Source organism: Barbus barbus (assembly GCF_936440315.1).
Source record: "Barbus barbus genome assembly, chromosome: 41".
Taxonomy (NCBI): domain Eukaryota; kingdom Metazoa; phylum Chordata; class Actinopteri; order Cypriniformes; family Cyprinidae; genus Barbus; species Barbus barbus.
Window position 1 is genome coordinate 26,690,401 of NC_136719.1, and position 72,089 is coordinate 26,762,489.

Genomic DNA, 72,089 nt, shown 5'->3' on the forward strand with positions numbered 1-72,089 from the left:
TTATCCGACGCTCAGCAGACAGCGCGAGGCTCTTATATTCAACTGTTGTGGGAAAATAAATCCTAAAAGTTTATATTCTTGTTATAAAAAATGCTTATGTTTAGAAAATGCTTTAGTAGACAATCATTCATTATTCGCAACCTGGCCATAAATAATACATTTACAATATTTTAACAATTGAGTAAAACATTTGGAGGCAATTGTTTTTATAATGATGTATTATCATCGGGAGCCACTGCGCGGATGTCCATTGTTTGTCGTAAACATCACAGATGCGTTTGACCTGTTAGAAGTTTATCAGGTTATATGAAGAGAAAAAAGATCGACTGACCACAATAAAGTCACACAATACTGACTTGTCCAGATGATTCATCACTGCTCGTGATAGAAATAGTGTGTGTGTAATAATAATAATAGTTTTTATTATTATGGACTGCATCAAAAGTAAAACAGGGATGTTTAGAAAAGCTCTGCAGTGTTTTAGTTCTATTATATCTAATCTAATCAAACACGCCTCTCGAGTCACGCCGAATATATTTCTATAGCGTTTTTAAATCATTGTTTATTTGATATATGTATTCGATGATGAAGGCGTTGTGATTAGGACTAATTCATACTCCGCTTTAGAGGCACTTCTTCTCTTAGTTTGACAGACAAATCAGTGCCAAGGTAATCTTTATCCTAATCTTTATTATATATTTTTATTCTATCGTTATTTTAATTTTTATTATCTAGCGCTTTATATTCTAATTCTATTATTTAAAATAAATAAATGTTAAGAACTTGCCCCTTTTAGGCACTCTGTTCATTTACTAACAGCTTAACTAACACTAGCTTCTCTATTCTTTTTTTGTATTCTAAAAAAACCTTGCTCTCTTCTGTTTCTATTCTATCTGTTTTCTTATTTATCATACGCATTAGGCTAATTGAGAGTTGTCATAGCACTTGCATCTCATTGCTCTTTTGTTGATTTTCATTACTTTGATTGCCCTCATTTGTAATTCGCTTTAATTCAGTTTAATTCAACCGACTGATTCAAACCAGCAACGTGAGAAATGAATCATAAGAAGCGGTTCAAACGAGTCATTTGTTCGTGAATCATCGCATTCAGACTGCATTCACAAAACTAAATGTGATTTTAATTTTTTTCCCATGGCGAAGGATCACTTCAAAACGCGGACATAAACGCCATAGCAATTAGTTAAAAAACGCCGCAATGTTTAATTATGTGTTTTTCTTTGATAATGACTGCATCAGAGAAAACAAACAATTGTTGGTAAACATTCTGTTTCCATGGCAACTTTGGAACGCTTGACGTCACAGACTCCGTGTAAAAGGCCTGGCAGAATCTCTGTAGTCCAGTGATATTCGGAGCAGAGACTCAAGTCTGAGTGAAAGCCTGCGATTACAGTCTGTATATATCGAGATATACTGAATTTGTACAGAGTGAATCAGATACAGTTTAAACTGAATACAGAATATTGATCTGTCAGAATGATAACACCAGACACAATGTCTATAGAGGCCAGAGAGGTGCGTCTGGAGGTTTTCCTCAACGGTGCCTTCTACTCCAGTAATAGTTACTTTGCGTTAGATCATAAAGATGTGCAGCTGGAGTTTGAGATCACCGATGCCATCTACGACCTTCTCGGCTGCAGTGCAACTCCAGATGTGAAGCTGAAGCTTGTAACGGACGGTCAGGTCTCCATCAGTTACTGCGGTCCAGGACAGATGCATGTGCAGCTGGAGGTTGACGAGAATGAAGACATCTCAGTCTGTGAAGTCAAAGATTTGCAGCTGAAGATGAACGGGAACAGCGGCATCTCAGAGCTGAAGAGCCCTACGCTGGTGTCTGAAGATCTGAGCGACCCAGCAGGACCTTCAGTAGAAGACAATGATCAGGGTGGCCTGGAGGAGAACCGTCCAGCAGGTGAAGACATGAATGTGTCTTATTCATGTTTATTCGTGTGGTTAGACATGTTTCTGATAGTGTATTATTATGTTGGCTTGACAAGACATAATAATGTTTAATACATAATACCTTCAAACTCAATTTAAAAGTTATTTTAAACTTTCAGTCAAGGCTTTGGTCAAGTTTGTCATTAAACTTTCCTTATCTAGTTTGTTTTCTTCTTTTTTTCAGAACTCAACACTGGGCGGATGACCAAGAAAATTAGTGCAGTCTTCCAGCGATTTCATGCAGTTTTCCAGAGAAAAATGGCAAATTCTGTTGGGGAACCTGAAGTGGATATGATTGATCCAGAGGAGTCATGTGTTCCTGAGCCAGCAGGACCCTCAGTAGAAGCCAATGATCAAGGTGGCCTGGATGCTGAGGAGAACTGCCCAGCAGATGAAGACATGCATATGTCTTATTCATGTTTATTCGTGTGGTTAGAGATGTTTCTGATAGTGTATTATTATGTTGGCTTGACAAAGACGTAATACTGTTTTCCTATTTAAATGTGTTACTCTTCCCTGTCCTCTGACACCCTACTTTTTCAAGAGTACATCTCTCAAGCTTCAACCACCAAATTTGGCAGGGACCTTCAGGATGATCTGAATTTTGTTGCTATATCTTTTCTAACTGATCTGATTTACAGAATTCCTTTAGCCGACTTCCAAATGCTGATAGATTTCCATTTGGGGGGTGAAAACTTTTGTATTAATGCAATTTTTTGATTATGAACATCATTTGTGAATAAGTTGAAGATATCTATCTATCTATCTATCTATCTATCTATCTATCTATCTATCTATCTATCTATCTATCTATCTATCTATCTGCTAAAACCTGTTGGAAGCATGCTAGAAACAACTAGCAGAAGACTCGTAGTGGTTTTTAAAGGTCTAATTGGGTTTGATGTGGTTTCTTAGCAGTCAGATGAGGTTTAATAGGCTTTGGAGTATCTCTCTCACTTTCAACAGTAAAACCTTCAAACTAAAAGCTTTTAGAAGTTATTTTAAACTTTCAGACAAGGCTTTGGTCAAGTTTGTCATTAAACTTTACTTTTTTCAGAATGCACCGCTGGGCAGATGACCAAGAAAATTAGTGCAGTCTTCCAGAGATTTCGTGCAGGTTTCCAGAGAAAAATGGCAAATTCTGTTGGGGAACTTCAAGTGGATCTGATTGATCTAGAGGAGTCATGTGTCTCAGATCCAAGTGCTCCTGAGCCAGAACCTGAAGTGGATCTGGTCGATAACAAACAATCGTGTACCACTGAAACTGATCTGGTTGCTCCTCCTGAACCTAAACTGGATCTGGTTGATCCAGAGGAATCGTGCGTCAGCCCAAAAGGTGAAAAGATGCTAATAGAAATGTTGACTTTCAATTGGAACTAATTATTCATGTTTAATCTGGTTAGAGATGGTTCTAATGCCGCATTGTTTGTTTTTCTTCTTTTATCAGAAAATACCAACGTGATGAAGATTAAGAAAGTTTATGGCTTCGTCATGACCAAGAGAGCATGATATGCTACAGTGAGGAATATAAAGAAAATTAGGACTTTCCTCCAGAACATTCCCAAACCGGAACCTGGAGAGGATCTGGATGATCCTCCCGAAAATGAATGGGATCTGGTTGATTCGGTGGAACTGTACACCCTGGTTTCAAGCATTTCCGAGCCACAACCTGAATGGGATCTGGCTGCTCCAGAGGAATCATGTGCACCAGGTCCAAGCGTTCCTGAGCCCGAATCTAAAGTATCATCTAAGTTTACAAGGTTGGAAAACTATGTCCCTCTAAACGTTTTCCAACTGGAGGATCGTATGAAGACATGCACACCGCTCAAACAAAGACACGTGACTAACGTCTGGCCCAGGGTCTTCATCGGAGATGAGTAAGTCTGCAACACAACTGTATTTCTCTCATTGTTCTGTCATTTATTCTACATGGTAAATCCTCTTTATGAAAGACTAACCCAGGGTGTTGTGTTCTTGTGTAGAGAGATCGCAACAGACCGAGATGCGCTGAAGGAGATGTGCATCACTCACATCCTCAACGCTGCAGCCCCAAAGAAGGAATTTAAGTACTTCTTAGGAAGTTTTAATGATGAAGACATAGTAAGATCGGTCAATACAGGATCCAGATATTACAGAGGACTGCACATCAATTATTACGGCTTGCCTACAGCAGACAGATGTTGTTCCGACATCAGCGAGTACTTCATGCCAGCTGCCAAATTCATTGACAAGGCCCTGGATAAGCGAGCAAGTAAGCTGAGACACACACACACACACACTCAATTTTTCATCTTTTATCAAGTGTTCTACAGTCTAGGAATGAGGTTTTTGACCGTCTATCTGTAATTCTTTCCTTAGGGAAGGTGCTGATTTGCTGCAAGCAGGGTGTCGAGCTCTCGGCGAGCTCTCGGCGACTCTGTTTCTGGCGTATCTGATGATCTGCCATGACATGATGGTGGAGGAGGCTATTGATCACGTCAAAGTCGAGATGCACCAGGCCCTCCAGAGACGTCCTGAAGAAGCTGATGCTTCTCAATGCTGACCTTGTGCAGCAGCGGAAACTAAAGCTGCAGGACATAAAAACAGGCAGAAAGAGGAAAAAATGGCTGCTTAAAAAAAACAGAGCGTGGATTTGAAAAAAAATGTGCACAGATAAAAAAACAGCAAACTCTATAAAAAAACAAATCTGTAAAAATAGGGCACAGTTCTGTATAAATTTGAAGCAATTTATTTTTTTAACCCATATTTATTTATTTTTTTGCATTTTATTGCGTTGTGTTTTTGGGTTAATGGAAATGTCTGTAAAATTAATGGATAATGTCCTGGTAATGAGCTGCTAGTATTTGATTTATTTATTTGGTATTTTATGTATTCATAGTGCAGATGAACAAGTGCACATATAGAAAAAAAACAGTTACAAACAAAGTTAAAATAATACAGAACAGATCAAATGTGTGTATAAATAAAAATGTGAGCAAAATAAAAATAATCATTAAAAATAGTTAAACCTCAAATCAAACCTTTGCACATAGTTAAATAAAATAATAAATGGATAATGGGTAATGTCCTAGTAATGAGCTGCTTTTATGTGTTTATTTCTGACAGTGCAGATGAATAAGTGCATAGATAAATACTGTATATATATATAGAGAGAGAGAGAGAGCACAGATTTAAAAAATAAAATAAAAACAGCACCAATAACAATGTGAGCAAAATAAAAAATAATCATTCAGAATTAAAATCAAACCTTTGCACATAGTTGAATAAAATATTAAAATGGAGCTGCCAGTGCTTTTATTTATTTATTACTTTGTTAGTTTATGTATTTATTTCTTATAGTGCAGATGAATAAGTGCACAGATAGAAACAGTTAAACAGTTTAAATCAAACCTTTGCACATAGTTATATTAAGTATTGAAAATATTAAATTTGACCAAGCATTGTTGCTGTTGTTGTCAGTGTTCTGAATTTCATCATTCCTCAATCAACTTAATTTATTACTCATCTTTACTAAGAACTTAACTAAGAACAAATACCAAGCTTGTGTTAAAAAAAAAAGTGAAAAATGAAAAGGGTTTTTTTTTTTTTTTTTTTTTACAAAGTAATGGTAGACCTATTCAAATTCCGATGCTTTTATTTATCTACCTTATTTTTGCAGTGTGGAAGTTATTTTCTGTGGATGTGCAGGAGTGCAAATAAAGTGCGTTTAAACGGTAAACGTGTTTGCGCTAAAGCGAGTTGATTATGACTATACATTAAAATAATAGAAGAAATGCCAGGTTGGAATATTAAGCAGCGTAACGAACGGTAACGTAACGTAACGGAGGTGCGCTGTGATTGGTTGGGAGGGTGAACCTGACCGACTTGTAACACCCAACAGGTTTTAATCTGTTTAGTATCCTTAACTGTGTATATCGCGAGTTCTGGTTTTTCAATCCTTTTTGCACTTACTGGAAATCTTGACGTTTCAAGTTAAACGCCGTGGTAGTTTGGTGAATTAATTCTTGTCATATGAAGTACTGTTATGATATCTTTATGGGTGTTTTGTGGGGTTTTACAGAGAGTATGAATTGTCCTTGTATGGAAAAGAGCTGCGTGACAAGTCCTCAGAACTCACTTGAACCAAAATTAACCACGATTTAACTACAGATAAAACCACAAATTAACCATGATTTTGCTACACTAACCATCGTTTAACCATGGTATATATAATAAAACTGTGGTTATACAAATGGCAAGCCACCAAAACCATGGTTATAACACATGTATTATAATAAAACCATGGTTAATTTGGTTAATTTACGTAAGGTCATTTACTCATGAACTTAACGAACCCATCTGAGGGAGAGTAAATGATGACAGAGTTCTTTTAAACATTTCATGTCATTTCTATTCCAATACAGACTAAACATGGAGAGTTTCACCAAGGAACTCATTGATTTCTTAAAGTGTCCGTACAAACCGCACACGACCGAGCAGGAGATAAACAGGTGCGTGTGTCCTCATCTCCGGTTAACATGTTTGTGTCTCATTAATGAATGCTTGTGTCAGCTTTTGCTAGTTAAAAGGATTTTAACAAGAGGGAAACCGATTCCCAATTAAAACAGTGTTCCCAAGAAAACATGTTTAGTTTGCAATATTTCAATTGGAGAAAAGAAGGAAAACACCTGGAATATTTCTGAATAATTGTAGTTTTAGTAGTTTCATTCATTGCTCACATCCGTCATTGTGGTTCTGAGTGTCTCAAAGTTCAACAGGAGTTATCTTATAATGTTTAACATCATTCTTATAGCTAGGCTTTAGTGAGAGCTGAATGCTTGTGAAATGAGTCCTCATAAACTTTTCATAAGAAACTCTCTGTGTGTTTATGCAGGTTTTCTGTAACGCCACAGGATCGTTATTCCTCACCAAACAAAACACAGCCGTCAATCAGACCATCCCGTATGAAACAAGCACAAAACACACATACAACATGAATGCAGCCATTCACAGCATGCTGCCTGAGGTGCGTGTTGTTTTTATTTTTGTTTGTTTCTTTTTGTTTTTGTTTTTTTGAATACTTCTATTAAGCAAGGATGTGGTAAATTGTTAAAAGTGACAGTAAAGACTGTTAGAAAATACTTCTGTTTTGAATAAATGCTGTTCCTTGGGAAACGTATCATGGGTTCCCTAAATGTATTCAGCAGCACAACTATTTCCAATATTGATTATAAATCAGCATATTAGAATGATTTCTGAAGACTGGAGTAATGATGCTGAAAATTCAGCTGCGCATCAAAGAAACAAATGATATAAGTGTACTAAAAAACATAAAAAATCATATTGATTGATCTCAAACTTTTGAATGACAGTGTATATATATACATGGTACAAAGGGGCTTAAGGCACCTTTGATATTATTTTCCTCTAAACCACTAGATGGCACAAAAACTTTGCAAAACATTCGCTTTTCAAGATGCAGGTGTATATTTGTCTGATCTTTGACTGGATCTCGTGCAGCAGTGCAAAGTTGATTCTGTGCTTACTTCATCTATTATTTTATGTTTTTAAAATGTTGTAGATTTATGTAACAAATAAGAATCGCTAAAATTAATGCATATATTTTGAGACAAAGATTCATGATTTTCAGTTTTATTTAAGATAATTAAAGCAACATTTTTTAAATAATTAAAGAATATGTAAAAGTATGGTATTTGGGGTAAAAAGCGCCCCTGCTGTTGGGGCTAAAGGCACACAGTAATTAACATGATAATTAATAGATGGCTGACTTTTCCATTTGTTCACATGACATAGATTCAGATGGTAAATATCATATATTATGTTGTTATAAATAACATATATATTATGTATGTGTCTATTATTTAGTTGCAGATCCCTTGCACACAATCACAGCAGTGAGTCTGTGACCCATAGACATCACCAGACTCTTGGTCTCATCCTTTGAAATACTTTTCCCAGCCTTTAATGCAGCCAATCGTTGCTTGTTTTGTGGAGTTTCTGCCTTTCCTCTCCTCTCCAGCTGCTGAAATTCATGTTCAATCAGATTTAAATCTGGAGATTGACTTGGGCAATCTAACACTTTCCATTTCTTAGCTCTTATAAATTCCTTGACTGAACTGGGTCTGTTTTGGGTCATTGTCCTGATGCAATATGAAGCACTTCCCAATGAATCTGGTGGCATTTTCTTGAATATTGGTAGGCAAGATGGTTTTGTACCCTTCCAAATGAATTCTGCTACTGTCATCATACATTAAGTCATCAGTAAAGTTGAGAGGGCCTGTTCCAGAGACAGCATGCATGCCCATGCCATGACACCACCTCCACCATGCTTTACAGATGAGGCTGTATGCTTGGGATCATTGCAGTTCCCTTTTTTTCTCCACATTAGTGCTTTCCCATCACTTAGATAAAGGTTCATCTTTGTCTCATCGGTCCATAAACACAGTTGCAAAACTCTTCTGGCTCACCTTTGTGCTTTTTTGCAAACTCTAATCTTGTCTTTCTATGTTTGGTGCTGGTCAGAGGTTTGCATCTTGCTGTGTAGCATCTGTAATTCTGTGTCAAAGTCTCCTGAGGACAGTAGATTGTCAGAGCATCACCCCAGCTTTCTGGAAGTTGTTGCTGATTTTACAGACACGCCTTTTAGGATTCATTTTCACAGCTTTTATGATTTGTCTGTCATCAGCTACTGTTGTTTTCTCAGCCGATCAGGTCGTTGTTGGTTGCTGGTGGTCTCCAAACTCTTGATTTCTCCATGCCCTTTGTTTTTGCTAGAGCTCTAACTTACTTCCTCTTTTCTTTTAGCATCCAAATTGCTTGCTTTTCTCTCAAAGTCAGCTCCCTCGTCTTCATCCTGGTTTGTGTGTGTCATCATCGAATGCAGGATTCAGAATACAGAAGTAATGGATATAACTGATATGACACATTCCCTGCTTTTAATATCTGAAGAATTAATGCAACAGGACACAGCTGATCAATTAGAAAGACCTGTGAGGAAACTGCTCCAATACTTATGCTCACATCAGATAGAGGGATGAACTCTAAAAGTGCTGATCTTAGCTGCTAAAACATCTATGTGTTGAATCACCCAATAATAAAATGTGACATTCTGTAGTTTTGTCTCATATTCATCTTTTAATCATATTTGTATATGTCTTGACTCCACAGCCAACAGAACCATTTTGTCTTTACTGTTCCAATATTTATGGAGATCACGGTACATCTTCACAACCAGATAGACACATAGAGTTTGCCCCCCCCCCCCCCCAACGAGTTACTGTGCCCCCCACTTTCCATCCTTTCCCCTTCTCGTGATCGATTTTGAAAGCGAAAGTGAAATCGAAAAACAGCGCACATAAAAGGGATTGCACGCTTCCCTTTTTTTCAAGTTTTCCCACTTACAAAGAATGGAGAGATCTGTAATTCTCATCGTAGATACACCTCAACTGTGAGAGACAGAATATAAAAACTAAAAAATCCAGAAATTCATATTGTATGATTTTGGAATAATTAATTTCCATTTTATTGCATGAAATAAATATTTGATACAATAGAAAAATAGAACTTAATATTTGGTAGAGAAACCTTTGTTTACAATTACAGAGGTTTCCTGTAGGTCTTGAGCAGGTTTGCACACACTGCAGCAGGGATTTTGTCCCACTCCTCCATACAGGTCTTCTCCAGATCGTTCAGGTTTTGGGGCTGTCGCTGGGCAACACAGAGTTTCAGCTCCCTCTGTAGATTTTCTATTGGGTTCAGGTCTGGAGACTGGCTAGGCCACTCCAGGATCTTGAAATGCTTCTTAGCACTCCTTAGTTGCCCTTGCTGTGTGTTTGGGGTCATTGTCATGCTGGAAGACCCAGACACGACCCATCTTCAATGCTCTTACTGAGGTAAGGAGGCTGTTGCCCAAAATCTCACGATACATGGCCCCATCCATCCTCCCCTCAATACGGTGCAGTCGTTCTGTCCCCTTTGCAGAAAAGCACCCCCAAAGCATGATGTTTCCACCCCCATGCTTCACGGTTGGGATGGTGTTCTTGGTGTTCTTGAATAAAATGGAAGTTAATTATTTAAAAATCATACAATGTGATTTTCTGGATTTTTTGTTTTTATATTCTGTCTCTCACAGTTGAGGTGTATTTAGTTGATGTCAGAGCCGTTCAGCCTCCTCGTGTGAAGACCAACGAGTGTAAAGACAGACGACTTTTTCCTGCGCGACTTTGACCGAGCAACGCCACCGAGCACACACTTAAGTATCCTTTACATCTTCCCTCACGCTTTCCTATCCTCTATCATGTGTTTCCAAACCATTCCGGTTGTCTCTCTGCCTCGCTCTAAAAATACATGCAGAAGGTCACGTAACCCTGCCAACCTGCGCACTATCTCTACATCTTCCACTGCACCTCTTTCTTTCTCTGTAGGTCTTTGGAATTGCCAGTCAGCTGTCAACAAAGCCGACTTCATTTCTGCATTTTCCTTACATTCCACACTCAGCATCCTGGGCTTGACTGAGACCTGGATTCGTCCAGAAAACACGGCAACCCCAGCTGCTCTCTCTCACAATTTCTCTTTCTCTCACACCCCTAGGCAAGTTGGCCGGGGTGGGGGCACTGGCTTGCTCATTTCTAACAATTGGAAATACTCTACCCACTCTCCCCTAGGCAATCTCAACTCATTTGAATCGCATGCTGTTACTGTGACAGCTCCTATAAGACTCCAGATTGTGGTAATCTATCGTCCGCCGGGCCAAATACCACCAACCTTCCTAGACGAGCTGGACGGACTGCTGTCGTCTTTCATGGAGGATGGCACTCCACTCTTAGTCTTCGGCGATTTCAACATTCACCTAGACAGGCCTTATGCTACAGACTTCCAGTCACTCCTAGCTTCATTTGATCTCAAACGCCTCACCACTACTAGCACGCACAAATCTGGTAACCAACTCGACTTAATTTATACACGCAATTGTTCTACAGATAACATTCTGGTACAACCACTCCATATCTCTGACCATTTCTTCATTACATTTACGTTACATTTTGCAACTCAGGTGCCACCATCTCCCTTACCGGTTACTTTCAGACGCAACCTACGCTCCCTTTCCCCCTCCCTTCTTTCCTCTGTAGTATCCTCCTCTCTTCCCTCGCCTACCCATTTCTCTTCTCTGGATGTAAATGCAGCCACTGACACTTTATGCTCTACCTTAACCTCTTGTCTAGACGACATCTGTCCTCTCTCCTCTAGGCCAGCACGGGCTGCTCCTTCTAACCCCTGGTTATCCGATGTTCTTCGTGAGAATCGGACCAAACTCAGAGCGGCAGAGAGAAAATGGCGCAAATCAAACGATCCGTCGGACCTGAGTAGGTATCAGTCTTTGCTTTCATCTTTCTCTACTGAAGTCCACACTGCCAAATCCTCACATTTCCACAACAAGATCACCAGTGCTCCAGACATGCGTAATCTCTTCAGAACATTTAATTCTCTCCTCTGTCCCCCTCCTCCACCTCCCACCACTTTGATAACCGCTGATGACTTTGCCTCTTTTTTCACAGACAAAACTAGAACAATCAGCAACCAGTTCTCCACTCCGCAGGACCTCCAATCAACCACATCCACCGCTCCAGCTCCCATCTTCTCCTTCTGTCCTCTCACCGAGGCAGAAGTATCCAAACTTCTCCTCTCCAGCCATCCTACAACATGTCCTCTCGACCCGATCCCCTCACATCTTCTCCAAACAATCTCTCCCACACTCTTACCGGCACTCACACACATTATCAACACATCTCTCCTCACAGGCGTCTTCCCCACAGCATTCAAGCAGGCTCGGGTAACCCCACTGATCAAAAAACCTACATTAAATGCTTCTCTTTTAGATAACTACAGACCTGTCTCTCTCCTTCCATTCATAGGGAAAACACTCGAACGAGCTGTCTTCAACCAGCTCTCGCGGTTTCTTTCACAGTACAACAAGCTGGATGCTAAACAGTCAGGTTTCAGGAGTGGCCATTCAACAGAGACTGCGCTACTCTCAGTCACTGAAGCCCTGCGAACTGCAAAGGCTGATTCCAAATCGTCAGTCCTCATTCTGCTGGATCTCTCTGCTGCTTTTGACACTGTCAATCATCAGATTCTCCTGTCTACACTCTCTTCACTGGGCATCACTGGAATTCCACTTCGCTGGTTTGAATCCTATCTCACCGGTAGATCCTTCAGGGTGGCCTGGGGAGGGGAGGTATCCAAACCACATCAACTGATCACTGGAGTTCCTCAGGGATCGGTTCTTGGACCCCTCCTCTTCTCCACGTACACTACATCGCTGGGTCCCATCATACATGCACATGGCTTCTCCTATCACTGCTATGCCGATGACACGCAGCTCTATCTCTCTTTTCAACCAGATGACCCAACGGTAGCTGCACGGATCTCAGGCTGCCTGGCGGACATCTCGGCATGGATGAAAGAACATCACCTACAGCTCAACCTGGCAAAGACGGAACTTCTGGTCTTCCCTGCCACTCTGACTCTACGGCATGACTTCACGATTCAGTTCGGCTCATCAATGATTACCCCATCAACTTCGGTCAGAAATCTTGGTGTAATCTTTGATGACCAGCTGACCTTCAAAGAGCACATTGCAAAGACTGCTCGTTCCTGCAGGTTTGCACTACACAACATCAGAAAGATCAGGCCCTTTCTGACAGAGCATGCTGCGCAACTTCTTGTCCAGGCCCTGGTTGTTTCTAGACTGGACTACTGCAATGCTCTTCTGGCTGGTCTGCCATCAAACGCAATCAAACCTCTACAAATGATTCAGAATGCAGCGGCACGACTGATCTTCAACGAGCCCAAAAGAGCGCATGTTACACCACTCTTCATCTCCTTGCACTGGCTACCAGTGGCAGCTCGCATCCAGTTCAAGACACTGATGCTTGCGTACAGATCTACCACAGGCTCTGCACCCTCTTACTTCCACTCACTATTACGAACCTACATCCCCTCCAGAAGTTTGAGATCTGCTAGTGAGCGACGCCTTGTGGTACCATCACAGAGAGGCTCAAAATCACTCTCCAGAACATTCTCGTTCACCATTCCTGGCTGGTGGAATAATCTTCCCACCCCTATCCGGAACGCCGGATCTCTGGCAACCTTCAAGCAACAACTGAAAACTCATCTCTTTCGGCAGTACTTGACTTCATCCTAAACTTAAAAAAAAAAAAAAAAAAAAAAAAAAAAAAAAACTTTCCCTCTATCTTTCTCTCCACCTACTAGTTTGTACTTATTTGAACAATGACTGAGACTTGGTGTTACGAGCACTTCCTCTGTCTGACTGCCTCTTCAAGATGAATCGCGTTTTGTATTCCCCAATTGTAAGTCGCTTTGGATAAAAGCGTCTGCCAAATGACTAAATGTAAATGTAAATGTAAATGTGTACCTATGATGAAAATTACAGATCTCTCCATTCTTTGTAAGTGGGAAAACTTGAAAAATCAGCAGTGTATCAAATACTTATCTGCCCCACTGTATGTATGTATGTGTTTGTGTGTGTGTGTATATATATATATATATATATATATGTGTATATGTGTGTGTGTTTATGTATGTGTGTGTATGTATATATGTATGTGTATATGTATATGTGTGTGTGTGTGTGTGTGTGTGTATATGTGTTTGTGTGTGTGTGTGTGTGTGCAGGATTTCCCCTGGAGCGGTCGTCGTCTGGGTCGGTGTGCTGTGGTCGGCAGTGGTGGGATTCTGAAGAACAGCAGCTGTGGCCGTGAGATTGACAGCGCAGACTTCGTCATACGGTAAACACATCCCATCATGCCTTGCTGCTCACTGACCACAATTATGTACTCAAACAGAGTGATTGCAATGGACCATAAAATGCCATAGATGCTCATTGAAAGAGGAACAAGAGGCTCATCCACAGACCAGAAGATCAGAGAGACTTTGAACTCTTTGTATTAAAACAGAATTCAACTGATGAGTTTTCAGTTGTATCTCATACAGTATCTCTGAAACATCTGCGGTCTAAATAGTTTTCACCGTTCATGGCTGTAGTGTGTTATAGTTACACAAGTGAACCTTCTCTTATCTGCTGAGGACCTGTCATTAGGTGTGTTGGACTTCATGCAGCGCCGCACAGACCGATCGGCGAGAGCAGCCGCTTGCAGTCGAGGGCGGAATTGAAAGCGGAGATGTGAAGTCGGACTCTTTCTGCTCCCGGGAGTGAAGCTCTCGCGGTGTTTGGATACTCATATCATAGATTAATTGAATAACATGCAATATTTGTCAAATGCACGGACGTTTCAGAAATGTTTTCATGAGCAACAGAAACACTTTTTATATACTGCTTAATACAGTGCCATCTGTTCAAGAATAAAGTTCAACATAAACATATACTATTTAAATACCAATAAAGTGGGGGTATATTTATCAGTGTTTTTTTTATTAAATGTAGCTCAATATAACATTGTGACTATACAGTAAAAAGCTTTTACTGTTTTAAAAATAGATTTGTGTGCAGTATTTTTTTATTATCATGCAAAAAATATACAAGGGTTAGTACAAGCAAGTACAAAAACAAATAAACGTTTATAAGAATACGTGAAACAATTCATGCCAGGGGTACAATTACAACAATTTTAACAAAAAGCTTCATAGGTCTTTCTTGCTTATTTTTTGTTCTTAATTTTATCAAACGTAGAACCATATTGTTTAATCTCTTTTATAAAATGTTCAAAATTTGGCTTAGCTTTAGTCCATTTTTTCTCATGAATGTGGTATTTTCCAAGTAAAATAATATTTATAGTTCTGTTTTGTGCTTTCAAATTTCATGTTTAATTCAATGTTTCTTGCCATTCGTTGTAATTATTGGTTAGTTCACATTAATTATTGCATTAACTAACAAAAAGCTATTTATTTGTTACAGTATTTATTCATCTTTATTTAATGAAATATAACTGTTGATTGTTAATATTAGCTCAAGTGCATTAAATAATATTAACAGATGCAACTTTTGATTTTAATAATGTATTAGTAAAAGTGAAATGATATTTATAAATGCTTTAGAAGTATTGTTAATTTTTAGTTAATAATGTAGTTAAATGAAACCTTTTTGTGAAACACTATCATGATTTTATATAGTAAACTGATTATTGAAAAGGCTATATTTGTATAAACATCAGCATCAAATTCTCTTTCTATTGAACGCATTGAATGCTTAATCCATAACTGTTTTATTTCCTATTTGGGTTTATGCTTTATTTATTTATTTTTAAGACTGACTGTTTTTCTTCCCCAAGGCATTGTTAGATGCCAGTTTCCTGTCATAGCTATATGCAAAGATTTGACAGTATCATAGCTATTAAACTGTATCTAGTCTGATTTTGTAGTGGCTGTGCTTTAAAATTAAATTATTATTATCATCTTAATTCAAGTGATGAAGGATTCTGAAAGTCTGACAGCAGAAATCAGTGTTGAGTACTACTGTCAGGATTACAGTAATTTATAAAACTCCTGTAAAATAAATAAAATACGGACAATTATTATTTTAGTGTGTGTTGAAGTACATGCGAGACAGCTGAATGTAGTCAGATTGTTACTGTTGATGTTGTAGAATCTGGATTAGGACAATATCAGGGAAATTTAAAACGGTTACATCCAAGGAATATATGGACTTTTTCGTCTACTCTGCTGTAAAGTATTTTACCAATCTTTTCTGTATTTCAAGTAATAACGTATATTTAATATTTTCTTTTTGGTGCAGTAAACATTCTTAAATAGTTTTGTTGTTCTTGTCAATACACCAGGAAGAATCCTAGGCCATAAAAAATCAAATCATTAAATTAATATAATTTAATTGTGAATCGAAAGTTGCGTTTGCATTAACTGCTGTTGAATTGAATGGAAAAAAATACAAATATGAAGCCTATCCGGTCTCCTCACTCCAGAAGTTCTAACATCATTTGAATGTCGCTTTGGTGCTTCGACCTTCAACTTTGCTCCCTCATAACTTTAAAAGGCAAAAAAAATCATAAAATGTGCGCACATTTTTTCTGCTGGTACGTTGTCATGTTTTTTTTTTTGGATATGCAATGTGAGTAGAGTTGGAGAAAGTGTTTGTTTCTTAGAATAAAGGCTATTTTGTGCTGTTTCCAGAATCTTGATAATGAAACTAGACAGAGCAGCTCAAGTGGGTGTGCCATCTTTAACCCCTTAGTCTCTCTCTCTCTCTCTCTCTCTCACACACACACACACACACACACACACACACACACTCACTCACTCACTCACTCACTCACTCACTCACTCACTCACTCACTCACTCACTCACTCACACACACACACACACACACGTTGGTTTTTGTGGTTTATGGGGACTCTCCATAGGCGTAATGGTTTTTATTCTGAACAAACTGTGTGTGCTATTGCCCTACACCAACCCTACACCTAAACTTAGCCCTCACAGGAGACTTTGTGCATTTTTAGATTTTCAAAAAAACACCATTTAGTATGTCTTTTAAGCCTTTTGAATTACGGGGACATAGGCAGTGTCCTCATAAACCACCTTCATATTGTAATACCTCTGTCATACCCATGTCATTATACACATTTGTGTCCTCATAAACCACATAAACACACACACACACACACACACACTCACTCTCTCTCTCACACACACACACACACACACACACACACGCTCTCGTTCATGTATTCTTCTGATGGCATTGGTGTTTCTCCGATGGATTTTCAGGCTCACTCTCACACACACACACTCACACTCACACACACACACACACACACACACACTCACTCTCACACACATACACTCACTCACACACACACACACACACACTCACTCTCACACACATACACTCACTCACACACACACACACTCACACACACACACACACACACACACACACACACACACACACACACACACACTCACTCTCACACACATACACTCACTCACACACACACACACACACACACACACATACACTCACTCACACACACACACACACACACACACACACACACGCTCTCGTTCATGTGTTCTTCTGATGGCATTGGTGTTTCTCCGATGGATTTTCAGGCTCACTCTCACACACATACACTCACACACACACACTCACTCTCACACACATACACACACACACACACACACACACTCACTCTCACACACATACACTCACTCACACACACACACACACTCACACACACACACACACACACACTCACTCTCACACACATACACTCACTCACACACACACACACACACACACACACACTCTCTCGTTCATGTGTTCTTCTGATGGCATTGGTGTTTCTCCGATGGATTTTCAGGCTCCTGATGGTCCTGTTCGTCTTTCAAGGTGTGTGTGTGGTGTTTTATTACACACCCAACACACACTCCTCCAGGTGAACATTTTCATATATTTCTTTGTAATTATTGCAAATTTAAATGAGACTCAGTGTTGATATATATATATATATATATATGTTAGTTATAAAGTGTAAGACTTCTTATTTTAAAGTAAAGTATTATTAAGTGAGCTGATGATTGACTGTTCTCTTAAGTTGTTAATTGTTTTCGGTGTAGCCTTACATTTAGATTTATTTATATTTTCAGGTCGAAACATCATTGTAGTTTTAATCAGGACAGATTTTTTTGTTTGTTTTTTAGATATAATAGATTGTTTTGTTCAGGACTGGAGTATCCGAGATAAAAGTTTGTACGCAGGTGTTTCGTTCTCTAGAGCTCTGCTTCATTTCTGGTATCCTTCAGTTCACTGCAGTATTACCGTAGGCTACAAATAATAATAAAGTCAAGACCATTTTATGTGACTAGACGTTTTGAACGTTCAGAGAACATTCATAACTTTATGGGAACATCAGCAAAATGTTCTTAATTTATTTGGGTTAACTGGATGTATAGCCTATTAGGGGATACATGTACCTCTTGAAATCAGCTCGCAGGTCCTGAGGTAACCTGGATAGTACCCTAGTAACATGTGAGCCGCACTGGAGTTCAACATTACCACTTTCACCAAGTTGATCTAACATGTCCACGAGAGCTCTGACCTTAAGTGCAAACTTCTTAAATCCAGTGGTATCATGACTGCGGATACTCAAGCCTTCCATGAGGTCAGCAATATGGCGCAGAACTGGTGGGGCTGTCCATACTGCTCTGCAAGGGAAGTCATCGTGTCTGAATAAGGTCTCTTTGAATTCATATAAGAGTCTGCTATCAGAAGGGCATCCTCGAATTTGAGATCTAGGAGGATCTGATATTTAAATCTCTACGTGGCATCTTATGGCAGAATATTATCCAGGGAGATCTTTAATCTGGCAAACTCTCGTGGGTCCCCTTTGGTGAAATCTGGAATTGTGGGCTTAGGACCTCTATATACTTTCTCTCGCTGAGGGTTGTGGAACTCCTCACCAGTCTCCTTGCGATACTGTATACTGGCATGAGGAGGTATGGGGGATATCTGGTCTGTCTATCAGTATCATGTGCCCTCTGCACGTCAGATGTCACTGAAGAACCATCATCTGGTTCAAAGTATTCAGGAGTCTCTGGACACGAAGGTGGGTGTGATGTCCTGCCTAGTCTACGTAAACATGCAGTTAATTCCTCCACTAAGTCTGGGACAGCTGCTGTTGGAGGTGGAGGTAGTGGTTTATTCACTGCAGTTTGAGGAAGTGGGATATCATCAGTTACTGGTGGAGGTGGGGGTGGCCAATCCTCCTCTTTGTGTGGTATAGGGGCTTTACTAGCATCCTATGTCAATTTACTGTGAGGCTGAATTTGGTAACTATCAGTTGGTTGGAGTATGGCAGGTTGGCACGAGGTAGCCGCCATGATTGAGAAGGGGCTCTGTCATGTGATGGTGGCCTTGACCTCTGGTGCAATGGAACCGCTGTATCGCCTCTCAGTTGATGTTGCATGTCTAAGACTGTAGATTGTAGTTTCTGATTCTCCATCTTGAACTGTTGAATAGCCTCCAATATCTCCGAGGATACATCCCCTGATACACTGTGGTGAGGTACAGGTGTACTCTCATACATCTGTTCAACCTGGCCAGAGTTATATCAGATTCATAAAAGTATATTGCAGGAATATGCAGTATAAGCATATATGCAGTTCAGGGTAGGATGAAATAGGTGTAATACAACAGTTTGTATGCATGGATGGATGGATGGATGTGTGTGTGTGTGTGCTAGCTTGAGTATAAATGCATCCACACATGCACAGGTCCAAGGTCTTTGTTTGCAAGCCCAACATGCTCCTGAACACTAGTTGTTTCTTTCATTCGTCCCCATTCACTTTCAATGGCCGGCCATTTTTGCCAAGTGTGACTTTTTGCAATTTTGTACAAAATAAAAGCATTTAAAAGCAAACTTCCTGATTAAACATTAAAGTACACTAGTGTGAGAAACCGTGCAAAGTTTAATAATTTTTTATTTCATATTATGAAAATTATTCATAAAAAATGCTTTTTTTCACTCAAAAAATGAGGTGCCTACTTTCGGATAAATGAGGCTTACGATTAATCAGAAGCAAATAGAAACACAAAACCAGTCCTAAATGAAAGAAAACAAGTTGACAAAAAGATTGAATCCAATATTTGGTGATAATCTAGCATAATGACAGATTTATAAGCAATTGTTTGGAGTCCGGTCCGGAGACCGGAGTCCGAACACAACCAGAGGGTTAATATCTGAAGTCCGTGATTAACTGCAACAATACCCAAAGGAATTAACAATAAAGATAAGAACATTTAAACTTACTTCTGCACGCACAAACTGAAAATAAACTTGTGGAGAACACTCATTAGCTCCTAAACTTTCTGATGCAACATTGTATTTCTTCAAGCCGAAGTAGGCCTACTTCCAGATGACGCCGAACCTGATTCATACTTCCAGCTGACAATTAAAAACCAACCAATGGCATTCACTGTCCATTTTTAGTTATCACAGTCCTTAAGATAACAGCAGACAAGCTAATCAAGACAAATTACTTTACTTGATGACTTTTTGAAAAAGAGGACCCCTCTCCAGCACCTTCCAATAGCGTGGCTTTTACTGGCAAAGTTACACAACACAAATGCAAGGTATTTCACATATGACCTGGTTTACAAGGTAAGTCAGCAGGTTTAGTGAGGGGTGGGGTAATGCAGTGTCCGTGTGTGTGTCTGTGTCATCTTAAACCCCTGTGTCTCTCTCTCACACACACACACACACACGCTCTCGTTCATGTGTTCTTCTGATGGCATTGGTGTTTCTCCGATGGATTTTCAGGCTCCTGATGGTCCTGTTCGTCTTTCAAGGTGTGTGTGTGGTGTTTTATTACACACCCAACACACACTCCTCCAGGTGAACATTTTCATATTTAAATATTTATTTGTAATTATTGCCGAGACTATTTTTAGACTGTTGCTGTTATTTTTAAAGTCTGTTATGAAGTCTGAGACTCATATTTATTTACTGGTTTCTAATGATTGACTTTTCTCTTAATTGCTGAAAATCCTACAGTACATTATTACTAACAATACAGGTATATTGTGTTTTAAATGTTATTTTTAGGTCGAAACGTCATTGTAGTTTTGACAGAAATGTTTATTTAGATATAATAGATTGTTTTGTTTTGACTGGAGTATCAGAGATAAAAGATTGTAGGTGTTTCGTTCTCTAGAGCTCTGCTTCATTTCTGGAATCCTTCAGTTCACTGCAGTGAAGTCATGCTTAAACATTAGTTGTATTTCTGTACATATAAATACACAGGTTAAATCCAGTTTATTTGACATTCATCACTTGATGGGAATGTCCAGCAAAGCGCTCTTTTTGTTAGTTGGGTGTAACTTATTCTGTGCATGAACTAATATCTAAAAAGTACAAGTATCTGACCAAAAACATACTTGAGTACATTTTAAAGTTGTAATTTTTTACTTTTACTCAAGTATTAAAAAAGTAGAAGTACTTTCTTTTCTGACAGACATTCAGAAAAAAATGGCATGTATGGGACGTCCAAAAATGACACTTCAAAAACTACTCAAAGTGAATATGACAGTAACGCATGCAACACCTCTAAATGAATCCGTGTGGTCTTAAGTGAAAGTGGCATATGTAAGAAGGATACAAATACTCATATTTTTAACTTGTCCGTCATGTTCACTTTGTGTGGTTCTGTCCTCTTACATTATCTGGACTAAAAATCATTGCTTGTGTTCATCTTAAGAAAGAAAGTCATAAACATCTGGGATGACACGAGGGAAGATTTTTGATGAGGGAGAATTTTCATTTTTGGGTGAACTATCCTTTTGAAGAGCAAGATGTGATGCAGACATATTCCAGACAGAATACAAGAATATGTTGAATTGATGAGGAGAGTCATAGAATTAAAATATACAACATTAACGTGTGTGTTGTCTATTCAACATCACTGTCTGACAGGATAATTAATCTTTTAAATATTTATTTGGGGCTTTTAGATTTTTTTTTTGTTTGTTTGTTTTTAATTAATTAAAATATTTCCACAAAAATATTAATAGTATTTAAATTCTCATCACTGATTTTATTTGCACTCAATCTTGTGCATTCAGCTAATATATTACACAGCTAATGGCTCTATCAATTCAGAACACATAATGAATAAACTATTTTTGGGGAAAATGAAACTTTGCTACCTCTATATGCTTCCGCAGATTTGATGGTGAACGTTTGAAGCATGAACCTGATGAAAGTCATAACTTACTTTACTTACTTTTGTCATTTAGCAGAAGCTTTTGTCCAAAACGACTTACAAATAAGAAAAAGTAACTAAAACTAAAAGTTACAACTCTATAAATACTATATACCCACATATTTAAGAAAATAAAGAAATTAAATAAAATTGACACATGCATATAACAACATTTCAATAATAAACATATAAATGAAAAAACTAACTGAAGTAGAAATATGTGTGCTTGATGCATGCAAACAGTGATCATTGGTTCTCACATCAGGCACGCATGTTTGAGCTTCTGTTTACCATATTTAATGTGCATAAGATCAAATAAAAATATAATGTACTTTTCAAGATGAAATTAAATTTTAAGGAGTAAAAAGTACTGTTTTTTTTTTTCTTCAGAAATGTAATCAAGTATTATTTTGGGAATTTGTACTTTATTCAAGTACAGTTTAAACTGACTACTTGTACTTTTACTTAAGTAATCAAGTAACATTACTCAAGTATTTTGCACCTCTGACCACATGTATACCAAGTACAGTATGTGTCTTGTTTGTTACCACATAATGGCACATTTTTCCGTAGGTGCTACATATTTATCATGTACATGTGTCTTAGTTACTATATACGGATACTGTAAGGACGTGCCTGTTTGTACACTCTTGTCCGTAAGTACTACATATTTACCATGTGTATATACATTAGCAAGTACAGTAAAGTATCTAATTAGTTACCATGTACGGGCACTACCTGTAAGTGACCGTTCTTACCCACACTTGTCTGTATGTACAAACTAATTCCCATGTTAAGTACAGCCGTGTTTCTTATTTGTTACCATGTACACATACTTCAGGTAAGTACCTTGTGTTACCACTTATTTGCCTGTAGGTACAAGATATTTACCATGCATGTACCAGGGAAGTACACGTACTGTAAAATAAAGGGCTACCGCGAAGTTTGATCATGTATCATTTAGAGCCTTAGAAATGTGTATCAAATATTTTATAGGGTTAATGAGCAGCAGTAATAAACGTATTTTTTTCTTTCAGAGATGGGACGATGGACACGCTTCAGCTGCTGCGCTGCGCTAAACTCCGACACAAGTTTTCCATTATTAAACCGGCCAAAAGGTGCGTGAGAATCAAGCTCAAGCAGCTTTCTTTGTGTTTCAGAGGACTGATAACTTAAATGTGTTTGTTTCCTTCTCAGTATAAAACTGGAGAGATTTAGACAGGAGCTGTCAGATTTTATGAACTGCCCGTACAAATCAAACACGACCGAGCGTGAGCTGAACAGGTTTGTGTGTCTTTCTTTTTGCCTTTGGCAGATGCCTTTGTCCAAATTAATGCAATGACATGTTAACAAGTGATTGTGGTGATTTAAGTAGACAGGAATATCTTGATGATGCACATTCCTTTCATATCTTCAGCTCTCAGTGAAGTTGAAGTTATTGAGAAACACTTTCATGTGAAACCTCAAATTTAAAGAGATCATCTCCTATGCAACTTCACTAGATATTTTAATATAGTATGATATTGTGTTGAGTAGAAAGATGTAATGATTTTCTCAGATAGGGTTTGTCCTTTTGAAATGTCAGTGATTCAGTATTTATGTCAGATGTATTTGTATCTGTAACTTGTAAGATTCATAATCCTGCACAAAATCCCCTTCGTCACTCTTAAAAAATAAAGGTTCTTTATTGGTATTGATGGTTTCTTGAAAAAGCTTTAACATCCTTGTTATATTTCCATTACACAAAATGCTTTTCATAGTGAAAATATTCTTCACACCCAGAAAAACACTCAGTGGTTATTTTAAGAAAGGCTTAGACGCTAGCCTTTCTTAAATAAGAAACCAAACCAAACAGTTACATTGCATTCAAGTTACAGTTTTTACATTTTATCAGCTCTTGCTTTCCCTGGGACTCGAACCCATGACCTTGGCGTTGCTAGCACCATGCTCTACTATTTGAGGAAAGACAATTACTATTAGTACAAGGGTTTGAAAGACAATATTATGCTGACTTTGTATATTTTCCAAAAAATATCATGTCAAAACATCATGTCATTATTGTTTACCCTTACGGAACAAACATATTTTTCCATATATTTATAATCAATAAATTATCTTATGCAAAGAAAATATATTCCGTCATATATGAATGATCAATATATTAGATGATTTAACTGTATATTGAAAATACACAGAATAATGTTGTGTTAAAATATTACAGAATCAGAATCAGAAAGAGCTTTATTGCCAAGAGTGTTTGCACACACAAGGAATTTGTCTTGGTGTTATGAGCTTCCAGTACAGAAAGTACAAACGTGCAGACAACATATAATTAAGGTGATAAAGAACACTAATGAAGAGAATATACAATAATTAAGAATAACAATAGTAATAAAAATAAAAATATACAGAAAAGAGACATGACCATAGACAGAACTGTGAATGTGCATGTGTCCTATGTACAGATAAAGGTTTGATGGGTTATTTACAGATGTACAGTACCGGGGTGTGTTATGTGTTGTTCAGGTGGGATACGGCCTGGGGGAAAAAACTGTTCTTGTGTCTGGCTGTTCTGGTGCTCAGTGATCTGTAGCGCCGGCCAGAGGGCAACAGTACAAAGAGAGAGTGAGCTGGGTGTGAGGGGTCCAGAGTGACTTTCTTAGCCCTTTTCCTCACTCTGGAGGTGTAAAGTTCTTGGAGGCTGGGCAGAGGGGCACCGATAATCCTCTCAGCAGTCCTAACTGTCCGTTGTAGTCTTCTGATGTCTGTTTTGGTAGCTGAACCAAACCAAACAGTTATAGAAGAACATAGGACAGACTCGATGATTGCAGAGTAGAACTGTTTCAGCAGCTCCTGAGGCAGGTTGAACTTCCTTAGCTGGCAGAGGAAATACAGCCTCTGCTGGGCCTTTTTCACAATAGAGTCAATGTGATTGTCCCACTTCAGGTCCTGAGAGATGGTGGTGCCCAGGAATCTGAATGACTCTACTGAAGTCACAGTGCTGTTCATGATGGTGAGTGGGGGGAGATCAGGGGGGTTTCTCCTGAAGTCCACTATCATCTCCACAGTTTTGAGCGTGTTCAGCTCCAGGTTGTTAAGACTGCACCAGACAGCCAGCTGCTCAACTTCCTGTCTGTAAGCAGACTCGTCACCGTCCTTGATGAGGCCTATGACTGTAGTGTTGTCCGCAAACTTCAGGAGCTTGACAGAGGGGTCCTTTGATGTGCAGTCATTCGTGTAGAGGGAGAAGAGCAGTGGGGAGAGAACGCGATCCTAAGGGGCGCCAGTGCTGATGGTGAGAGTCCTGGATGTGAGTTTGCCCAGCCTCACTAGCTGCTGCCTGTCTGTCAGGAAGCTGGTGATCCACTGACAGATGGAGGAGGGCACAGAGAGCTGTCTCAGTTTGTCTGAGAGAAGGTCAGGTATGATGGTATTGAAGGCCGAGCTGAAGTCCACAAATAAGATCCTTGCATAATTCCCAGGTTTGTCGAGGTGTTGCAGGATGTAATGCAGTCCCATATTGACAGCGTCATCCACAGACCTGTTTGCTCTATAGGCAAACTGAAGAGGATCCAGCAAGGGTCTAGTGATGTCCTTCAGGTAGGCCAGGACCAGTCTCTCAAGTGACTTCATGACCACAGACGTGAGTGCGACAGGTCTGTAGTCATTAAGTCCAGTGATTTTGGGCTTTTTGGGGACGGGAATGATGGTGGAGCGTTTGAAGCAGCGGGGAACTTCACACAGCTCCAGAGATCTGTTGAAGATTTGTGTAAAGATGGGGGCCAATTGGTCAGCACAGACTTTTAGACAGGCAGGAGAAATACCGTCTGGTCCTGAAGCTTTCCTAGATTTCTGTTTTCTGAAGACCCGGTTCACATCCTCTACACAGACTTTAAACGCAGGTAGAATGGTGGGGGAGGGAGTAAGGGGGGTTGCAGGGGGGGAAGGTGAATGTGTGAAGTGCAGATCAGAGCGGGTGCTGGGTGTCAGTCTGGCCTTTTCAAATCTGCAGTAAAACACATTGAGATCGTCAGCCAGTTGTTGATTCTCCACAGACTGTGGGGGTGGTGTCTTGTACATGGTGATGTTCCTCAGACCAGTCCATACCGACGCCGGATCGTTGGCTGAAAGTTATTTGTTCAACTTCTCAGAGTAGTTCTATTTAGCCACTCTGATCTCCTTTGTTAGTCTGTTCCTGGCCTGGTTATACAAGATTTTATCCCCACTTCTGTAAGGGTCCTCTTTGGCCTGACGAAGTTGTTTGAGTTTCCCAGTAAACCACGGTTTATCATTATTGAATGATAAGAATGTCCTGGTGGGGATGCATATATCCTCACAGAAACTGATATATGATGTTACAGTCTCTGTGAGTTCATCCAGATCGGTGGCAGCGGCTTCAAAAACACTCCAATCAGTGAGGTCAAAACAAGCTTTTAAATCTTGCTCTGCTTCATTAGTCCATCTCTTAACAGTTCTTAATACAGGCTTCGAAGATTTGAGTTTTTGCCTATAGGTCGGTATGAGATGAACCAAACAGTGATCAGAGAGCCCCAGAGCTGCCCGTGGGACAGAGTGATATGCATCTTTAATTATTGTGTAACAATGATCCAATATATTACTGTCTCTGGTGGGACATGTAACGTGCTGTCTGTATTTTGGCAGTCGCGGGAGAGATTTGCTTTATTAAAATCTCCAAGAATGATTAAAAAAGAGTCCGGGTACCTTTGCTCTGTTTCAGATATGTGTTCGGCCAGCTGTTGTCCGGAGGCACGTACACATTCACGAGAATGAAGGAGGAAAACTCTCGGGGTGAATAGAACGGCTTACAGTTTATGAAGAAGGCCTCCAAATTAGGAGAACACATCTTCTTCAGAGTTGTTACATCTGAACACCAACCTTCATTTATGTAGAAACATAGTCCACCACCTCTCGTTTTCCCCGTTAGCTCCGTGATGCGGTTTGATCTGAACAGCTGATATCCCGGCAAATGAAGCATGTTATCCGGGATGTTTTCACTCAGCCAGGTTTCAGTGAAGCACAATGCAGCAGAGTTTGAAAAGTCCTTATTTGTGTGGGTGAGGAGAAGTAGTTCATCCATTTTGTTAGGAAGGGATCGGAGATTCGCTAGATGAATGCTTGGGAGCGCAGTTCGGAAGCCGCGTTCGTGGAGCTTAACCAGCACGCTTCCCTCTTTTCCGTCTGAGCGCGCGTTTGACTAGGACCGCTGCCCCTCCGACCAAAACATCCAACAAAACATCCAACAAAGCGTCTGAATAATCAAAAACCGGAAAAAAATTGTCCGGTGTGTGTTGCCTTATGTCCAGTAGTTTGTCTCTGGTAAAACTGACAGTAAGAGAATGACTAAACACAGAACAAACAAACAAAAACAACAAAAGTACGGGAGCGTTCCACACCACAGCAGCCATACGCGGCGCCATCTTGATCTAAGGTGTATATTGAATAACACATAAGGAATTGCTGCTTGCCATGTATTGAAAAACCTGTGAGAATATATTTACTTATATATCATGACACACTTTATATCCAGTAATACACTTCTTAACATATAAGATAAGATATGCTACTGCATGTGTATAAAAATATTCAACTCATGCAGTATATACACACATACAGTCAGGTCCATAAATATTGGGACATTGACACAATTCTAACATTTTTGGCTCTATACACCACCACAATGGATTTCAAATGAAACGAACAAGATGTGCTTTAACTGCAGACTGTCAGCTTTAATTTGAGGGTATTTACATCCAAATCAGGTGAATGGTGTAGGAATTACAACAGTTTGCATATGTGCCTCCCACTTGTTAAGGGACCAAAAGTAATGGGACAATTGGCTTCTCAGCTGTTCCATGGCCAGGTGTGTGTTATTCCCTCATTATCCCAATTACAATGAGCAGATAAAAGGTCCAGAGTTCATTTAAAGTGTGCTATTTGCATTTAATAGCACACTTTATAATATACATTTTATATTTATTTATATTATGTATATTTCATATACAGCTAGTCCAGTACACCTGCATGTACTGAAGAACTTAGCAGAGAGACAATCTGAGTGTAAAAATCACAGACGTTATTTTTTAAAGTATCATACAGTCTTAATGGTTTTCGGTCAGTCGTTAGCCTAACCACAGGCTGTACTCTTCAGCACAAGACAGACCAGAAACCGGTTTAAATTCCAAAATAATGCAACATTTAATACTAACTGATTTCACCCAATATTAACATTGAGCAAAAACACATGAAATAACCTTATTTTTAACAATTGCTCTCCTTTAACAGTCAGAAGCAAAGCATACTGGGAACTAGAAATCTGCTGTCGCTGTGTTTAATGAGCTTTTAAAATATCTTTTAATGCGGAGATCAGTTATTTTAACATTGATGACACTGATAAAGCTTGATTGCTCATGTAAAACTGTTTCTTTCTCTCTGTGTGTTTATGACAGAATGAGACTGCAGTTTTGCTGTAACGCCACCGGATTGTTACTCCACACCAAACGAAACACAGCCGTCAATCAGACCATCCCGTATGAGACGAGCACTATAAGCACATTCACAATGAATGACACCCTACACAGCATGCTGCCTGAGGTGTGTGTGTGTGATTTTATGAATCTGTGTGATTACGTGTTTGTTGACGCTGACATAGTTTGGAGCTGGATTGTTTTTCATGGTCATGTCCTAGCTGAAATCTCTAAATTACCTAAAATGTTCAGGTTTTGGCTTTGTTTAGCTGTTGCTTTCGTACTTGCTGAAGGTAACAACTGAAAAGCAGTTTGACCAATAGCGTGCAGGTATTGTTTAAAATCAACCAATCATAGTGTGCGAGAGGGTCTGATCTGCAGAGAATGATAAAAGCAATTAAAATATTGGACATTTAATGTATGAGGACTGTCAAAAATTCATGTTGTTACTTCGTATAAACATACATGTTTAAAAAATAAACTGCTTCATATTTAGCATTTTCAGTATAGGTGTGTGAAATTTCCATAAATGCAACACTTTGACTGTTGAAACCAGTGGGGACTCATTTCACACAAGCCACACGAAGCTATGAGAATACTTTTCATGTGCAAAGAAAACAAAAAATAACGACTTACAATTCGTGGTAGTATCATTGCTGTCTATGGGAGGCTCAAAGAGCTCTCAGAATTCATCAGAAATATCCTGATTTGTGCTCCGAAGATGAACGAAGCTCTTGCAGGTTTGAAACGATGAGAGGGTGAATAATTAATGACAGAATTTTCATTTTTGGGTGAACTATCCCTTTAAGTGTGTGCAGTTTATGTTGTACAACAAATCATCTAAGTATTTTCAAGTTACGCTTACCACAGCCTTCTTTTCACTCATGAATTGAAAAATCCTGAAGGAACCCATTGGTGACTAAGTCTTCTGGGTTTAACGTCACAGCTGCAGGAAAACGGAGCCAAAACTCTGACATTTTAGGCAATTTAGAAATTCACATTTATTCATTTGGCAGACGCTTTTATCCAAAGCGACTTACAACTGAGGAATACAACAATCAGTTTACCGTAACGGTGCCGGTTATACAAGCTTTCAGTCATCGTAAAACGTAGTAAAAACTAGGACATGAAGGGATAAGGATAGTAAGCGGACAGAAAAAGTGAAGGGATAGGATGTTTTATGAGGGGGCAGTTCGATGCTCATGGAAAAGATGAGTTTTCAGTTGTTTCTTGAAGATTGTGAGGAAAATCCCGGCCAGGAATCTGAATCTGTCTGTAGTAATGAGCTCACAACAATAAAAATACACATAGATTATGATGAATCTTTAATGCTAAATCTGCCCTGGAAGCACATAGAAGTCCTCTTTTTAGCCTCCGTGTCAGCGGTGGGCTCTGCTGTGTCGGGAAGGTAGGATCTGGGTTTTGAATGGGGCTGGTGAGGTGGTGAATGCTATTATTGTAGACCTGTCAGATGCATATTGCATGTCTCCAGCTAGTACAAAATGCCGTGGCTAGAATGCTCATGAAAGCTAAGAAGTCTAATCATATTACTCCACTGTTATCTTCATTAGGCTGGTTACCAGTGCACTACAGCATCCAATACAGTCTTGATTTATGTTTTAAAGGCATTACATGGAACAGCGGCAGAATATTTGGTAGAGCTTTTTAAACCATATAATGCAAAAGTATTACTGAGATCCTCAAATAAATTACTATTAACGATCCCAAGAGTGCGCCTTAAATCTAAAGGCTTTTGCTGTCTCTGGCCCAAGGTTAACAGCCTTCCTTATGAGGTTAGAGCATCCTTCACGTTAAGTACCTTCAAGTGCCATACCTCTTTTCCCTGGCATTTTAACTCTTACTGGGTTATTTATCTCGATGTTGTTGTTGTCTTGTTTTAATTATTTACTTTATTATCTCAGCTGTTTAACTGTGGAGTTACTGTGTAGCCTGAAAAGTGCTTTATAAATGAATACAAATACAAATGCCGAATTGTTTTTCACCAGCAGCCACTCTACGCAAGCTGCAAAAATCCATCTGGGACCATTCACTGAAAGGCATGCCTTAAGCCCGGTTCAGACTATATGATTTTTCTTTATCAATTACGACAGTCACTGTGCCAGATTACGCGATTTTGACTCCTAAAATCTTGTCTTGTTGTGAACATGTCAGACTACACGGTTCTACCCGATCATTGATCGCTTGTCGTCTTTAACGATGTATGTGCTGTCATCGATAGCGGGACCCGACAGGTGGTGACATGAGACTACTTAAAGTGCTCTATTTTTGCGCACTAATTTTGTACTTAATATGCTAAAAAAAATTCTTTAGGACTTCTTAAGATAAACTTAAGAACTCAATTTTTCTCAATTCTGTGCTATTTTGGGAGACCATGAATATGAACTAAAATGCGCTTTTAACATACTATCTCTGCACAAAGCACTGTGTAGGTCAGTACATGAAATATAACACTAATCAAGGGCGTAGGTTTGCTTTCGACATTGGTGGGGACATAACCCCCCTCCCCCGGTTATAATTCATATAGCTTACTTTTTTTTTTTTTTTTTAAATGGTATGTTTAACAGACAATAATTACACAATTTTGATTTTGTGAACCAACAGCATCAGAATCAGAGCGCTGAGTGTCTTAATCACACATTTTAATATTAATCGACCCAGGATGATTCTGAAAGAATACTCTGCTGTTGCTGTAGTAACAAAACTCATGTGCATCTGATTGACCGATAAGCTGCACGCTCTTATATCAGTGTTGTGTTTTATTTTATGGATATTTCAGCTAACAGTTTGATTTGTACATTCAGTTGAACAACATTAATTTAAAGTTAAAGACTGTCCGCGGCGACTCAGGACTCATGATCCAAATCCTGCTGCACCAGAGTGCCACTTACATAGTTTACCACAAAAAATAATTTAAATCACATTATAGTTGTCCCAAATTATTGTTGATGTTCATGACTTTATCCTAGACTGAAAGATTGTGTATCTTTCCGCACAACATTTGTCTTTCTGTCCGTATGCTTTATATAGGGAGCTAATAATAGGCATAGATCGAACTTTCTCGTTCCGTTTGCTCTGTTTTATCAAACAAACACCATCTCAAACTCATTGATACAACTTTGTTCATTCCTGAAGTGGGCTTTTATTTGAACTGTTTTGGACTGCTTTCTTGAATTGAGTGCAATACCTGTGAGTTGTTCTAAACGCGGCTGCGCTTCTCGTCTGGTGTGTGACTACACATGTATTAAATGAGAGTCCTTGAAAGCGCACAGTTTTCTAATGTATTTACTTTAACTTGTTAGGTAATATCAATAATATGATGTTTCAGATGCGTCTGAAATGACAAAAACATATACATATATTTAATTGTTTGATCAAAATTATTGCTAGGGACAGATTGGTAGTGGCTGGATATTGGTAGGGACATGTCCCTAGCGTCCCCCCCTAATTCTACGCCCCTGACACTAATATAACCCCATCTAGGCCTGAAGCTTTCTTTGGGTGATGATACATGGGGCAGCTTAGAGCAATTTTGCTTGGGCACTTTCCCATTGAGAATGGGTAACACATTTCTCTCTGCATATTTTAGATCAGTCGTGGGCCCTGTGTCTCAGCACATTTCCTAAAGTTCCCCAGCAACATTGCTCAAAAAGTCGCCTAGTGTATCATCAGCCTTAGATCTCTGCTTTCTGAAGACTAGGGTTGGGCATCGAAAACCGGTTCCATTTTAAAACCAGTTCCAAATTCTGAAGAACCAGGTATTCCTGATTTCACATTTTAATGTGATTTTAAAATTATTTAAGTGCAGGAAGTGCACTTAAAGTGCAGTATGCATAAAACTACATCAGTGTATAATCAGAAACACAGCCTTTTATGGTTTAAGTGAACAAAAATGGGTGAGAGAGAAAACGCTCATGTACAGTATTTTTAGATCTGTACATGAGCATTTTCTTTTTCGTTTTGGAAGTTACAGATATTCAGTAAAGCTCAGTGGATGCTTTTCTTTTGTTCTTTTAATCTATATTTTATTTATGAAAAGAAAACTATGCAATGTTTTTAAACTTTTAATTACAGTTTCTGTCCCTTAAATTTGGTTCAGTTGTATTTATTTATGCTATTGCTAATTGGTTTGTTTGTACCTATTTTATTACTGGCTGTTTACTTGTCTTTAACACGTTAATATTTGAAATTTATATTTTGCTCTGGTATTTTTGATAAAAAAAAAACATAGGCAAAAGCTTCTCTTGTAGGCCAAAGTGTTCTGTAGGCGGCTGATTTTTGCTCATGTCATTGAGCAGCAACAGAAGGCTTTCTGTTGACAGAATAATTGTTTGTTGGGGTGGTGTCATATGCACTGACGCCAGGTCGTTGGCTGAAAACTGGTTTTTCAGAGTTTTAGCTACTAGTTGAACGCTGTACAAGATTTTAAGACATCCCATGCCTTTAAGCATCTTCTTTGGCATGACAAAGGTCTTTGGGTTTCCTAGTGAACTGTGGTTTGCCATGACATGACAGGAGTGACCTGGTAGGAATGCACACATCCTCACAGAAACTGACATATGAAGTTACTGTCAGGGTTCTTGGCACAGCAGATACTAGAGAGAGACCCAGATGCAGAATTATCAAGGGAGTGACATTTATTGACAAGATTGAAATAAGCAGGGCTGAAGTGAGTCCAAACAATAGAAAAGGGCAGTCCGCTGGAAAACAGGAGGATGACCAAAGTCAGACCTGGACCAAGCTAGGCTAGAGAGCAAAGGAGATAGAGCAACACCAGTCAATGATATCAATGGAGATCAGGCAGCAGCTTGGGTAACCAGTGATTGACACTTAGAGCTGTAGTGAACCCAGTCCAATCAGATAGCCAGGTCTTGAGAACGGCAGCCCGGGGGAATCAGGACACAGAACAGGAACAAACACTAAACAAGACAAGACCACAAGACAAAATAACAAGCAACAAAATAAAACATCTATGACTACATGCTATGACTAAAAAGGAAAAAACCAAAATCAAACTGCTGAGAGCAAATAAATCAAAAGAAAGAACCAAAAAGCAAATTCCAGGAATCTAACTGGAATATAAACTGGCTAAGACAAAAATCAAAATAAAGAAAAGAAGCCAAACTAGAGGCTAAAGAAAACTAGAACAAAATTAAAAAACAGGAACTAGACTAGAGCAAAATAACAAAAGCAAAGGAATCTTGATAAACCTCAAGAGAACCAATGCAAAGCTAGACAGATAAGGAGAGCAAAAAAACAACACTACTCAATACGACTAGTAGACTGACAATAAATTCTCTTTCACACAAGGAACTCACGCAACGAACCAGCAGAGACATGAGGGAAAGGAGTACAATATAAAGGAGCAGAGCACATGAGGATCAGGTGGACACAATCACGTAAACGAGGACTAGACAAGGACTAAACAAGGGGGCGTGACCATGGGAAACAGGGAGGTTGGACCAGAGGAGCATGTGGCAAACACAAACAGAGACAGAGCCATGTGCTCAGACACAAAACAAACAAAGAAACATTGAACAGGGACAAGACAGACAAGACTGTCAGGGCAGAATCCTGACAGTTACAGTATCTGTGAGCTCATCCAAATCAGTGGCAGCAACTTCAAAAACAAAATTATTTGGTCAAAATTGTAATCGCAATGATTGTTGTCATTGAGAAATTTGTGTTTACATTTCAGGTATTGCACTTTTACCATTAAGCACAAATCATGTGGACTCATACACAGTTTATTTACCTTCTCAAGTTCAGTTCATGTTTATTTGTATAGCACTTTTCATGATACAAATCATTGCAAAGCAGCTTCACAGAATATCAAAGTTTCAACATTATATTTAGTTGTAGCTTATTAGTGGTGACAATGTCAAGTTGACGTCCATATGGCAGAAATGTACAGTAAAAATTATGCAGTTCGTTAATGACATGTTAAAACAAACGGTGAATACTATTAATAATTATATTTTGCGAGCAAACATGTAGCACAATTTGGTGGTTTTGTATGTTCGTTCAGGGTTGGCATCATCTGAGGTAAGGGCTGGATCCAGACTGAAGATTGTGTAATTCCTAGTCACCTCTGGATGTCCAAACCGTGGCAAAAACAGAGAAGCAAATAGAAAAATTATCATAGCTGCTGTTCCAACCAAAAAAATAATGTGTACTGATTTATTATTGGCTATTTTTTATATAAATTAATATCAAATACTTAGATAAGATATGCACTCTTTCTACATTATGAAAACTGGTAAAAACAGAAAATAATTAACAGTGAAATTCCTAATAGTTATTCCAATAATTCCAAATGACAATGTTTATAACAAACTATGCATAATTACATGCAAGTAACCCTAAGACAAACCCTAACCCTAACCATATAGAAAGTACATGTAGTTAATTAATATTACTCTGTACTTAAATGTATAATTACACTGTAGCAAATACACCTTAAAATAAAGTGTAACCGTGTATCTTTTTAACGGAGATCTCTGATTTGGGGATTTGAACTCAACTGCACACATAAAAGCTTGAGTAGAGGCACATACAGCCAGAGATTGTCTTACAGTTGGAAGATGAGAGGGTCTGTATTAATTACCAGAGGAAAAAAACAAAGGCTAACTTGGATCATGTGAGGCACCTCAGCCAATCATAAAGTGGCCTCTGGTCTCTTTCCCTCTGTATGGCCAATACATATACTTGCAACATACTTTTTTGGCTAAAGGTTGCCGGGTTGCCTTCCAGTGGCTTTGGTACAGCAGTCCACAATATTTTGTCAAATTTAAAAAAAAAATTCTAAACAAAAATAAAGTATTTTTGGTATAGTTATATATTTTTACATTTGAATACATTTTAGTCTCGTCTTTTGTCAATGATTTTACACGTTGGTATTGTCACAGTTTGTTTACTGCCCTTATTGCGTCTCGACATCGTCTCGTTTTAGCCATGGGAAAAAAAGCTTGTCAACAAACATTTTTCATCATAGTTTTCATTAACGAAATTAACACTTATTCAGAAATTATGAAAACAAACTCTATGAAAGTGATTTATATTCCCCAATATTTAATATAACAGCAACTTTTATGTATAACACAAAACTGTATAACACAAAATTCCAAGTTAAATCTGAATGGATCAAGCGGCTTGCACAGTTTATCACTTGATAGAGCTGCAGAAGTGCAGCGCACGTTCACACGGCTTTCATGCCGGGCTGGCAGATGCACGATTCGTCACACATTTGGATTTTTTGCCTTTTGCAGTTACCGCTGTGCTGCATTTTAAAAACAGCACCTTATATAAGGGAAGGGTGAGATCTCCCTTTGCCGATCGAACTGCTACTCAACCGGCCTACTGGAAAACATGCCTGTCCATAGTGTTAAAAAGCCTGTATATAGGGTTAAAAACAAAACAAAATTAAGAATAAAGCCACTAAATCGTCTGTAAGGTCCAATCTTCTTTCACATTAGGTGGCTGGAGTAACGAGCGCACAACGATAAAGATACAAATAGATAGTATTTAAGGATAAATCTGCTGTGGACACTAGGAATCAACAGCCACATATAACATAAATGGACCAGGAACTGAGGAAAACTCAGGGCTTAAACAGGGTTAATTAACAGAACGAAACTTATTGACAACCAAAGAGACTAATTAGGGAACTCAGGTAGCCAGGAACACAGGCGAACAGGAACAGAACACTGAAAACAAAGTCAAAACAGAGATAACCTGACACTATCAAAAGTGATGCACATTTTTATGTGTGTGTGCAGGATTTCCCCTGGAGCGGTCGTCGTCTGGGTCGGTGTGCTGTGGTCGGCAGTGGTGGGATTCTGAAGAACAGCAGCTGTGGACGTGAGATTGACAGCGCAGACTTCGTCATACGGTAAACACATCCCATCATGCCTTGCTCCCTCATCACTTCCATCAGTGCTCATGCATCCTCCCTGTTAACACAAAGTTTTCTCTCTTTCAGGTTTAATTTGGCGACAATTAATGACAGTGATGTTGGACTGAAGACGGATCTGGTGACCATCAACCCCAGTCAGATTAAGAGAGAGTCAGTGTCCATAAACAAAAGTTAAATTAGCATTTATAGAAGCAAGTTTCATATTTGAATTGATCAGATGAGTTTAAGCTCTTAATTAGATGAGTTCTTGTTTTTAGTGATTGCTATTTCTAACTAATAATTCTAACAGTCATGATTTGGAAACTAGCCAGGTCCTGCTCAAACTGTAAATGTGTCAAATTGATACACCTCATGTAGCTCCAGCCCGTTTCAGCACTGCGTTCGTTGTGTTCGGCCTTCCGGTTTGTATTTCCACCGCTTGAGGTAAGATCTGAGCCGTTTCAACTAGAGGTCGACCAAGATGGATTTTTACCGATACCGATATCTAGGTTCGACCACACTGGCCAATACGGATTAATCAACCGATAGTTCTTAAAATGGATACGGAACAAAAACTAAAATAGCGCTTTACTATTTAAAAAAAAAAAAAAAAAAAAAAACAGAACTGAAGCATACTTTGTAAATTAATTAAAAAAAAAGAATATTAATTATTGATCATTAAAGTTAGTTCATAGTTTATTAACTGTTAACAGAAGAAACTTTAACATTTAAAAATGTATTAATAATAGTAAATTGATTAACACACTCTAACAAGGAACAATACTTATCCAGCTTTCATTAATCTTAATGTTACAAATGGACTCTTATTGTAGTGTTACTATTTAATTTCAACAGTCATGCTTAAAGATGGCCATCTTTAAATGTCAACACAAAGGGCATAGCATCGAAATTACATGCATATGGATATTGAATGTATACTCTCACACACATTTTTCTAATGAAAATAACAACATATTGTAGTCACACACTGGGTAAAAGTGCAGCGCTGAGTCTAGGACAACTTGAAGATTATTACACACACACTGGACGCGTCACATTCCATTCAAGCGACGGTCTAAAATTTGATTGATTTAATCACCAAACAGGAAAAAGTTTACTTCAAGAATGAACAAAGTAGAGTTTGAAGTTCAGTGTTTAAATAAACAGAGCAAAGAAGTGCAATCTATATTACAGCCCTGCTTGATGCATATAGACTTCATTAGAGCCACAGAAAGACAAACATTTCACTGAAAAATGTGCAATAAACAGCCTAGGTTGAAGTCATTTTGTACATTTAACAACAATTTCAGACTAATATAATTTAATGGAAAACTATGTGAATGGCGCACTGTGGGGCGGCAGGATTTTCTGTCGGCTGCAATTAAATCCACGTCTGAAGTTTCCTGCTTGTCACGTTTCAAAACAAACAACACAAGGTGTCAGTGATGTCCACCTCTAGAGGCCGCTCTCGTACTGTATAATAACAGCAGACCCTTTTCAGCCTCCCCAAAAATGGACGCAAACCCGGAAAACTATCGGCATGGATTTTTGCCGGTAACCGATATTTCCAGCAATCAACTGGAGTCCATGGCAGCTTTCATTGGCCAAGGGCCGCCCTTAAGGCCATTTGACCGACATGTCAAACAACCAATCACAGTTCGTTTCGTTCAGCATCACGTTTCGGGCCGTGAAAATGTCGCCACAATAACAGACTCTGTGTGTGAAACTCTCAGACATATTTTAAAGATTCTATGCCGCAAACTTTAAATATTTCACATACTTTTGAAAATCCAGTGTTTAGTTGATCCTGATGAGTGCTCATCATCACCAATGTAAATTCGACGGATTTCTTCTTTCGTGAGGGGTTTGGCGTCACGGCATCTTTGTTTCCAGGCGGAATGTTAAAGAACGCGACACACACATCTCCCAGAAATCCTGTATAATTCAATCAATCCGATTACGACTTCAAAACTCCTGAAGTGTTTCCACTTTTGTGTGCAATATGCATCAGACGTTTAGCCAACGGTCCGTGGGCATGACATCTGAGGCTGAGACTATGTATTGATAGGCCACTCCCTCGAATGCAAATCTCAAGAATGGACTGTGGTGGCATGCTATCTGGATGTGAAAGTAAGCGTCCTTCAGATCCACTGATAGAAGCCGGTCCTCAAGGCCTATTTGGAGGATTTACTGTGAAACAATTTTCACTCAGAAATTGCTAGTAAATTTCACAAATAATTATGAATAAAATAACGGAAAGTAACATTTTCAGTTGAAAGTCTGAAATAGTATTCTCTTAAAACATACTTTTTTTTTTACAGTGAAGTCTACTGTATTTGTATTTCTGCTCAATTGTAAGCATTTAAACATTAAAACAAGCATGTTAATAAATCTTTTCTCTACAGATAAACAGCACTAGTTCTAGTAAACTAGTTCTCATAATGTTGCAGAGTTAAACCATTTTAATTCAAGTTTTTCAAGTTTATTTGTATAGTGCTGTTATGTCCCAGGACGTATGAATTTACATTTTATTATCATCAAAAACAGATGAAAACGAGAACGTAGCAAGCGCTTTTCACGATACAAATCGTTGCAAAGCAGCTTTACAGAAAATTTAGTTTCTACAATATATTTAGTAGTAGCTTATCAGTGGTAATGACTATATCAAATTGATGTACATATGGCAGAAATGTACGGTAAAATTCAGTTAATGACGTAATCAAATAGACGTTTTCACATTAACAGTACAGTCATTGGTCACAATCTAGATGCCAACACTACTCAAATATTAATATACTAATTTTCTGAATTTCTGTGTTTGTTGACATTAACATTAATCAAGATTACTATAAACATTTAACATTAACAAATGAAACCTTTTCACCGTGCTTGATTATCTAGTGCTCTGTCAGTAGATATTTATAGTGTTTATTAGAAACTCTGTTTGTGTGTGTAGATACAAAAACCTGGAGGAGAATCCGGATCCGTTGGTGGAGCGGGTCAGTGTGTACGGAAACTCCTTTCTTGCTATGCCCGCCTTTGCCTACACCTTCTGCACTGAACTGTCAATTAAAACTCTCAACGCCCTCCATCCAATCAGACCTCAGCAGCCGTTAGCGTTCTTCAGCCCGTATTACCTGCAGACATTGGACCGTTTCTGGAAGGGGCGTGGCCTGAAGTCGATCCGCCTCTCCACTGGGTTTATGTTAATTAACACGGCACTGGAACTGTGTGAGCATGTTCACGTGTACGGATTCTGGCCATTCGACAGCGACCTGCATGATAGTCCGGTTCCGTATCATTATTATGACCTGAGAAGACCGAGCAAACGCATGCACAAAATGCCGGAGGAGTTTGTGCGGCTTCTGCAGCTCCACAGCCAGGGGGCGCTAACACTGCACCTGCAGCCCTGCTCCTCAGATGAAAGCTGACATCTGCAGACATAATAAAATGTATTAGATATTGAAGGTTTTAAGGAACCTCTAATGTAAACTGTGTTTTTCATTAAGAGAGCAACCATAAATTTGTGTTGTTTAACTTTTTTGTTTTACATTAAATTTCTAAAAATGTTTGAACCCCTGATGTCACATGGTTTATTTGACCAATCTCCTTGCTACGTTTCTGGACCTTCACCGTGGTAGTAACCTTGCTGTCTATAGAGGGTCAGAGAGCTCTCGGAATTCATTAAAAATATCTTGAATTGTGTTCCAAAGACGAACAAAGCTTTTACGGGTAAACGACATGAGGGTAAGTGATTAGTGACAATTTTCATTTTGGGGTGGAGTAACCCTTTAAGAAAGCACTGGTAATGTAAGGTAACTACATGTGGTAGGGTTAGGTTTAGGGGTATGGGGTATTCTGACACATACATGGATGTCTCTGGGCTAAGCCCTGGATATCCACTCACCCTGGAACCGCTCCAGCATAATAATTTATAATAATCATATTAACCGTTTATATACAAGTTTCATTGATTCATTAATTGATTAGTCATTTATATTGTTTTTTTATATTATTTTTCCATTGTTTAGTCTTATGACTGTGGTTGTCTTCATGAGTAAGAGATACGAGGGGAATGTTTTATGGGAATTCAAGGTTTCAAGACGGTACGCAGCACATCGCCCGCGACGACGATCATCGTGTCAGGACCGCTTCCCACGTATCGACGAGGACACGAAAGGTTCAGTAGACTGTTTGCTTTAAACGAATGGTTATTGTCATGGTGTAAAGAACAGAAACTGCTCTTTGTTAATAATTGGAATCTTTTCTGGGAGCATCCTAGGCTTTTCCGTGCTGATGGCCTGCACCCCAGCAGAGTCGGAGCGGAACTCCTGTCGGACAACATCTCCAGGACGCTACGCTCCATCTGACTAGTAAACCAACTCTCAAATAACTGCTATGATGACTTTTGTTCTACCCACTTAAAAGATAGAAGTATCTATCCAGACGGTGTCTGTTCCCCGAATAGCGAGGTCAAAATATAAATTTAATGCAGGATCTGGAAAAAATCTGACCGTGATTAAACCAGAAAAACACAATAAATGAACAAACTATTTTTGGGCTCCTAAATATTAGATCACTCGCACCCAAAGCAGTTATTGTAAATGAAATGATCACAGATAATAATTTTGATGTACTCTGCCTGACTGAAACCTGGCTGAAACCAAATGAATATTTTGGTCTAAATGAGTCTACTCCACCAAGCTACTGTTATAAACATGAGCCCCGTCAGACTGGTCGTGGCGGCGGTGTGGCAACAATATATAGTGATATTCTCAGTGTTACTCAGAAAACAGGATACAGGAGGTTTAACTCATTCGAAATACTTCTGCTTAATGTTACACTGTTAGATATGCAAAAGAAATCTCTCCTATCTCTTGCTCTGGCTACTGTGTATAGACCGCCAGGGCCATATGCAGATTTCCTAAAAGAATTTGCAGATTTCCTCTCAGATCTACTAGTTAATGTCGATAAACTGCTAATTGTCTGAGATTTTAACATTCATGTTAATAATACAAATGATGCGTTAGGACTTGCGTTTACTGACCTAATAAACTCTTTTGGAGTCAAGCAAAACTTCACCGGACCCACTCATCGTTTTAATCATACGCTAGATTTAATTATATCGCATGGACTTGATCTTACTGATATAGATATCGTACCTCAAAGTGACGATGTTACTGATCATTTCCTTGTATCGTGCATGCTGCGTATTACTGATATTAGTTATATGGCTCCGCGTTATCGTCCGGGCAGAACTATTGTTCCAGCCACCAAAGACAGATTCACAGATAACCTTCGTGAGCTTGCACCGCCGCCTTGGGAGAATCGTGAGCGGACACCGCCTCCTCGGGGGAACTGTGCAGGGCTCTAGTGCCTGGATGTGGGACCGCCTTGGAGGCATCCCACCCGTCCATTGCCTGTCCTGAGGCCCACCCTCCCACCCCTTTGATGTTGAATGGCGCGAGGACTCACCTTCCGGAGGGGGGCGTCATGTCAGGCTTGTGTTGTGTGCTCCCTGTGTCCCAGTGTTTATGCCCATATTTGTTTTTTCCTGTTCCTGTCCTCATTTAGTCTCCATCATTAGTTCATTAGTCTTCGTCTGTGTTTAATTACTCCTCACCTGTTTCAGTTCTTCCTCGTTTCATTTCCTAGTGTTCTTAAGCCTTGTGTTTCCTTGTGTTTGTCCAGTGCTCCATGTTTCCTTGTGGCTTATATCATTAAAGATATTGTATTTTGAAGAATCTCCTATGTCTCCTTGTTCCGTGCTCCAGCGAAACGTGGCTGTGTGTGTGTATTTTTAGAGTGTGTGTGTGTGTGCACGTGTACGTGTGTGCAAGATTTCCCCTGGAGTGGTCGTCGTCTGGGTCGGTGTGCTGTGGTCGGCAGTGGTGGGATTCTGAAGAACAGCAGCTGTGGCCGTGAGATTGACAGCGCAGGCTTCGTCATACGGTAAACACATCCCATTATACCTTGCTCCTCACTGACCACAATTATGTACTCAAACAGAGTAATTTCCGTGGACCAGAAAATCCTATAGATGCACATTGAAAGAGGAACCCGAGGCTCATCCACAGACCAGAAGATCAGAGAGACTTTGAACTCTTTGTATTAAAACAGAATTCAACTGATGAGCATTCTCTTGCTTTTATTTACAGCAGCTTTGAAACATCTGCGGTCTGAATAGTTTTAACCGTTCGTGGCTGTAGTGTATTATAGTTACACGCGTGAACCTTCTCTTATCTGCTGAGGACCTCAATGTGTCATCTTCACCCAGTTGGCACAGGGTCCTTTACTGTTTCCATTAAAACTAATACAATTCCCATCATAACCAGTACATCCATTACAAATTTTGTGATGGTGTCTTTTGTTTCAGCAGGAAGTTTTGATTTTAATAATGTATTAGTACATGTTGAAATTAACTTAGTTACATTAAATGTTTAAGTGAAACCTGAACTGAAATTAATAAATGCTTTAGAAGTATTGTTAAATTTGGCGCAGCCGACTTTGGAGAGATTAGCAATAGCTAACTAGCTTTACAATTTTTTTCAAGTGCTTACACACAAAATCTTTACTTGTCACACAATTTCTGAAAGCTGACACTCAAACAACAGAAACGCACACCAAATCTACAAAAACATAATTCTCGGCCTTTGACTCTCAATTTCATAAAACACTTTTTGCAAAACACAACATACAATTCTCTATGTAACACAAAAATCTAACAGGAATTAATATTATGGCAAAGGTGTTTGCAAATGTTTGCTTTTGAGATGTTTGTGAAATTTTGGATGCAGTGCTTAATTCTGCAAGAGATGTGAGGCATTTAGCATTCTGTGTGCGCAATTTTTGGATTTGTGTGTAGAGTTTTGTAAATGTAAGCAGTTGAGAAAAATTGTAAAAGCATAGCTTTAAAAAGCAAAAGATCCCACCCTCCCTGCAAATCACTCTCCAAAGCCACGCCTCCTCCAGAACACATGACCGCGCACAGGTAGGGAAGAAGCTAACAGTGCGTTTCCACTACAGTGTCAGTGCCGCTGGCAAATTTAGTCAAATTTAGGGCAGGGCATGCCTCTAAAAACTCTGTTTACACCCTGTTTGCATTTCTTCATCTCCTTTTCACAGCGATTGGTTGTCGCCCGCTCCATATTTGCATAAAGTCGAGGAATGCCCAGACTTTTTGACGCTCTCAACGCTTTCCCTGCGCCACTTTCAATCCCATAATGCACTGCGCAAGCATTTAAGCTCAACTTCCATAGGAATGAATTGAAAACGCTCCCTGCGTGCCAAACGCACTTATGCGCGGATGGCGGTTATATCCGCAGGTGCTGCGAATATCTGTGTCGGGTGGGTAGGGTAATAAAAATGCATTCTGATTATTTGTGGGTGGGTCGCGGGTTTATAAGATAAATCATTAGGCTAATGATGCAAATATTAACTACATTTTCTAAAATATGAATGTGTTTTGAATAGGCTACAGAAATTGAATAAACTGTAAATTAACATTAAATATATTCAACAAACCGGATTCTGTTTTAATCATTCTAGGGGACTTTAATAAAGCAAATCTCTCCTGTGAACTGCCAAACTACAGACAGCATGTTACATGTCCCACCAGAGACAGTCATATATTGGATCACTGTTACACAGCAATAAAGGATCCATATCACTCTGTACCACGAGCAGCTTTAGGACTCTGTGATCAATGTTTGGTTCATCTTATACCGACCTACAGGCAGAAACTGAAATCCGCTAAACCTGTATTAAGGACTGTAAAGAGATGAACTAATGAAACAGAGCGGGTTTTACAAGCCTGTTTCTCTCTCACTGATTGGAGTGTTTTTGAAGCTGCTGCAAATGATCTGGACGAGCTCACAGAGACTGTAACATCTTATATCAGTTTCTGGGAAGATGTGTGCATTCCTACCAGGACTCATCTAACTTAAAACAACAACAAACCGTGGTTCACTACAAAACTCAGACAGCTCCGTCAGGCCAAAGAAGATGCTTACAAGAAGGGGGACAAAGTCTTGTATAAACAGGCCAAATACACACTTGAAAAGGAGATCAGAGTGGCAAAGAGGATTCAGTTCACTTCCAGCGACTCAGTATCAGTGAGGAAAGTCTGAAAGAGATCATCATCACAAGACACCATCCCCCAGCACTGTGGAGAATCAACAACTGGCAGACGACCTGAATGAGTTCTCCTGCAGGTTTGAAAAAACACCCCACACCCGCTCTGAACACCTCTCCACACAACCATTAACACCTACAGCAATCCCCCTCTCTCCCACACCTGCACTTCAGATCAGCAAAGGCGATGTGCGCCAGGTCTTCTGGAAGCAGAAAAGGAAAAAAGCACCAGGCCCAGATTGTGTTACACCAGTCTGTCTGAAATCCTGTGCTGACCAGCTGGCCCCCATCGTCACACAGATCTTCAACAGATCACTGGCGCTGTGAGAAGTCTCTTCATGCTTCAAATGCTCCACCATCATCCCCATCCCAAAGAAACCCAAAATTACAGAACAAAATGACTACAGACCTGTGGCTCTAACGTCTGTTGTCATGAAGTCATTTGAAAAACTGGTGCTGGCCCACCTGAAGGACATTACTGGACCATTGCTGGATCCTCTTCATTTTGCCTACAGAGCAAACAGGTCTGTGAACGATGCAGTCAACATGGGACTGCATTACATACTGCAACACCTGGACAGACCAGGGACTTATGTGAAGATCCTGTTTGTGGACTTCAGCTCGGCCTTTAACACTATCATTCCAGACCTCCTCCTGCCCAAACTAACTCAGCTCTCCATGCCCACCTCCGTCTGTCAGTGGATCTCCAGCTTCCTGACAGACAGGCAGCAGCTAGTGAGGCTGGGAAAATACACATCCAACACCCGTACCATCAGCACTGGAGCTCCTCAGGGCTGCGTTCTCTCCCCACTGCTCTTCTCTCTCTACACCAACGACTGCACATCTAAAGACCCCTCTGTCAAGCTCCTGAAGTTTGCAGATGACACCACAGTCATCAGCCTCATTCAGGACGGTGACGAGTCTGCTTACAGACAGGAGGTTAAGGAGCTGGCTGTCTGGTGCAGTCTTAACAACCTGGAACTTAACACGCTCAAAACTGTGGAGATGCACGTCTAAATATAAATTTTCATTTCCAGCCCTCATTAACAATTATATATCACTTATAAAAGATTACATACAAAATTAATAGTAGTTATTAAGATTAATGTGATTTTAGAATTGGTAAAATGTGCTTGGAAAATATATAATCTAATAATTATGCACACACTGTATTTTCTTTCAGATCTGATTTACATACATGAGTAACAATCTTTTATTTTGGATGCAATTAATTGTTTGACAGCACTTGTTGTGAATAATTGCAGTGCATTTCTGAATTTGGTTGTGTTGTGTGTATTTGCAGAACATGTGCTGTCAAACTGATGAAGATGTTTTCTTAATTTGCTGTTGCTTTTTCTATTTGCATGCGTTTTCTTAAATTATTTCTTAAGTTGAGCTCTCTCGACCGCCGTAGTAGTCACTGGTCACAATCCAGCAGTCATGAAGTAATGAGCAATGTTTTAATCTTAGTTAATATCATTTTTATAAATGCGCAGTGCATTTTATGATTCCTTTTTCAAAAACAATAGTTTTTGACATTTTTAGACATTTATTCACATTAGGCCTACTGCATTCAAGATTATTAAATGCTATAAACATTTTCCATTAATGTTAGCATTTTGTAAAATGTTAGGCCTACCAAATAAACATTATACACATTTACCGTGTTTTGTCAGCAGAGCTGGATGGTAACTGATTGCATGTAATTACATAATCAGATTCCAAAAATTAAGTAATTGTAATTAGATTAAATTACATTGGAAAATATTTGTAATCAAACTACAGTTACTTTTTTATTGATTACATGATTGCATATTTTTTACACAACCGCAATAATTTATTCATAATTTATTGATTCTTCCTTATTACTCTTTTTCATATTTCAAAGGTTCCTTTCTAAAATAGCCTGCCACGTATATACACTCAAAGTCTTCAGTTTTGTGAAAATTCATTCAGAGATCAGTCATTAGTCTGGTGCTTCACAGCATTTGACCACTGGATTCACAAATCATTTCAGGTTTATGTAAAAATTGAAGTGTTTCAACATTTTCATTAAACTCATAAATATGGCACAAGGTTATTCTATTTAAATCAATGCGAAAGACGAGTTGCAAAAGTAATCTAAAAGTAGTCTGATTACATTGTGTAATGTAATGGATTACGTTAGGCTTCTAACTACAATTTTGGTCATGCAGTTTGTAAACCGTAACGGATTACAATTTGTAAGTAATCGACCCAGCTCTGAATGTCTGTAATGATTAAGAGTGTTTATTTCAAACTGTGTGTCTGTAGATACAAAAATCTGGAGCAGAATCCGGATCCGTTGGTGTAGCGGGTCAGTGTGTACGGAAACGCATCCCTAGCTGTGCCCGCCTTTGCCTACACCTTCTGCACTGGAATGTCCATAAAAACTCTCAAAGTCCTCCATCCAATCAGACCTCAGCAGCCGGTGGTGTTCTTCAGACCCATTTTCATTTATTTATATGAGAGGACATTTCAGTGACGAGCAGTCAGGCCCGTAGCCAGCTATGAGGCCACCGAGGTCCGGACCTTGGAAAATGTTTCATATTCAAAAATAAAATTTGTTCTCAGAATGACTAATTTGCTGTTAAACTCCTCATATGAATGTCTGCATGACATGTAATTCAGTTTAGACAGTTTGCAAGAATTGTAGCGTCCGTGAAAATTATCGTTGCGAGACGCTGATGAAATAAACGAGTCTCTTTGAGATCCACCTATTATAAGCGTTTTAAGACTTGTCTTTTCCACTTAATTTGACACTTTAGAAAGTTAATAAAGAAGTTGCAGTTCAGGGTAATTTAATCTTATCTTGTTTGCAAAAGATATGAAATAATTTTGTTTTATTTTTTATTTTTTTTCGTTTTTAATAGCAACATCTGGCAACACTGTGATCGCCAGCACTCGAACCGACAGTAAAATCAAATAAGCCCATGGACATGGATTCGTTAAGGGAAACGCAAAAATATAATATCCGTCAGAAAAGTTATCAACGCTGTCAAAAACAGTATCTAGTTCACAGATCTGTAGAACAAATATGTTACATAATGAAATGAAATACGCAAACAAAACAGAAATCTATGCCATGTCATTCAGTATAGTTACATTTTCACAAATCATGAGCACTAGACAAAGTTATCAGCTAAATAGTAATGGTTACTAATAAAAACTATAACAGTAATATATTGTTGCATGAATAATAAACAAAAAGTCATGGGCAAAGTAGGGAAGTCGTGGCCTAATGGTTAGAGAGTCGGACTTCTAATCCAAAGGTTGCAGGTTCGAGTCTCAGATCCGGTGGGAGGACACATAAATACCACGACTGAGGTGCCCTTGAGCAAGGATAGTGTTTTTTTATTATTATTATTATTTATTTACCACTTTTGGCATGTTGACAATAATTATATCTTTGACATTCACCAGATATTTTCAGTGGACTTTCAAAATTTGAAAGTCCACCTCTAAATAAAAATGGGTGATATGAATGCATTTAAAGTAATTATAAATGCATATATAATATTATTCAATTCAATTCAAAATATAACAATTTATATTTAACATTTTGAACATTGCAATAAGAAATGGAGGAAAAATAAGTTGTTGTTTTTAAATATGAAACTAAACTCACCAGTAGATGGTGGCAAATCACTGTGTTAACGAATGAGTATTTTCTTCAGTTATTTTCCCCCAAATGGTTATATTTTTAATTATTTTTAACAATTTGTTACTCTTTGTAAAGTGCAAGATGTTACAGTCCATAACAATATAATAATTTGTGTAAAAGTGTCTTAAATCATGATTTCTTGTTGTCTGAATTAGTGTATTTTTTCCATGTATCGTGTAATCAGAATATTTTATTGTACTTTTTTTTGTAATATTTCATTAATTTTATTTATAAATAGCCTGAATAGTCATTTACGTAATACAATATTAAATTGTTTAAAAAAGAACTTTTTTCTTATAAAACATTGTTTCATAAGGAATAATAAACATGTTTTATATAAATCTAAAACACTGTTTTTTGAATATTGGTTTTCGAAGATATCAGGTGTTAATTATTGGACCAAAAACTTTAGCATGTAATAACCTAGATCACTGTCTAATACTTGATGGCTGCTCTGTAAATTCTTCTTCATCAGTTAGGAACCTAGGTGTACTTTTTGATAGCAATCTTTCCTTCGAAAAACATGTTTCTAGCATTTGTAAAACTGCATTTTTCCATCTTAAAAATATATCTAAATTACGACCTATGCTCTCAATCAGGGGCATAGATTACTCAGGGGATGTGTCCCCCCCACTAATATAATATCACGTAAATTCATCCCCGCTTTTTTTCCGGGCAAGTGTGTTGGCATAAAGGTTTTCAAGAGCCGGTGTGAATAAATATAGATTTAAATTCAAAGAGACAGGATAGTCTGTTGCATGACCTGATGTTTTACTCGGACCCAGAATAAAGCAAGCACTAAACGCTCATTACATGCAGTGTGTGTTTCATTCATACTCGAGGAGGGAGCTCTCGCGCAGGAGGTTGCACCAGGAAATTCCTAATATATTAAAACGACGAGTTTGGATTTGTGATTGCGACGATATATGATCATCTCCAGGTAATAACTAAAGTATATGAACAATGCCGTTCTAATTGACAGCATTCATTACAGTATAGAAACTATTCTGCCTCATGTGATAGTGTTTGTGGTATATAAACAAATCATTATTATTGGTTATTGTCCAGCAGTGTATCTGATTTCCAAGCCAATTAAAAGCTAGAAAAAATTTAAGTTGTCTAGTCAAAAGTTTTTGAACATTAAGATTGTTAATGTTTTTTAAAGAAGTCTCTTCTGCTCAGAAAGCCTGGATTTATTTGATCCAAAGTAGGCCTACACTATTTACAATAACTGTTTTATATTTGAATATAGTTTAAAATGTAAATTACTCCAGTCACATGATCTTTCAGAAATCATTCTAATATTCTGATTTGCTGCTATTAAAAAAAACATTTATTATTATGATGATGTTGAAGACAGCTGGGTATATTTTTTTTTCCAGTTTTCTTTGATGAAGAGAAAGTTCAGAAGAATAACATTTATCTGAAATAGAAATCTTTTGTAACATTACAATGTCTTTATCATCACTTTTGATCAATTTAAACCATCCTTGCTAAATACAATTATTAATTTCTATAATTTATTTTCCAAAATAAAATAAAATAATAATAATACTGACTCCACACTTGTTAATGGTGTAGTGTTACAAAAGCTTTTTATTTCAGATAAATGCTGATCTTTGGATCTTTCTATTCATCAAAGAATCCTGAAAAAAAACTTAACTGTTTTAAATAATAATAATAATTAAAAAATGTTTCTTGAGCAGTAAATCAGTATATTATTATGATTTCTGAAGGATCATGTGACACTGAAGACTGGAGTAATGATGCTGAAAATACAGCTGCAGATCACAGAAATACATTTCATTTTCCAATATATTCAAATAGAAAGCAGTTGTACATAGTAAAACTGTATTTTGGATTAAATAAATGCAGGCTTGGTGAGCAGAAGAGACTTATTAAAAAAACATTTTATATATATATATATATATATATATATATTACATTTCTGTCCCCCTCACTTCTGAAATGATGGCTACGCCCCTGTTACGACCTATGCTCTGTAAAGCTTTATTGGGTGGTTGCTCTGCACGTTTAATAAACAAACTCCAGCTGGTTCAAAATGCAGCAGCTAGAGTTCTTACTAGAACCAGGAAGTATGACCACATTAGTGAAGTGAAGTGAAGTGAAGTGAAGTGAAGTGAAGTGACATACTGCCAAGTATGGTGACCCATACTCAGAATTCGTGCTCTGCATTTAACCCATCCAACGTGCACACACACAGCAGTGAACACACACACCGTGAACACACACACACACACACACAGCAGTGAACACACACACACACAGCAGTGAACACACACACACCGTGAACACACACCCGGAGCAGTGGGCAGCATTTATGCTGCGGCGCCCGGGGAGCAGTTGGGGGTTCGGTGTCTTGCTCAAGGGCACCTCAGTCGTGGTATTGAGGGTGGAGAGAGAGCTGGACATTCACTCCCCCCACCTACAATCCCTGCCGGCCCGAGACTCGAACCCACAACCTTTGGATTACAAGTCCTACTCTCTAACCATTAGGCCACGACTTCCCCCAGTCCGGTTCTGTCAACACTGCACTGGCTCCCTATTAAACATCGTATACATTTTAAGATCTTGCTAATTACCTATAAAACCCTGAATGGTTTGGCTCCTCAGTATTTGAGTGAGCTCTTATCACATTATAGTCCTTCACGTCCGCTGCGATCTCAAAACTCTGGCCATTTGATAATACCTAGAATATCAAAATCAACGGGCGGGAGATCGTTTTCCTATTTAGCTCCCAAACTCTGGAACAATCTACCTAACACTGTTCGGGAAGCAGACACACTCTGTCAGTTTAAATCTAGATTAAAGACCCATCTCTTTAACCTGGTTTACACATAATACACTATCACATTTCTATAATTCAAATCCGTAAAAGGATTGTTAGGCTCCTGTCCAGTCCTGTTCCTGTATGTTTAGTCCTGTGTGGACTGTCTTGTCATGTCCTGTCCTGTGTGTTTAGCCCCGGAGGGCTCCTGATACCCCCTAGCTACTCCATGGAAATTGGGCGGGGGGGGGGTGTAGAAGGGTTCCGGCTGGAGTGGCCGGTCCGAGGGACGAGGCCATGGCCACGAAGACCACCTGCCATGGCCTCCAGAACTCCCAGCTCCGCCATGGCCTCCATCTGTCTGTTCCGCTCTGGAGGTCCCCGTCCTGTGTTCCTGTCCGTGTATGTCCTGAGGGGCCTACAGAGCGCCCACCTCCCCTCCAATATAATTACAAGGATACTACCTTTTCTAGTATCTTTGACAGAAAAGTGAGATTTGAGATCGGTCTGTAATTGATCTCTGTAATTGATCTAAATCTTTGGGGTCAAGTTGTGGTTTTTTAATGAGAGGCTTAATAACAGCCAATGTGAAGGTTTTGGGGACATATCCTAATGACAGTGATGAATTAATAATAGCCAAAAGAGGATCTATCACTTCTGGAAGCAGCTCTTTTAGTAGTTTAGATGGAATAGGGTCTACCATACATGTTGTTGGTTTAGCTGATTTAACAAATTTATACAGTTCTTCCTCTCCTTTAGTAGAGAATGAGTGGAATTGTTCCTCAGGGGATCTATAGTGCACTATCTGATGCGATACTGTAGCTGACGGCTGCATGGTGACAATTTAATCTCTGATAGAACCGATCTTGGAAGTAAAGTAGTTTATAAAGTCATTACTGCTGTGCTTTTGGGAAATGCCAACACCTGTTGATGCTTTATTTTTTGTTAATTTGGTGACTGTATTGAATAAATACCAGGGGTTATGTTTGTTTTCTTCTAGAAGACACGAAAAGTAATCAGATCTGGCAGTTTTTAATGCTTTTCTGTAGGATAGCGTATTTTCCCGCCAGGCTATACAAAATACCTCTAGTTTTGTTTTCCTCCATCTGCGCTTCATTTTCCGGGCTTTTAGATTTTCACAGACTTTTAAATGAACTGTTCCCTCCTGGTGGAATGACCTGCCCAACTCAATCCCAGCAACTGAGTCCTTAGCCATCTCCAAGAATCGACTAAAAACACATCTCTTGCACCTTTTCTTTGACCCTCTAACACTCTCTATTTTAATTATATTTTATCTATCTGTCTTCTTTTTATTAAAAAAAAAAACACACACACACACACTTGACCCTCTATCAATTTGCATGTTGTTGCTCTTTTGTTGGTTTTGATTGCTTCTAATGCCCTCATTTGCAAGTTGCTTTGTTTAAAAGCATCTGCTAAATGATTAAATGTATGTGTGTGTATGTATATATATATATATATAATTAATTTCAAGCACCAAAACAATAGGTGCAATACAGCTGTCAATTGTTGTTATTGTTTTTCAAAACATTAGAAAGTTCCCTTTTTTTTTTTTTTAAGTAGTTTTTTTCCACGCAAAAAAATATATTTTTTTTACCATGATTTACAGAACAGCCACTAAAATGTCATTCAGTGTAACAGTCTTGTCAGGCATATTTACCACAAGAATCAGTTTGACATATTAAAAGACTCATTAGTTTTACCCCAAATACTACTTACTCATAATTTTACACTTTTAAACTTTGTCACTTTGCAATTTTGGCCATTTGTCGGCAATCATTTTTACGCATTTAAAATGCAATACAATTTAGCATGATCACTAATTCTTTTATATGTATTATGACAATGGAACATTATTTCACCTATAGCCTACATTTTGACATTTTCTCCCAAAACTTATCTGAAACCTTAAAAGTAGACATGCACTTTGTGCTTTCGATGTAGCCAATTTAAAATCACCTTTGTTTTGTTAAAATCACTTTTTTTCAGCTTTTGCCCCAAGTGCAATAGTGTTTGAAACTGTATCTGTAGATACAAAAATCTGGAGCAGAATCCGGATCCGTTGGTGGAGCGGGTCAGTGTGTACGGAAACGCATCCCTCGCTGTGCCCGCCTTTGCCTACACCTTCTGCACTGGACTGTCAATCAAAACTCTCAAAGTCCTCCATCCAATCAGACCTCAGCAGCCGGTGGTGTTCTTCAGACCCATTTAGCTACGAACATTGGACCGTTTCTGGAAGGGGCGTGGCCTGAAGTCGAGCCGCCTCTCCTCTGGGTTAACACGGCACTGGAACTGTGTGAGAACATGCATGTTTACGGATTCTGGCCGTTTGGAACGGACCTGCAGAACAATTCGGTTCCGTATCATTATTATGACGAGTTGAGTCCGCATCGTTACATGCACAAAATGCCGGAGGAGTTTATGCGGCTTCTGCAGCTCCACAGCCAGGGGGCGCTAACACTGCACCTGCAGCCCTGCATGGACCAAGGCCGGATTATCCATAGACGGGATTGGGCGAGTGCCCTGGGGCACCAAGTGATTAAGATAATTACTAGACCGTTAAAATATTTTGCTGGAAGAGATGCAGGTGCATAGAAAATGAACAGTTAATGATACAATATATACAGAGAGAATATAAAATATATGCATACATATAAAGAATTGCGATTTGGTCAGGTCCCAGTGTATTTACCCCCTCCCCCCAGTCAGAGTTCAGCATGTTTAATAACAAATGAATAGGCAGCATCAGTTTTAGCGGTTGTGCGAAACGTAAATTTAAAAAAGAGTAAATATCAGGACGCACAGCCAGGGCTATACAGTGCGACTGAAAAGTACTGCATGTGACTAAACCCGATCATCAGCATAGACTATTTGAGTTTGAGCTGAGGGGAGCTTCAAAGATTTCTACTTGCGTGTTTTTGCAGCGTTGAGTAATGTATCGCAGACATTGTGGATTAATGCAATGTTAATCAGAATCCACTCACTGCTCAAAATACTGGAGTTTTGTTCATTGCTAAATTATGCAAGCTCACAGATCCTCTTGTTATAACAAACAAAGTGTAGACGGTGTAAATAAGAGATTCGTTGTTCAGTGTAGAGCTTCATTGAATATAACGGAGCTTTGTGAGATCGCGATGAACTGAAGTGAGTGACCGCTTTTAAAGATTATTAAGGGAGTTTGCAAATGTGATATTAAATTACAACAGTTCAATACAATAAGTTAATATTAAGTGATGTGAACAATGCCTGACTTTGCTCTATTTTGTAAAGGAAAATAATTTCAAACAGTCACAGCTGAGCCGCTGCGCATCTCCTTTCAAACACAGCACTGTTTGATTTATGAATGAATCTAGTGAGTCAATGATTCAAATACTCATTCATAAAGACAGTCATTTGCTTCGTTCCTGAATCAATCAGCCGTTCAAACGAATCAATTGAATGAATGATTCAGTGATAAAATGATGACTTGCCGCCACCTACTGGCAGTTTTATTTTTATTTTTAAAATGTAATTTCAGTTATTTAAATAATTTCAATAATTTAAGCTATTTATAGATTTATTTTGATCGGTAACACATTCTTCTTATTCTACCTGTTCTTATTTTATTTTTTAATTAGAATTTTTTAAAAAGTTTATAGATATAGATTTTTGAATTTGATATTGACATACTTTTAATAAACTTAAAAAATAAAAAAAATAAAAAGCCATTACAAAAAAATGGCCACTTTAAGGAGTCAAATATTACCTTGTAATGGGACGGCTAATTTTTATTATTAATAGGGGGTGGGTGGTCACCCTAGGGCACAACACTGTATTAATCTGGGCCTGGCATGGATTTATGATCACATCTGTCTGTGACTGTCATTTATTTATGACAGGACAGATACTATATATTTAAATCGATTTAATTATATAATCCACATTTACAATTTAACTATATAGTATGTGTATTTATTTCCTCATGTGGCTGTACTCAAGTTTGGGATACAATAAATGTTAGATATGGAATGTGTTATTGAAACGTGTCATGATTATAGACATAAAGTGTTAAAATAAAGTTATTGTTTGAACTCCGCTGTAAACAGTGATTCTGCGGCTGACAGATCTTTCTCTGACCTGTTTCTTATGTTTTTAGGACTGCGACAAAACAAGTTGCAGTATTTCTCCTAACTGTGTAATACAGAGTGTTTTTCAGGGTGTTTTCGATGGACTTTAGAGCCATAAAGTGAGTGAATGATTAATTTCACTGCAGAAATGAGACTTCAGGTTGACTGCGGTGAACAACGAAGCAGCTTCTCACAGCGACCGGATCAAATATAGATATAAATATACAGTAACTAATATCTCTGTAGTACCTTGTTTTAGTGGCTGATGCTGAAACGGCGGTGAGGGAGAGGAAACTCGAGCAGACCAGCGTCATCTGTCCATCTTTTCTGGCTAATGCTTCTTTTATAGCTTGTATTCATCAGAACAGCGCATGGTTGGCCAGCGATGGAGGAAAGTAAGGTAAGCGAAACTCTCTCAATGATAAAACATCAAATAAGCAGCGATTTCATCCGATTCTTCTTTCTCTCTATGACAGACTGATCATGTAACTCCGCCCACAACTCCAAACAAAGCCACGCCCTCTCCGCCAAAGTCCAATGAACGGCCGAGTGAGTGCAGCCTTTATTTTTGAATGTTCAAAATGTAGAATGTTCCATTTTTTAAAATGTTTAAGTTTTTCTTGTTAACTTTAATATTAAAATTACGGGAAACGTTCCATTTTACAATTTTGCACAAATTTTGTGAATGTTCTCGAAACCATAGATGAACGTCCAACTAAATGTATAAATCATGTTTTTGTGCAAGATGATGTCAGAATATCATAATATGCACACAGTGGTTGGATATTTCTATTCATAGAAATAATGTAGAGCGATGTTGCTATAGGCCTATTCAAATAAATGTTTTAAAATGCAGGCTAAGTGTCACTGATTAAACAAGTATTCAGCTAATTGTCAGCCTTGTGTGCTTCTCATAAACATTTAGCAGATGCATATAAACGGCCTTTTAATTAACAGAGTAGAATAATCATGGCTGATAGTGAGACAAGGAAAATTTGGAGTTAGGATAATAACCTCCAAAACCAAAGGTGATACCTTTTTAAAAGCTCATTATCGTCAAATGTTTCTAAAATATTTACATTCCAGGCAGATTCTTGGCAACAGCTATTTTAGGATAGTTTGTGGCTTGGTCGTAGTGACTCGACTCCCCTACTCCTAATGTTTCACAGATTTAGGAGCTAGTTTTTGTGCTATAACACTTTGAAATGCTCTCAGAGCAAAAATCTTAGGAGTTCTAAATGTAGGACTGACACACCCCGTATTTTTAAGATTTTCTCCTAAATCGGCAAGTTTTGAGCTACTTTTAGCCTTAAGACATTTTGTGAAAACCGGTCCTGATAACTTTGAATATACGTTCTGTTACAGGAAGCACGTTTGTTCATAACTTTGAGAGAACATTGGCTGAGAATGCTGTTAGCTGGCCTCTACAGTAGTTATTGCTTGTTGATGCCGGTGTTTGTGTGTTTCTTGTGAGAGTCTTTCTGTCTGTTTTTGTCCTGCAGTGAGTTTGAGCAGCCCAGAATTACTAAAGGAACTGAAACAACCGCATGCGCTCAAACACGTCCCTGCGCACACGGGACTGACCAAGGTGTTCTGTGGACGAGGACGACAGGTGAGACACACTATAGCAAATCTACACCACTGTAAAAATTCATTTAAAAGAAATAAAGGTAACACGTTATTGTGATAGTCCACTTTAGACATTCTACTAACAGTAAGTAACTTTGCAACTTCATGTCAACTAGCAGTCATTAGAGTATTAGTAGACTGTCCGCTTAATATCTGCTAACACTTTATTTTGATGGGTCCACAACATACAACATACTGACTATGAGAAACTTTGCAAGTATATATAAACTTATTCTACTAACCCTAAACCTAATCTAACAGTCTACTCTGAGAGTTAGTAGACATGTAGTTACAAAGTTACTTATAGTTAGCAGAATGTCTAAAGTGGACTATCAAAATAAAGTGAAACCGAAATAATTTATTGTTTACCAAGTGTCCATGATTATTATTTGTGACCTTGGAGCACAAAACCAGTCTTAATGTCTGTAGCAATAGCCAAAAATACATTGTATGGCTCAAAATTATCCATTTTTCTTTTATGACAAAAATCATTAGGATATTAAGATCATGTTCCATGAAGATATTTTGTACATTTCCTACCGTAAATATATCAAAACTTCATTTTTGATTAGTAATATGCATTGCTGAGAACTTCATTTGAACAACTTTAAAGGAGATTTTCTCAATATTTAGATTTTTTTGCACCCTCAGATTCCAGATTTTCAAATAGTTGCATCTCAGACAAATATTGTCCGATCATAACAAACCATACATCAATGGAAAGATGATTTATTCAGATTTCGGATTATGTAGAAATCTCAGTTTTGAATAATTGACTGGTTTATGACTGGTTTTGTGGTCCAGGGTCACATTTTAAAAATAATATATTTATATATTTTTAAATTGTGTTTCAGAATCAGGAGGCAGAGAGTCGGTCAAAAAAACCTGCACTGAAACGCCAGCAATCACAGTGACTGTTCGACGGTGATTACAGTTGATTGGCTGTTTGAGCTGTCTGTCAGTGATAAGCCCCACCCCGTCTCTGTGAGCTGGTCTGGTTATGAGGATCTTCCACATCTGTCATGTTTGTGTACGAGTATGAAAGCACTCTTTCAATCTGTAGCAAGTCTGATGTTTCAAAAGAGTGTGTCATCAAATATGAAGTAAAAATCAAAGCTGAGATTGTGTGTGTGTGTGTGTGTGTGTGTGTGTGTGTGCATGTTTATGTGGTTTATGAGGACACAAATGTGTATAATGACATGGGTATGACAGAGGTATTACAATATGAAGGTGGTTTATGAGGACACTGCCTATGTCCCCGTAATTCAAAAGGCTTATGTAACGGGTGACATATTAATTTCACTCAAAATTTCTCTCCCTGTAATTATCAATTGTTTTACATTTATTTAATTTTTATATTTTCGAAGTTATTCTTTTGGATTTCATTTATTTTATTTGAGATATCATGTTTTCATAGTTACGTTTGTTTTAAGTGGCTGGTGTATTGAGATTATGGTACGAGGTTCCTTTAAGTGTTGTTTTCCGGTTCCGCCTGCTCTCCCTCAGTTCGCGGGAAGCGCGATTGAGGAGAGGTGGGTTGCTCTGAAGCTCCGTCTAAAAAGTATCATATGGGTTTGTTCATCGTAATAATACATGTAATCTTGTTCTAAAATGCACTTTACTCTTATTTAAGCATGTATACAGTTTGTGTGAATAATATGAAGTATGTATTTTTGGAGAGAATTCGTGGGTTCATAAGCATGAGTAGTATGCAAGCTTTGTGGTTAAAATAATCCCTTTCACTGATAGGTTGACGATACAAATGTGAAAGAAGGCCACAGATTCAAGCTTGTTACAATCTGTTCTTTTATTCATGCAGGTACGTTCTCATTTATGCTTCTAATATTGTTTTGAATTTATGTAATGTTTTATTTTCTTTTTATGGAATATGTTGAGCACTATTTGACTTGATTATATGAGAAAAGTTAAAATTGTAAAATGCCAGGAGTTCGCGGGAAGCGCGATTGAGGAGAGGTTGACGATACAAATGTGAAAGAAGGCCACAGATTCAAGCTTGTTACAATCTGTTCTTTTATTCATGCAGAATAAAATGTGTCCTGAGTAATTCATATCGCCTGATTCCATTCATCTACACACAACGCAGAGCTAAGTGAAGACCAGTCACATTGGTGCCGTGACTTCTAATTGATGATTCATCATGGATCCTCCTTGATCAACACCAGTTTGGTCGCTGGGGTTTGCTGCATCGTGGAACGTCCAACTTCTGCCTGTACCTGTGCCAAAAGGGTAAAAGGTTGGACATTGGATTGTACATAATTAAGAAAGAAAGGTTGACAGTTCATTTTAAAGAAGAAGAAAAAAAAATACGACTGACAAGGTTGACTTTGTGATAACATTGTTCTTTGATTCTCTGGTGTATTATTTTTTGAAGGAAGTGTATTCATGTGAACAATTTTTTTTTGTTATCTGGTCTGTTTACTTTTGTTGATTGGTACTACTTAAGATGTCTCAAAATATTGAGAAGACAGATGACTCCACTAGTGATGGGTTTGAATTGGGTTTTGCTAGGGGGCGTATCTTTGGTGAACTTGAACATACTCCACTCAGAAGGACAGTTAATATTGGTTCTCCTGCTTTTTACTCCACCCGTAATCCCGATAGAGAGCACGATGCTGATAGGTATGAGGGTTCTGATTCACACAATAGAGAGCACAGTAACACTGACCTGAGTAGTTTGATCACACAGCTTGCTCAACAAATAGGTCAGTCGATATCTGATCAGCTAAAAAGAGGGAGTGAAAAGGACGAGTATCCCAATAATCAACAACCACCGAGCATGGGAACGAGCCAAGTTCTCATTGAGTCACCTTCTCTCAATTTAACTGGTATGAAGCTGGTGATGAAGCCTGACGTAAAGGCACCTCCTTGTTTCAGAGGGGATGGATCTGACAAATTAACAGTACATGAGTGGGAGGAACTCATGGATGTTTATCTGAAGAAGAAAGGTATTCCCCTAGCTGAACAAGCTGATGAGATCATGTCATACTTAATGGGCAGAGCCAAAGATATAATAAGGATTACTCTTCGTAGCAATCCATCACTGCAGCCAAAGAGAGACCCGAAAGTTGTCACGGACATACTCAAACAGCATTTCAGCGATTTGACATATTCTTCAATGCCACTAGCTGATTTCTATGGTACCTTACCTGCTCTAGGAGAGACTGCTATGGAATATTGGATTCGGCTCAATAAAGCTGTCGATATTGCAGATGAGTGTTTGAGGAGACAGGGACGAAGTATTGAAGATCCCAACCGTGAAGTGACAATGATGTTTGTTAAATATTGCCCTGATCACTCTCTTTCTGCTATCTTAAAGTTTAAGACTGCGGACAAATGGACAGCAGCTGAAATACAAGAACGTCTTGATGAATATCAAGCTGAAAGAAAAGCACTGATGAAAGCACAATCTAACCATTCTACCTTTGCGAAGACTGTAGCCGCTAATGCCCATGCATCACTTTTAGATGATGGAATGTCTGGGAATGAGCCGAAAGTGTCAGCAGGTCAAAGTGGGTTGCCACTTACACCATTAGTTCAGACAAGTGACAGCTGCACTCAGTCGCTTATCAATTTGCTTGATCGTGTGCTGAAACAAAACATGCAAGCCCCCTCTGTACCTGTAGATTCTTATAGGTATGAGAATGCAGGAAGGAAGTTTTGCAAAGTGTGCAGAGCCACGAATCATTCTACAGTAGCACATTGCAGAAGAGAAGATTTGTGCTTTTTTTGTTTTGATCATGGACATAGGAAGAGAGAGTGCCCGAACTGGAGTTGTCAGCACAGTCCGGAGGTAAACTACTCGTCACAAGGAGCTGGTGCGTTAAACCATTAGACCCACATTTGGAGAGGGGATGTGTGGGTAACGATGGAACCCTCGTAAGTGATCCGGAACAGCAGTATGAGAATGCATGCCATACAGCGTCTGATGGTACTTGTGTGATATACGCACAAAATATGCAGAAAATAAAGGCTTTTGATGATTTATTCTATACTTCTGTGATTGTAAATGACCACTTCCACTTGAGAGGAATGCTTGACACTGGCTCTATGTCTTGTACACTAAGTGAGGCAGCTGAAGAAAAGTTGTTGGCTGACAATGCTGCCTTGGACAAAAAAGCACTTCCTGAGAACATCATTCTTGTGGGTGTTGGGGGCAGGACTGCACAACCAAAATGTGTGTATGAAGTTAGTATGAAAGTTTATGGCATACGCTGTCGAGTTCCTGTTCTCGTTGTCCCAGGTCAACATGATGATTTGATTCTTGGAACTAACCTGATAAAGCACATTGTGAGCCAAATGAAGAACAGTGATGAGTATTGGGACTTCATATCACAACGTGCCACACAGTTATCACCAGAGGGCGAACACTTTTTGGATGTGATGTCGAATCTCACACGCTGGCGACATGATGAGATCCCTTGCAAGATCGGGACAGTGAAGCTCCAGAATGCTGTTACTCTTGCTGCTAGACAAGAACATTTAGTGTGGGGAAGACTGCCTAGCAACACTCCATTGTCCCTAGGAAGCACCATCTTGATTGAACCAACGACCTCCAAGACTATGCCAAGAAACATCATGGTAGCTCGGGTGATAACATCTATGTGGGGTGACAGGTGGGTTCCTATGAAGATAACCAATTTGTCAGACCAACCTGTCACTCTAAGAAAAAATCGGAAATTGGCAGATGTTTCACCTTGCCTGGCTGTTGAGGATTTTCCGGTCTTGCAGGTCACTGGACAGATTCAGGAGGTTGGTTCAGAGATACAAGCTAATCCAGACTGTTCTTCAAATTTGAAATTGCAAGACGTTGGGTTAGGCGAAATTGATATTGATCTCTGCAAAGTCACGGATGCATCCAAAGAAAAACTTGTACAGTTGTTGGTGAATTACAATGATCTGTTTTCTAAACATTCTCTTGATTGTGGGGAAGCTAAGGAATTTGAACATTGTATCCGACTTACAGATGAGAGGCCTTTCCGACTTCCATATCGTAGGATCCCTCCTGCTCATTACCAGAAGCTGCGCCAAGCGTTAACTGAAATGGAGGTACAAGGGATAATTAGAAAATCTGTCAGCGAATATGCATCGCCACTGGTGCTTGTATGGAAAAAAGATGGAAGTCTCCGCATTTGTACGGACTTCAGGTGGCTTAACGCAAGAACACTCAGAGATGCTCACCCGCTCCCTCATCAGTCTGATTGTTTAGCTGCTTTAGGAGGAAATAATTACTTTAGCACAATGGACTTAACCTCTGGATTCTATAATTTGCCCATGCGGGAGCAAGACAAAAAATATACTGCTTTCGTTACTCCTATGGGGCTACATGAGTACAACCGAATGCCTCAGGGTCTGTGCAACAGTCCAGCTTCGTTCATGCGGATGATGCTTAGCATTTTTGGGGACATGAATTTTAGCAGTTTACTCTGCTATTTGGATGATTTACTTGTGTTTGCGCCTACAGAGGAAGAGGCTTTGAACAGACTGGAAATTGTTTTCCACAGGCTTAGGATGCATCGCCTAAAGTTGAGCCCTAAGAAGTGCCACTTCTTGCGTGATTCAGTAAAATTCTTGGGCCACATTATTTCTGGAAATGGCATTTCTGTAGATTCCACAAAGGTAGATGTTATATCCAAAATGTCCAAGTTACAGCTTATGGAGGACGATGGTTGCACCCCATCAGCACGAAGGATCAAGTCATTTTTAGGAATGATTTTTTACTATCAACACTTCATTCCTAATTGTTCTGCGATTGCCAAGCCCCTCTTTGCTCTAACTGCGGGTCAGAGGAGAAGAGGCAAAGTGAGAACTGGGAAGCACGTTGGCACATTTCGGAAGCTAAATCCTGGTGACTGGGTGGAGGAGTGCGATGTCGCTTTCAACATGCTCAAGGAGAAGTTGTTGAACTGTGTTGTTCTTGCACATCCTGATTTCTCAAAGCCACTGATTCTCTCCATTGATGCATCTTTAGATGGGCTTGGCGCCGTGCTTTCCCAAGTTCCAGCAGGGGAAGAAATAGCGAGACCCATTGCCTTTGCCAGCAAGACCTTGAGTGAATCACAGAAAAAGTATCCTGCGCACAGGCTTGAGTTTTTGGCTTTGAAGTGGAGCGTGTGCGAAAAGTTCAGCCACTGGCTCAAGGGGCACACCTTTACAGTTTGGACTGACAACAATCCACTTACTTACATCATGTCTAAGCCAAAACTTGATGCCTGTGAACAACGGTGGGTCTCAAAACTAGCCCCTTACTCTTTTGACATTAAACATATCGCAGGGACAAGGAATGTTGTGGCTGACACTTTAAGCAGAGATCCATTTGCGAGAACTGTTAGTCACAGACTCATGAATGAGAGTTACAAGCGTCTACTCACTGAAGCTGATGCCGTTAGGGCAGAGGGTATACAGGATGTGTTTCGCTTGAAGGTTGAGTGCCGCGAGCTCACTGGTTGTGTGGAGTGTCAGTCTAGCTATGTGCAGCCATGTGACTCAGTAGCCGTCAAGACACTTTGCCATGTCCAAGATGACTGGGAAACGGCAACATTTACACGTGCAGTCCAGTTCGTGCAGTCGGTTCAACAGGTTGCAGCTGCTAACCTAGTCTCTCTGCTTGGGTTTTCTCATGATGAGCTGCAAGGAAGTCAAGAGCTTGACTCTACCATTTCGAAAGTTCTCCCTTTTGTACTTCGTAAACAGCGCCCTTCTAGACGAGAGAGAGACAAGTTTGACTGCAGGGCTTTGGCACTTATGAAGCAGTGGGATCATCTGAAAGTCCAGGATGGGGTTTTGTATAGAGTGACCAAGGACCCAGTTAGCAGACAGAAACGCCACCAGTATGTTCTCCCTCAATGTATGATGGACAAGGCCTTAGCCGGTCTTCATGATCTCGCTGGTCACCAAGGACAGGCTAGAACGATTCACTTGGCGAGACAGCGCTTCTTCTGGCCCAAGATGGAACGTGAAATCAGAGAATACGTCAAGTGCTGCAGAAGGTGTATTCTGGCAAAAACACCTGAGCCAGCAGCTCGAGCTCCGCTGGAAAGTATCCAAACTTCTGCACCGATGGAGTTGGTTTGTCTTGACTTTTGGAGTGCAGAGGATAACAAGCAGCGTTCAGTGGATGTGTTGGTCTTGACAGATCATTTCACCAAGCTCGCACATGCCTTTCCTTGCATTAACCAAACTGCTAAGCAAGTTGCTCGGAAGTTATGGGATCAAGTGTTCTGTGTGTATGGGTTCCCTGAGCGGATCCATACGGATCGGGGCACAAATTTCGAGAGCGAGCTTATTGCTGAACTACTGGCACTTTCTGGGGTCTCCAAATCTCGCACGACTGCCTATCATCCTATGGGCAATGGCATCACGGAGCGGTTCAACCGAACATTGGGAAATATGCTCCGTTCATTGCCCTTAAGATCTAAGGACAAGTGGCCACAACAGATTCAGACTCTGACCTTTGCTTACAATTCAACAGTACATGAGACAACCGGCTATGCCCCTTTTCAACTCATGTTTGGGCGCGTACCACGATTACCCGTGGACGTAATGTTTAAACAAGTTTTGAGAGATTCTGCAACAGTTGATTATAGTAGCTATGCTGCAACATTGATGTCTCATCTTCATGAAGCAGCTGCAATTGCTCAAAAACATGCTGTACAAGAACAAAACAAGCAGACCAAGATATATAACCGCAAGATAAAAGGGGTACATTTAAACCGTGGAGACAGAGTGCTGATTGCCAACAAAGGAGAAAGAGGTAAACGGAAGTTGGCAGACAGGTGGGAGCCTACTGTGTATACCATCGTGGATAGTCACCCTAAAACACACATATACAAAGTGGAGGATGACAAAGGACTCACTAAAGTGGTTCATCGAAATATGCTCTTGGACATCAGTTTCTTACCAGTGTCACTTCCTGGGGAGAAATCATGTGGATCGGTGGCTGATGAGTGCTCAGATGATTCAGAGTGTGAGAGCCTATCGTCAAATTCCACTGATTGCTTGGAGGATGATAACTCTGGAAACAAAACGTGTTCATGGGCATCACATGAGGGTAATTCAGAGAATATACTGTCTATTGATGAACTGATACAACAAGAAGAGGATGGCAGTGGTGACACTTACTGTGGTGATTCCATCTCAGACAGTCAAAGCCAGATTTTCTCTGATGAGGCAGTGGGCTCTGGTATTTCTGATGGTGGCGGTCTATCTGCAACACCTGATCATACCAATCCAGGTATGGATGACTCAGTCGATGAAGATGTGTCGATACCAGGTCAAGAACGAGGCAACCTTACAACACGGGCTGGTAGAGTTGTGAAGAGAGTCAACCGTCTAATTGAGACCATGGCCCAAAATCCATTTAAAATGCCAAACTTGCCAAACCGATTCCTTAAAAAGTCTCAGTCAGTTTTAAGTTTGTTTTAATGCTAATCTTTTGAGATGAGTTTACATTCCATTTTCTTTACTCTTTTCTAATTTGGGTGATATTCTTCACCGTTAAGCTGCACATAGGTCATTTTAGGTGATTGAGGATTTCATACATAGGACTACGTTGGTGTGGTGTACTTGGCAACATACTTTACTAAGAGGGGTTGAGGCTTGATCACCCTCGAATTCTTCTGTATCTGTTTGGGCAGATAGCTTTCATTGCTGTAACTGTGATATTCTTGCATTGTGATTCTGTTGAATCCTCTTTATGGCCATGCAGAATTTTGGTGAAATTAGGGGAGGTGAATGTAACGGGTGACATATTAATTTCACTCAAAATTTCTCTCCCTGTAATTATCAATTGTTTTACATTTATTTAATTTTTATATTTTCGAAGTTATTCTTTTGGATTTCATTTATTTTATTTGAGATATCATGTTTTCATAGTTACGTTTGTTTTAAGTGGCTGGTGTATTGAGATTATGGTACGAGGTTCCTTTAAGTGTTGTTTTCCGGTTCCGCCTGCTCTCCCTCAGTTCGCGGGAAGCGCGATTGAGGAGAGGTGGGTTGCTCTGAAGCTCCGTCTAAAAAGTATCATATGGGTTTGTTCATCGTAATAATACATGTAATCTTGTTCTAAAATGCACTTTACTCTTATTTAAGCATGTATACAGTTTGTGTGAATAATATGAAGTATGTATTTTTGGAGAGAATTCGTGGGTTCATAAGCATGAGTAGTATGCAAGCTTTGTGGTTAAAATAATCCCTTTCACTGATAGGTTGACGATACAAATGTGAAAGAAGGCCACAGATTCAAGCTTGTTACAATCTGTTCTTTTATTCATGCAGGTACGTTCTCATTTATGCTTCTAATATTGTTTTGAATTTATGTAATGTTTTATTTTCTTTTTATGGAATATGTTGAGCACTATTTGACTTGATTATATGAGAAAAGTTAAAATTGTAAAATGCCAGGAGTTCGCGGGAAGCGCGATTGAGGAGAGGTTGACGATACAAATGTGAAAGAAGGCCACAGATTCAAGCTTGTTACAATCTGTTCTTTTATTCATGCAGAATAAAATGTGTCCTGAGTAATTCATATCGCCTGATTCCATTCATCTACACACAACGCAGAGCTAAGTGAAGACCAGTCACACTTAAAAAACATACTAAATGGTGTTTTTTTGAAAATCTAAAAATGCACAAAGTCTCCTGTGAGGGCTAAGTTTAGGTGTAGGGTTGGTGTAGGGCAATAGCACACACAGTTTGTTCAGTATAAAAACCATTACACCTATGGAGAGTCCCCATAAACCACAAAAACCAACATGTGTGTGTGTGTGTCTGTGTGTGTGTGAGAGTGTGTGTGTGTGTGTGTGTGTGTGTGTCTGTGTGTGTGAGAGTGTGTGTGTGTGTGTCAGAGTCAGAATTGAAGAACTGGCTTCTTTCAGTTTATTAAGTGGCCAGTTGGAATTTGAATTGGAATTGCTGGAAAAGTAATTTAATGAATTGCATTACAGAGGAATTCTACACAGTAAAGGTCACTGCACACTGCCTCCGAAACTTTCGTCCGTCAAAAAAAATTCGGATCAGGTTCGATTTTCTGCATTTTCGCATCCGTAGCATGCATTTTCATAGGAAAGGATGGGAAATACGAAAAAATGGAAAAACGCATGCGAAAATTTCTGACTCAGTGTGCAATGACCTTAACACAGGAGGAGTTTCATTAGTGTTTCATTAGTCCAACAGACTGCTGCTGTATGTATGTCAAAACCAAACAAATACATCATAAATTTGGACAAATGTTCTCAATTTATTCTCAGATGTCTTATTTTATCATTGAAATACTAAACTAGTTTGTAATATGTTGAATTATTTTTTATGCTTTCCATTATTTAATTTTATTTTAAGCAATTTTGTCTGCCATTTTTATTAGTTTTTTTTATGTCTATACAGTTTTTTATTATTTATAATTATTATTGTTTTAGTTATTTTAATACTTTGAGTTGAATGAACCAAAATGGGAATTATTTTTTTTTTATTTCTATTTAATTTCAAGTAACTAATACACACACACACACACACACACACACACACACACACACACACACATACACACACACACATATATCAGTAATTTATTTTTAATTTTATTTCAAGCAACTTTATATAGAGAGAGAGAGAGAGAGCAGGTAAAATAAGTATTGAACATGTCACCATTTTTCTCAGTAAATATATTTCTAAAGGTGCTGCTGACATGAGATTTTCACCAGATGTCGACAACAACCCAAGTAATCCATACATACAAAGAAAACAATACAAACAAGTTCAGACAAGTTCAGACACAGGGGAAAAGTATTGAACACATGAAGAAAGGGAGGTGCATAAAGGCATGGAAAGCCAAGACACCAGCAGAAATCTATCAGTAATTAGAAAGCAATCCTGCCCCTAGTCAGTGGAAATTAATATTCAGTCCCAACACCTACAGTACCAGGATGATGAAGATGAAACAAGGATGACAATGATCCCAAACACAGCCAAGGAAACTCGACTGGTTTCAGAGAAAGAAAATAAAGCTGCTAGAACAGCCGACCAATCAGCTGACTTCAATCTAATAGAAAATAAGAACTAAAGATCAGAGTTCATAGAAGAGGCTCACAGAAATACAGTATATATATATATATATATATTAGTAATTTTAGTTTATTTATAGTTATTATTAACAATAATAACCCTGGTATCTGGAAATACTCCATGTTGTGTGTGCAAGAACATGTTTATGAGTAATTCATATTGACAAATGTATTACTGTATTACTGTAATCACTGTAAGTGTAGTTTGTTTTATTTCAGTGAATATTCTATTTCAGTTCTACTGAAATTCAAATGGCATCCTGTTTTCCGACTCAAATCAGATTCAGGTATTTCCGTGTCATTGAGAGTTCAGCCCTGATTGAGCGACACGCACAGCGGTTCAAAGGTCACGCGGCTCTGAGTTTGTCTCTGATCAATAGCAGCATTAGCCAGCGGGTCAGAGGACGAGAGCGGACGTTTCAGCGCTGAGAATGCCATCTCGCCTGCGTCAGTGTGTGCTGAGCGCACTCCTGTTGAGTCTGCTGCTGTTTCTCAGCTCTCTGTGGCTGCGTGAGTAAATCTGACCTTTCACACCAACACACACCGAATAACCGTGTGTCTCCTGGTTTTGTCCAGCTCAAGGAATCGTTCAGAGTTGTGAGCAGTCGTGGCAGCCTTGTCTAAGTGTGTATACGCCAACCAGACAGGTGAGAATCAGGGGCCAGTTGTACAAAAGTAGTCTGATCGGATTTTGGCCGTCGGATTGGATCAAATCCTTAAAATGGGTTGTTTAAAAGAAGAAAGAAAAAGTATTCTGAGTTCGTATTAGATCACAAAATCCATTCTTGGGTTTTATCTGGATTAAATCCTCAATTTGTGTTGTTCAAAACGTTTTAGTTAGATTAGGATACTTGTGATCCCAGCAGAAAGGTGGATTTCAGGAACAAAAATCTAATAAAACTTTAAAACTGCTCTAAAAAATACAAAATATGTACCGTTATATATCCCCAAATCCCCAAACAGCTGTCAAGATCAAACAAAAATATTATATTTAATTTAAAGTTTTGTTTTTTCAATCACTAATTGTAAACGACATTGGCACAGTCATCAGAGATGGACCAGTCAGAAGTAGTCATTTGTGTAAATGCAATGCAGAACTAGAATGCAAAACATTGGCATTTTTTTCCCCCATCTCTCTTTTTTTTCCATCATCATGTCCCTTTAGGGGCTCCGTAGAGCACTAGTAATCCAGATTTGGAAATCTGAAAAAGTGTGTATCTAGATCATTGTTATACAATCCAATTTTGCTTTGAAAAACCGGCACAAAAGTAAGATGGGTTACCTGAGCCTGGATAGCAAGCAAACCATAGGATTTTCAAATCCAGATAATTCTGATCCAGATTAAACTTTTTGAACAACTGGCCCCTGGAGACTCGAAGACACAAATGCTGCACTTTAACCCTTTTTAGAGCTGGAGATCAGAAACATGTTGGATCTGCCTTAACACACACATACAAACACTCCCACACAACATTAGAAAGCTTCTGAGGTTGTTTTAAAAATGTGTCTGTGTGTGTATATATATATATATTTATACACAGTGCCCTCCGAAAGTATTGGAACAGTAAAGACAAAATTGCTCTGTTGGCTGTGGAGTCAAGACATTTGCAAATATGATTAAAAGATGAATATGAGACAAAACTACAGAATGTCACATTTTATTATTAGCCGTTTCAACACATATATGTTTTACCAAATAAAAAGAACAGCACTTTTAGAGTTCATCCCACTCATTGATGTGAGCAAAGTATTGGGACAGTTGAACATAAAGCAGATATAAAAGATTAAAAGCTATTATTTAGTTGCAGATCCCTTGCACACAATCACAGCAGTGAGTCTGTGACCCATAGACATCACCAGACTCTTGCTCTCATCCTTTGAAATACTTTTCCCAGCCTTTAATGCAGCTAATTCCAATAGTTGCTTGTTTTGGGGAGTTTCTGCCTTTACTCTCCTCTTCAGCTGCTGAAATTCATGTTCAATCTGATTTAAATCTGGAGATTGACTTGGACAATCTAACACTTTCCATTTCTTTGCTCTTATAAATTCCTTGACTGAACTGGCAGGGTGTTTTGGGTCATTGTCCTGATGCAATATGAAGCACTTCACAATGAATCTGGTGGCATTTTCTTGAATATTGGTTGGCAAGATGGTTTTGTACCCTTCCAAATTCCTTCTGCTACTGTCATCATACATTAAGTCATCAGTAAAGTTGAGAGGGCCTGTTCCAGAGACAGCATGCACGCCCATGCCATGACACCACCTCCACCATGCTTTACAGATGAGGCTGTATGCTTGGGATCATTGCAGTTCACTTTTTTTCTGAACATTTTTGCTTTCCCATCACTTAGATAAAGGTTCATCTTTGTCTCATCGGTCCATAAACACAGTTCCAAAACTCTTCTGGCTCACCTTTGTGCTTTTTTGCAAACTCTAATCTTGTCTTTCTATGTTTGGTGCTGGTCAGAGGTTTGCATCTTGCTGTGTAGCATCTGTAATTCTGTGTCAAAGTCTCCTGAGGACAGTAGATTGTCAGAGCATCACCCCAGCTTTCTGGAAGTTGTTGCTGATTTTACAGACACGTCTTTTAGGATTCATTTTCACAGCTTTTATGATTTGTCTGTCATCAACTACTGTTGTTTTCTCAGCCGATCAGGTCGTTGTTGGTTGCTGGTGGTCTCCAAACTCTTGATTTCTCCATGCCCTTTGTTTTTGCTAGAGCTCTAACTGACTTCCTCTTTTCTTTTAGCATCCAAATTGCTTGCTTTTCTCTCAAAGTCAGCTCCCTCGTCTTCATCCTGGTTTGTGTGTGTCATCATCGAATGCAAGATTCAGAATACAGAAGTAATGGATATAACTGATACGACACATTCCCTGCTTTTAATATCTGAAGAATTAATGCAACAGGACACAGCTGATCACTTAGAAAGACCTGTGAGGCAACTGCTCCAATACTTATGCTCTCATCAGATAGAGGGAAGAAACTCTAAAAGTGCTGAACTTCTTAGCTGGTAAAACATCTATGTGTTGAATCACCCAATAATATATAATAAAATGTGACATTCTGTAGTTTTGTCTCATATTCATCTTTTAATCATATTTGTATATGTCTTGACTCCACAGCCAACAGAGCCATTTTGTCTTTACTGTTCCTATACTTATGTAGGGCACTGTATCTATACAACCTGAATTCCGGAAATGTTGTAAATGTAAAACTAAAAGACTTTCAAATCACATGAGCCAACATTTTATTCACTATAGAACATAGAACACATAACAAATGTTTAAACAGAGACATTTTACCTGTGCGTAAGGGACAAAGCCGAAGACCTTTGCTGGATGCCCGTGGTCTTCGGGCCCTCAGACGACACTGTATCACTCATCGGCATGATTCTATCATTGACATTACTAAATGGGCCCAGGAATACTTCCAGAAACAACCGTCGGTAAACACAATCCGCCGTGCCATCTGCAGATGCCAACTAAAGCTCTATCATGCAAAAAGGAAGCCATATGTGAACATGGTCCAGAAGCGCCGTCGTGTCCTGTGGGCCAAGGCTCATTTAAAATGGACTGTTTCAAAGTGTAAAAGTGTTCTATGGTCAAACGAGTCCAAATTTGACATTCTTGTTGGAAATCACGGACGCCGTGTCCTCCAGAAACTCATTACCTTGATGCTCAGATGTTTTCAAACTGTTTTGAAAAGAAGAGGAGATGCTACACCATGGTAAACATGCCCCTGTTCCAACTATTTTGAGAGCTGTAGCAGGTACTAAGTTTGAAATGAGCTCATTTTGTGCATAAAATTGTAAAACTTCTCAGTTTAAACATTTATGTTATCTATGTTCTATTGTGAATAAAATATTGGCTCATGTGATTTGAAAGTCTTTTAGTTTTCATTTTATTCTAATTCAAAAAATGTCCAAAAATTTCCGGAATTCGGTTTGTGTGTGTATATATATATATATATATATATATATATATATTAACCCTCGCTTTGAGTTTCTCAATGAGGCTAAAATTTATATTAAAGTCACCAATTCAGTTAGAACTTGGAGGCATTACTTGCTTGTTAGGGGTTTCCTTTGTCGTCGTGGTTGCCGAGAGGGGGTTCCCCGAAGTGTCTAATTGGTTGAGAGTTCATTAGTCTTTGAAGTGAGGTCTTGGGCGTTGGCTGAGGATGCGGAGTTGGTCTGGTCGAAGTTTGAAGCGAGTGCAGTCGGAGCTGAACTTTGTAGCACACTTACATTAGAACACGAAACTCTACGGAAAGAAAATAAACTAAAGTAAAAGAATAAAAATAAAAGGATGTAACGAGACTAGGTTGGTTTTCTTTCAATCGCGGTAGCAGCTGGCACGTGGGCCAGAGCATGCTCAAAGAGCAGCACGTGGTGGCAAAAGAGAAGAAGGGTGACCAAGAGAGTAAGAGTGACTAAGAGAGCATTTTTATGAAGAAGAGTAAGAGAAAGAAAAAAGAGGAGTAAAAGATGGTGTCCTGAGCTTTTAAACTCTGCTTTCAGACGTCCCATCTGGACGTCTTGAC

General features: G+C 39.0%; 2 protein-coding genes across 2 annotated transcripts; both read left to right on the top strand.

The window, feature by feature from the left end:
* Positions 1-1,360: 1,360 nt before the first annotated feature.
* LOC306861027 (uncharacterized protein) lies at positions 1,361-5,425 on the top strand. Its single transcript, XM_079403085.1, has 5 exons — positions 1,361-1,930; positions 2,144-3,295; positions 3,407-3,836; positions 3,942-4,210; positions 4,318-5,425. Exons 1-2 carry the CDS (start codon positions 1,495-1,497, stop codon positions 2,440-2,442), a joined length of 735 nt encoding a protein of 244 aa, XP_079259211.1. The 5' UTR covers positions 1,361-1,494; the 3' UTR covers positions 2,443-3,295; positions 3,407-3,836; positions 3,942-4,210; positions 4,318-5,425.
* A 17,337-nt stretch (positions 5,426-22,762) lies between these two features.
* Positions 22,763-39,543, top strand: LOC306860962 (alpha-2,8-sialyltransferase 8E-like; the record flags this gene model as incomplete). The annotated part of the gene is made up of 6 exons (XM_079402985.1): positions 22,763-22,833; positions 22,913-22,999; positions 28,183-28,327; positions 35,997-36,109; positions 36,200-36,283; positions 39,069-39,543. The coding sequence occupies 6 exons, from the start codon at positions 22,763-22,765 to the stop codon at positions 39,541-39,543; spliced, it is 975 nt and encodes a 324-aa protein (XP_079259111.1).
* Between the last annotated feature and the right edge of the window lie 32,546 nt (positions 39,544-72,089).

What these genes read in the sequence shown, in the direction of transcription:
- LOC306861027 (XM_079403085.1), top strand. Translation starts at nt 1,495, where the DNA reads ATGATAACACCAGACACAATGTCTATAGAGGCCAGAGAGGTGCGTCTG. An exon ending in GGAGGAGAACCGTCCAGCAG is followed by an intron (nt 1,931 to 2,143) that starts GTGAAGACATGA and finishes TCTTTTTTTCAG; the next exon opens with AACTCAACACTGGGCGGATG.